Below are 71862 nucleotides of genomic sequence, written 5' to 3'. Positions count from 1 at the left end.
GAAGTCCCCGAGTATAGCTCGAAATTCCTGCAATATAAATATGTAGAATGGTAGTACATGATGTATAAAATAATAAATTATGAAGAAAAATCAGCGGTGAAGAAATAGCGTATGATGCTCAGCAGTCATTTGCAAATGAGCATGATGTGATAAAGCAGTTGGTGCTTTTGTAAACATCAGTGTTAATGTGAAGTTTGTGTTTATACTTAATATAAATCGTCCGACCAGTTAGTATGTAGCTGAGCCTCTAGCCCTAGCTAGCCTGTTAACCATAACGCGGGGCGCGGAGCCCATGCACATGTAGGAAGAACAAAGCGTCGCTAAGGAGCCGCTGCCGACCACCCATAACACAGAGGGCAGACACTCGTGCATGTGTAGGGAGGAGCTGGAGACAGGGCCTTTTCTGGAAACATCGAGTGTCAACATGACTGGTCGAGGATTTGCATTAAGTATAGCTGTATGTTATATTTAAGATTGTATACATGGACAAACGTTATTTGAAGAATAATCATGACGAGGACATTTGTGGAGAAACATCGTAATGAAAAATTATATTAAATATAAATATCAGAAGTGTACTTATCTTTGGATAGAAATATGGTCAATGGCGATAAAGTTGTCTGGTCCTCGAGCTTTCTGACCTGTCATCATGACGGTGGTCGCGGTTGTCGTAGCATTGTTCTTCACGGCGATCATCGTTCCGACATGGTTTGGTGGTCGAGGTGGTCGGAGCTCGGCGGAGCCACTCGAGACGTGGTCGACGTGGTCCGTGGTCAATGTGGTCAGAGCTCGGTGGAGCCGTTCGAGACATGGTCGACGTGGTCCGTGGTCGACATGGTCGGAGCTCAGCGGGGCCGCTCAAGACGTGGTCGATGTGGTCCATGGTCGACGTGGTCGGAGCTCGGCAGAGCCACTCGAGACGTGGTCGACGTGGTCCGTGGTCGACGTGGTCGGAGCTTGGTTGAAAGCTCTAGTTTGGTTTTGGTGAATTGATGAAACCCTAAGTGCTAACCTAGTTCATCAAGTGATCATGAGATAGGTAGCACACTTCAAGTAGAGAAGCAAATGAAGATCATAACATGACAATGGTGATAGCATGGAGATGATCAAGGGCTTACACTTGAAGAGAAGAAAGAGAAAAACAAAAAGCTCAAGGCAAAGGTATTAACTATAGGAGCTATTTTATTTTGGTGATCAAGACACTTAGAGAGTGTGATCATATTTAGGTTTGATAGCTGTACTATTAAGAGGGGTGAAACTCGTATCGGAATGCAGTTATCAAAGTGCCACTAGATGCTCTAACTCATTGCATATGCATTTAGGATCTAGTGGAGTGCTAACACCCTTGATAATATTTCGGGAAAATGAAATGTCTATTTTCTATTGCGCCGGATGCAAAATTCTTGGTGATTGGCACATTTGAGCAAGGGTGAAGAAGTTAGAGTTGAAATGGAGTTGGTCGAAATAATGCTGGCGTCGGTCTACTGACCGGACGCTGGGTCACTCAGCGACCGGACGCTGAAAGGCTGCGTCCGGTCGAGCTGTCAGACGGCACAGTAGGCTAGGGTTGAGCACCGGACGCTGGCTGTGTCCGGTCAAGGTGGACCGGACGCGTCCGGTCGAAAAAACATGCCTCGGGGAGCTTACTGGAAACGACCGGACGCTGGGGCTTCAGCGTCCGGTCAGTTTTATCGGACGTGTCCGGTCATGCTCGGGAGCTTACTGTAAACAACCGGACACAGGGGCTTCAGCGTCCGATCAGTTCGAAGGAGCAGCGTCCGGTCAGTCTGACCGGAGCGTCCGGTCAGAACGCGTTTTGCCCAGTGAAGGGGTATAACGGCTCTATTTGATTGGGGCTCTATATATAGCCCCATGGCCGGCTCAAGCTTAGACTCTTGACCATTTCTATTGACATAGCATACTTGTGAGCTTAGCCAAAGCCCTCCCACTCATCTACATCATTGATTCATCATCATAGTGAGATTGGGAGTGAATCCAAGTGCATTGCTTGAGTGATTGCATCTAGAGGCACTTGGTGATTGTGTTTCGCTACGGATTTCTCTTGTTACTCTTGGTGGTTGCCGCCACCTAGACGGCTTGGAGCAGCGAGGATCGTTGAGCGGAGGTGGTGATTGGCTCCGGCTCCGATCGTGGTGATTGTGAGGGGTTCTTGACCTTTCCCCGGCGGAGCGCCAAAAGGTACTCTAGTAAATTGCTTGTGGCTTGTGTGATCCTCATCTTGTGTTGGTTGTGCGGCACCCTATTGAGGGTTTGGCGAGTGATGCCAATCAGCGCGTGAACCTCCAAGTGAGTGAATCGCCACAACGAGGACTAGCTTGCCGGCAAGCAAGTGAACCTCGGTAAAAATCATTGTGTTCATCATTTGATTCCGAGGTGATTGGTCTACATTGGTATTCATCATTGTGATCGATTGGTTCCTACCACTACACGGCGAATTTTATTAGGCTATTCACCCCCCTCTAGCCATTAGGACCTTTCATCGGTGGAGCCGCTCGGGACGGCTTGCTCAATCGGTGATGGTGTAGGAGCAGTAGGAACAGCCTTTGCCGCTCATGGAGTATTCGTCGTCGTCGTTGGCTTGTGTGGTGATCTAACTTGGACTTGTATGAAGTATCAGATGCTATGCAAGAAACGGTGACATATACATGTATACGCACTCCATTGATGCATGGCACTGTATACCACATATATGCTTCCTTGGTTGCATGGTTGCATGGTTCTGTAACATAGCACGGTGGCTCCTTGTTTGCTTGCATGGCCATGACGTTCCCATGCATATACCAGTATACGATGCATGCATATATCCATAGATGCCTTGGCCCTGCTTGCTTCCTGTTTGCTCGTAATAAGAGGAAAGTCTTGATCGACAAAACCTTGACTGCCATGTTGGAGATGAACATGGCATTGTAGTCCGACTTGTGCTCTGATTATGATACTTGGGCTTTAGATCGGATCTCACCATCTCGTGGAGACAGGGCGTCGTCTTGGAAATCCGACGTGGTGATCTACATGACAAACTGTTGCTTTTGCTAAAAATCCATCGTGCGACACACCGTAGACCTCCTGGCTTTGTTGTAGAATCAGATCTGGTCCAGCAAATCAATCAGGTGTCGGCGTAGAACTATCCCGCTGGACGCTGGTGACCGTGGATTGACCCCATGTCTTCTCGTACGATAGAGTACCACCACAAATTACTTCAGGATGCCGTGTTGACGACAGGAACAGTGACCGGGTTGTGGACGAGGATCGCCGTGGGAGCGACGACGGTGACGATGTTGTCGCGCATGACGTTAAACGCCACCACCGAATCATTGTAGATGTTTTTGATGTTGAGGTCCATCTGGCTCGCTAAGGATCAGCGCGCACACCCCCTACCTGGCGCACCACTGTCGACGAAATATGGTCGGCAGTCCATCTAGGGGTATGCCCATGATGGTAGATTTTCGGTAGATGGTGCATGTAATCAGGAACTAGATGGTTACAGAGGCACAAGACACAAGATTTATACAGGTTTGGCCACCGTGTTGGCGTAATACCTATGTCCTGTGTCTCATTATTCTGTATTGATTGAGGTTTAGATGGATTGTCCTCCCTGAGGGGGGCCCCTGCCTCTCCTTATATAGTCTGGAGGAGGAGGGTTACAAGTAAAGTATCCTATTTGGTACTATTACAATATCTAGTACAACTTGTAATCTTGCTGTGCACGCCTTGATCGTACGGGCCGGGCCACCTCGGATGGTGCGGCCCATGTACCATCTTGTGGTACCCGGGGGTATATACCCCACAACATGTGAGCCACCAAGCCTCTGTTTTGTCCATTGGTAGCACCTCATGGAGGAGATAGTCGAGGTAAGGCATCCTCCGGTTGGCCAGAGGGTCAGGCTCTATCGTTGGATCCTCGTCAAGCTCCATGAATTTAGGGACGTATGGAGGCGCTGGCTAGTTAGCCCCTGAGCCCAGGGCAGGAGGCCTATCACCGATCTATTTTGACTCCTCGTAGTAGATGAGGGCTTGTACTAATCGCTAGCGAAGATGCTCGTCAACACCGGCTCTTAGTCGGACGACGTTTTTGCTAGCGCATCGGCCTCCTCGTTAAGACGCCTTGGGATGTGATTGAGCTCAAGACTGTTGAACTTGTCCTCTAGCTAGCGGACTTCTCGGCAATACGCAGCCATCTTGGTGTTGTGGCAGCTTGATTCCTTCATGACTTGGTCGATGATCGGCTAGCAGTCGCCCCGGACATCGAGCCGTCGGATACCCAACTCGATGGCGATGCGTAGGCCGTTGATGAGTGCCTCATACTCAGCCACATTGTTGTAGGAGGGGGAATGGATGCAAACCATATACCTCATGCGTACCCTGAGGGGTGAAACAAAAACTAGCCCTACGTCGGCGCCTTTCTTCATCAGTGATCCATCGAAGTACATCATCCAGTACTGTTGGTCGACGACTGCTGGCGGCATTTAAATCTTGGTCCACTTTGCAATGAAATTAGCTAGCACTTGGGACTTGATGGCCATCCGAGGGGCATACGAAATACCTTGACCCATCAGCTCGAGTGCCCACTTTGCGATTCTTCCTGTGGCATCCCAGTTTTGGATGACATCGCCGAGAGGGAAGGACATCACGACCGTCACCGAATGCGACTCGAAGTAGTGACGCAACTTCCTCTTGGCGATAAGGATGGCATATAGGAGTTTCTAGATTTGGGGGTAGCGAGTCTTATAATTGGACAAGACCTCGCTAATGAAGTACACGGGACGCTGCACTTTGAGGGCGTGTCCCTCTTCTTCTCGCTCTACCACCAGGGTGGCGCTGACCACTTGCATGGTGGCCACAATGTAGAGCAGAAGCGGTTCCCTGTTGGTCAAGGGGTCTAGGATCGGGGCCTTTGTCAGGAGCTGCTTGACCTTGTCAAGTGCCTCCTAGGCCTCAAGCGTCCATTCGAAACGGTTGGCCTTCTTCAAAAGCCGATAGAGGGGCAGACCTCATTCTTCGAGGCGTGAGATAAAGCGGCTGAGAGCGGTGAGGCACCCTATAACTCGTTGTACCCCATTTATGTTCTAAATCAGGCCCATCCTCATGATGGCTGAGATCTTCTTCGGGTTGGCTTCGATGCCATGCTCGGAGATGATAAAACCCAGCAGCATACCACTTGGGACCCTAAAAACATACTTCTCGGGGTTGAGTTTGATGCCGTTTGTTCAAAGTTTCATGAAGGTTTGTTCTAGGTCGGCTATGACCTAGTCAGCCTGTTTGGACTTGACCACGATGTCATCCACGTACACCTCAATGGTCTGCCCGATGAGATCCCAAAACACTTAAGCATGCAGCGTTGGTACATAGCCCCAGCGTTCTTTAGGCCGAACATCATTGTGATGTAGCAGAAATATCCGAATGGGGTGATGAAAGATGTCGCGAGCTGGTCGGACTCTTTCATCATGATTTAATGGTACCCGGAGTACGCATCAAGGAAGCAAAGGGTTTCACACCCTAAGGTCGAGTTGACTACTGGGTCTATGTGTGGTAAAGGAAACGGATCCTTTGGACATGCTTTGTTGATACCCGTGTAGTCAACACACATTCTCCATTTCCCACTCTTTTTCATACAAGAACGGGATTGGCTAACCACTCGGGGTTGTATACTTCCTCGATGAACCCGGCCACCAAAAGCTTCATAATCTCCTTGCCGATGGCCCTATGTTTCTCCTCGTCGAAGCGACGTAGGCGCTGCTTCATCGGCTTAGAGCCTGGCCTAATCTTCAAGGCATGCTCGGCGACTTCTCTCGGAATGCCTAGCATGTCTGAGGGGCTCCACGTAAAGATGTCTCTGTTGGGGCGGAGGAACTTGGTGAGCGCGCTTTCCTATTTGGAGGAAAGCGTGGTGCCGATGTGCACCACTTTGCCCTCATAGCTGCTGGGATCTATGAGGACCTCCTTGGCGCCCTCTATAGGCTCGAAAGAACCAGTCAACCACTTGGGGTCGGGCGCTTCTTCGACGACCTTCTCCCTGATGGCCGCAAGCTCTTTGGAGGCGATAATTGCCGCGGCGTGTTCGCAGCACTCGACCTTGCACTCATAGGCGCGCTGGAAGGTGGTGTCGATGGTGATGACCCCGCATGGACCCAGCATCTTCAACTTTAGATAGGTGTAGTTGGGGACAGCCATGAACTTTGCATAGCATGGATGTCCTAGGATGGCGTGGTAGGTCCCATGGAACCCGACCACCTCGAATGTAAGGGTCTCCGTCCTATAATTGGTCAAATTCCTGAAGGTGATGGGTAGATCGATCTGCCCAAGTGGCATGGCCTGCTTTCTAGGCATGATGCCGTGGAAAGGCACCCTAGTTGGCCAGATGCACGATCGGTCGATGCCCATGACGTCGAGCATTTCAGCGTACATGATGTTTAGGCCGCTACCTCCATCCATCAGCACCTTGGTGAGCCGCTTTGTGTCGATGATTGGGTCGACCATGAGCAGGTATCTTCCTAGCTGCGGGATGCTTTCCGGGTGGTCAATCCGATCAAAGGTTCTGGCGAACTCCAACCATTAGAGGAAGGAAGGCGTGGCCGGCTCAGTCGTATAGACCTCACGGCGCGCAAGCTTCTGGCGGTGGTTGGAGTCATAGGCCGCTGACCCTCCGAAGATCATGAGGCAGTCATCCAACGTCGAAAATCCATCGTCCTTCCCCTCAGTGTCGTTTGTGGCCAGCTTGGGCTCCTTCCTATGCTCCCCCTTGTTGGAGGCTCTAGATAAGAATCGCTTCATGAGGATGCAGTCCTTGTATAGGTGCTTGACGGAGAAAGCATGGTTTGGGCATGGCCCTTCAAGCAGCTTCTCAAAGTGGTTCGGGGTACCCTTGGTGGGCTTTTGATCCCCCTTACGGTCGGCAGTGGTCACGAGCGAGCCCTCGCGCCGCTGCTTATTCTTCTTCTTGTTGGGCAGTTGGAGGCGCCTTCGCTGGTGTCCTCGTCCCGCTTTGCCTTGCCCTTGGGGCGATCGAAAATCGCCCCGACCGCCTCCTCGCCCGAGGCATGGCTGGTGGAAATGTCAAGGAGCTCCTTGGTGGTTCACGGGCCCTTACATCCCAGCTTGTGAACCAGGGACTTACGGGTGGTCCCGGATAGGAAAGCTCCTATGATGTCGGCATCGGCGATGTCGGATAGTTCATTGCATTACCGGGAGAAGCGCTGGATGTACCCACGAAGAGTTTCCTCAGACTTCTATTGGTAGATTTTGAGATCCCATGGGTTCCTAGAATGTGTGTATGTGCCCTGGAAGTTTCCCACGAAGATCTCTTTTAGGTCCACCCAACTTTGGATTTGGTTGGGCGGAAAGTGTTCCAACCACGTTCGCACCGAATCGGCCAGGAATAATGAAAGGTTGCGGATAATGAAATTGTCACTATCCGCTCCACCGACTTGGCAAGCAAGCCGATAATCCTCGAGCCATAGTTTGGGGTTTGTTTACCTAGAGTATTTCAGGATGTTGGTCGGTGGTCGGTACCGTGGTGGGAAGACAGCATTAAGGATGTATCGGTCAAAGGCTTGAGGTCCTGGCATGTCAGGGCTCGGGCTTCGGTCCTCACCGTTGTTGTAGCGTCCGCCACGATGAGGGTGGTAGCCATGGCTAGCCTCCTCCCTCTCGTCGTCGTGGGCACACCTACGGGCATCAAGGGTGTTGCGTGCATCACGGTGGAGGCCGAGACACTCATGCACTAGGGCCACAGCGCGCGGCCTGCCACCTCGCTACGCCTGGTGGACTGACATGTCCCTATCGGGTCGCTCTGAGGGCATATGCTAGCTGGCATCAAGCTCGCATCGTCGGGACAGCGAGCTCTCGGCCTGCTACACCACCGCATGCTCGAGTAGCATGCGAATCTCATGATGGGACTGATGATCCTAGGGTGTCGTGGGCTCTAAAAGCCCCCGGAGCAAGGCCACCATGACAGTGATGTTCTGGCTTGCTCGAGTGAAGTGTGGGAGGGCTTCGTCGTCCTCGATGATCCTCCAATTTAGGTCATGGGCCACGACGTGCACATGCCCACCGTCTCCGTGGCGCTCGATCTCTCACTCGAGCTCTATGCGTTCTTGCTCGAGCTCTTGGTGTCACGCTCTCAGCTGCTCTATCCACAGGCGAGGTGGGGCCTCTGCCTCTCCCTCGACCTCATTGTCGAGGTTGTCTATTGGGGTAGCCCCTCCCTCGTGGATGCTTTCGATGTATCCCTCGGGGGTACCTACCATAAAACATTCTCGCGAGCAGTGATGGTTCCCCCTGCTGGAGTCAGAGTCAGAGGGCGACTCCAATTCTCCCATGAGAAGGTTGTGGAAACATTCCACGATGTATTCGGTCATCCCCACGAACTCGTCGTTCGTAGGGGGTGGGGGCGTGCGCTGCGCCACAAGGTGGCCAACGGTCTCTACGGCGTTGCGCAGACCGAATGGGAGCGCTGTCGGGGCGCTCCGAATGAGGTATTCTAGGGAGAGCGGCTCTCCTCTGGCAAGCTACGTCATGACGTTGGCGAACGAGAAGGTAAGGCAACGCTGTGGCAGAACCGCCTAATCTAATGCCTCACAGGAGTGCTTGTCTTCCATTAGACACTAAGCACTCAAGGGAGAACACTAAATTACTCGGTTCCGTCTGACACACCCCAAGGGAGAACCCAAAAATCCACATTTTTGCCATCAGGATCACAAATGAGAGAATAAAGCTTACATCATTCTGAACCATTTCTTACATCACTTTTAATACAACATCAGAGTATAATAATTATTAAATTAACAGCGGAATGAAATCATATTATCAGAGTTATAAACAATTTAATTGAACAGCGGAATAAAAACATGTGAACAGAGTTACAGCGGAAATAAACATCTATTAATGATATGATGAAGTATTTACATATACACTACGACAACAGATTATGAAACTTTCATTTATAAAAGCATTTGGTGAGGGTTATAAATAACAACTATGATCGCAGCGTAAGGAAATCCTCTCTGAGCCCACCAGGAGGATTCCACACATAAAGGTCAGCTCAAGCCTCCACCTATTACCTGCAACAGGGGGAATAAAACCCTGAGTACTCAATTGTACTCAGCAAGACTTACCCGATAGGAGAAAAGAAAAGACTCCAAGGATATGCAAGGCCATCTGGCTTGTGGGTTCATTGCATTTGCAGGAAGCATTACTAAGCGTGCGTCCTTATGTTTGATTTTTATTAATAGCCGCATTGGTTCATTAACTAACCATTCTATGTAAGCACCTGTGCTACTTTCAAGCAGGTGGTAAGCAATCAGATTTCCTTTGTCCATCTTCCATCTTTCATCTTCCAGTTCTTACTACGATGCTAAACCGCAGACAAGCCGTACCGGATAGCCCGGCGATTCGCGAATCAATGCCCCTAGCTGGGTACCCCAAAAACACACGCCTCGCTTGTACCCTGGGCACAAGCAGGACCAACCCATCACTCTCCTGTCCCGGGTGTCCAGGTCCCCGTCCAAACTGGGACTCCCAGCCCCCGCCCCTGAGTCCCGGACTCAGCGCGGTGCAAGGACCTCCTCCACCAAAAAGAAACCCTAACAGTTGGTCCGGAAAGAGCTAGATCCACGACAAGAGAGCAACAAGTCTTCCAAGCGCCCATACACAAGTATGTGCTCGGGATAATAAGTCTGTGACCTGCCTAGAGTCATATGCAACGAACGGTCCTTAACCGACCAGACAGGGAAAAACGGTGTAACCAAGCTATGACCCGCCTCCGCGGCGACACAACTTCTTACACCCACCAATACCCAAACCATATCCCTGCCCGGTCACCATTTTCCTTTCCACCATTTTATATAATCCAAGTGATAATAATCCAATAATATATTTCCTATCTCTCGCGAGTGACAGGCAATCACTCGACTTCTATCGGAGTCCTGTAGCATAGCAATCTACACGATCCTGTCATACTAGTAAGACTCATAGGATAAAGATATATATGCAAGTGGTTTCATTCAACTCCTTAAAACTTAATGCACAAATATAATTTAAACTGCAGAAAGTAGGGGTTATGCACCGGGGCTTGCCTAGGTAAGATATATTAAAAAGTTAGTATCTGCATCTTCAGATCATCCACCATTAGCTGAATAACAAGCCCGTTGCATCATCTTCTGGAGAGAATACCAATACACCACCTTCGGATTCCCAATCCTCCTTCGATCGACCCGTTGATCCATCATCGTACCTATATGATATGCATGCGATGCAATGCAAAGATGTAATTAATCAACTGCAATCGTGACTCGCAAAATATGACATACGCCTCTCGAGTCAACGAGCTAGTTCTAACGACGACCATATTTAGGCTACATATACACGTTGTCGAATAAGACGTTATTTCCCAATGATTATTTTAGTTATATAAACCAACGATGTTTCTTTATTCCTATCTATCAATTTAATTGTTATTCGAAACAGAGCATCATTAGCTACCTAGCAAACTAATTATTATTGAGCTACAAAATTTACAGTGGGTAGATTATAATATTAGTAGTTTACTGTCAAATTTTTAGAGTCAACACTATTAATAATTTCCCACGGAAATTCCTACAAGTTCTCCTTTAACCCTATTAAGCATTTTTAAAATAATTAGGGCAACCCTAAAAACATACGAAACCTAGGCGCACAAAATACCCTATCGGATAGACCGTGATTTTAAAAACTCAACGGAACTGGTATGGCATTTTTATAATTTTGCTACACCTTATTTCCAATTTTTGAAGAGCACTGATTTAACAAAATAATCGAAAAACCTATACACAGAAACAGGCCGAACAGCCTAGCTTAGCCCGCAGGCGCGCAGGAAACGGGCTGCCCAAAGGTGCGCGCGGCCAGCTGGCCCAGCGCAGGCGTGGCGGCCCAGCAGCACTGCACGGCCCAGCGACCAGGCGCAGGCGGCCCAGCAGGCGAGGCGCGCGACCGACCCAGCAGGGCAGACCGGCCAAAGGCCCAGGCGGGGCACCGAGCAGCCCAAGGTGGGCGCATGCCGGCCAGAGGCCCAGGCGGCCAGTAGCAAGGGCGAGGCGGCCCACGCCAGGCAGGCCGCAGCCCAGCAAAATGGCCCACGCGCCCAGGACCAGATAGCGACGGCGTTTAAGCGATTAGGCCCCTGATCTTCCTCTAAATCATTCCGCGGTACTAACGCACTATTTGAGTGAGTCTAGTATTTGGCAAAGACACCCCTGTATAATTCTTTTGCTTGGACATATGCCCTCCTCACCTTGCTACTTCAATCTCAGACAGAGCGCACGGAGCAGAGGGAGCACCGGCCGGTGGCAAAACCCGGCTGCGCGCTCATTGACGACGACAAGGAGGCCCAATGGCGTAGTGGTGGGGCGCAGCGGACTGGCCGCACACACCGCATGGCGTAGACCCCGGGCAAGGGCCGCGACTGGAGAGGCGGTAACGGCGCACACGGACACCAAAACCCGCGCGCGTGGACGGCGGCGCAGCCACGGCCGCCGTGGTCCACGCTACGGTTCGGCCAGGCGGGCCGAGGGCTGGGCCAAACTAGCAAGGGAGGGCACCAGTGCTGGAGGCTTGACCAGCAGTGGTCGCGGTGCGTGGGGCGTCGGCGGCGCGCCCACGCGGATTGGGCGCAGCGGGGAGCTACGCGCGGACCCGGCAAGGCGCTGCGGTGGTGGTGGGCTCGGCACGGCACTACGGAGCGGAACTCCATGGCGGTGGATGTTGCGTGCAGTGCCAAGGAGCGGACGCTCGACGACGGTGGGGTACGACGGTGAAGCACGGGCGCGCGAGGCACTGGCGAGCTGCTGTGGTACGTGGCGTGGGGCAGCGTGGAAACGCTCGACGCTGGGAGACGCGCGGACATCGGTGCAGCGGGCCACGGCATGGCAGCCGGCATGCGGGCGCTGTGGCTCAGGCGCGGCCATGCCTCGGTGGCACCCGGTGGCCTGGCGAGGACAGGAGCACGGGCAGGAACTGAGGAGGGGAAAATCATTGGTGTGGATGGCTTCGGCTATTGGCCTAGTAGAAGAAAAAGGAGAGCAAGGAAGGATGACATGAGACAGCAGTGGCAGAGAAAATAAGGAGACAGACAATTAAAGGCAGCAGCAGCAGCAAGGATGCCCGGCCTGCATGCCTGGAGCAGTGATGCAGCGATAAAACAAAGATAGATAGAGACCAGACAGAGGCAGCGGGAGACACGGAAGTCAGACGCATGAGAGAAAAACAACAAATAACAGTCGGTCAACTTGTATAGAGAGGACAGATTTTTATCGTCAATTGGAAAACTCTCATCACAGTCGATTTCACCCCTTGCCAGTGAAAGTGACCGGTGATAGTCAGAGTTATCACGCTAATGATTTTTTTATTCTTTGTTTTTGAGTTATCGTCGTACATATATATACTTATATATATATATATATCTCTAATGATTTACTAATTTGGATAATTTGCAACGTCTAGGCATAGAAAGATTTCAACAAAGCTCGAATTTAAATTTGATTCAAACTCTCTATATATATGTATATCGTTCTATTTATTAATGGATTTTATTTTATTTGTACAAGTTACTTTTCATGCTTAATCTAATAGGACAACCCGTTCGCTAGCATCGTCGTTCGACCTTCCCAATTGTTTCTACGCACTACGTTATTTAACTTAAGCGTTTATTCGAGTCCGCGAAACTAAGTCACAAAAGGTTCACGTATCGCTTCACGTATGTTTTAAATTAAAAATTCCGAGAACTCGTTACGAAAATTTTTCTTAGCCCTAAATCGCGGCGCCAAATAAGTTCAGGTGTTACAAACGCAGGTCCTCCCGGAACGGTCGAGGTTCCAGGAAGGCACCGAGCTAGCGCTCTAGCCTCCCATAATCGAAGCCGAGGAGCTAGTCGCTCCCGGGGGTGCAGACCTCCGGTGCATGCAGCTGTAGCTCCTTAAGCGCGTTGGCGATCACGTCGAGACAGGCGGAGTGGAGAGGTTGGACAGTGATGGGAAGCTACACCAACTCTTCCTCCGTCGTAACGATGAAGTCCATGTTCCCGAAGCGCACGTGCGCGCCCGGAACCTAGCTGACACCGTGGCTAGCCATTCGAGGCCTGATGTGGACGTCGAGACTCGCAAAAAGCCCCTACCTGGCGCACCAACTATCGGTGTTTTCAGACCACTGACGAGTAAATTTGTATTTACGCGTCTGGCTCGGATGGTGAGCTCGGAGGACACAAAGGTTTATACTGGTTCGAGCAGAACATCCCTACATCCAATTCATTGCTGCTCGTGTTACCATCACTTGGTTTGAAGTAGTGATTACAAACAGGTGAGAGAGGGAGAGGATCACAAGTCTCTGATGGAAGGAGTGAATGGGTGCTGAGAGCTTGCTTGTTGCTCAACCGGGTGCTCATGTCATGCTCGTGTTCAGATCCCCTCTCCATGGGGCGCCCTACTTCCCCTTTTATAGACAAAGGGAAAGCGTGGGTTACAGAGGAGAAAAAGTAGAAGAACGAGAGAGAAGAAGGCTTCCAGGGTTGCTGGGTCCTTCTTCTCCTTCATGCGGGTCCCGCTGATCCTGTAGATGTCAACAGGGATGACTCCTTGTCGTGGCCCTATTCATCACTGGTGCCATGCGCATACGTCATCTGCCGGTCATGGCGTTCCACTCCGTCCCAGTGGACGTCGTGGTGAACTGACGCGCCTGTCAGCATCAGTATGAGGATTAGGTAGAACAGCACCGGCACGCCCGATACTGTTCTTGATGTGAATCCCCAGGTATGGCCCGTCATAGCCACGGGTTACATCGAGGCATGCCATCCTCTTTCCTGGCATTAGAGTTTTGACCCAGGCCCATACGCTTGGACCTAGAGTGGTTGGCGGCGGTATGGGTCTCCATCGGACGAGATGGAACCCACGTCCTCGAGGTTGGGTGGGGCGGAGCCCGCGACCTTAGGCGAGACGGAAACCGCGTCCTTAAGACAGAGCCCACGGCCTCGAGGTCGGGCGAGACAGAGCTCGCGGCCTTGGGCGAAATGAAACCCGCGGCCTTGGGCGAGACGGAACCCGTGTCCTTGGGGTCGGGCAAGATGGAGCCTGCACCCAAAGGGTCAGGCGAGACGGAGCCTGCGGCTTTGAGGTTGGGCGGGACGGAGCCCGCGGCCTTAGGGTCGGACGAGACCTTTTAATACGTCTCGAGCCATCCAGGGAAGTCAGCGTGGGCACTAACTTCCTTGCTTTGGGTATCCCTAATATCGATACCCGACAGCTATAATTTCATTCTTCAACTTATAGCACACTCTTCAACTCACTTCCCTATAATAGAAATACAACATATAAGTATGTCCCTTAGATGCCTAACAATAAATATATAAATATATTCCATATACAACTATATTAGCTTAATTAATGTATGTCTAAATTATAATTATTAGAATAAATTCAATTCCAAGGATCCAAACGGGCCCTAGATTAATTATAAAATATATTTTTTTATAATAAATTAATTTAGAGTTATAAATATGAATAGCGCTCATTATAAATTTGGTCAAATATAAACCATTAACTGGTACACAGCATATAGCTGCATTCTTTTTGAATTTTTTTTTTTGAAGAGATCAAGTGAGCGCTAAACTTGCCCAAGTACTACCTACGATAGGACTAGGAGTAGGCTAGTAGCTGGGCCAGGGCCGGGGCCGCGCGCTGGGGGAAAAAAAGATGCAGGTCAACATATAAGTATGTATAAATAATAATAATAATAATAATAATAATAATAATAATAATAATAATAATAATAATAATAATAATAATAATAATAATAATAATAATAATGCAGATTTCACATATATAGTATAATACAAAGGCACGTAGGAGTCGTCGTTGTGTTTAGTTAAATACATACCGTACCGTAGTTAGTTATATACGATCGAGTACGTATTTAGGAGTCGTGGCTGTGAGCTTGCATTGCTTGTATTGGCTGGCACCTCCGTCCATGTATCCATTGCTTGTATTGTATGTATCCCTCCTCAGTCCTCACGCCAGGCCCAGATCGAAGAGCCCGGTGATCGAACTCCACTGCGGCCCGGCGGCACTGCATGCAATCCTAGCTCCTAGATCCACTACTACAGGATTGAATTTGCGCAGCGTTGCACTTTTGGCCTCCGTGGCGGGCACTGAGTTTGCCCGCCACGGTACATACAGCGATTTACCGAGGCGGGCGCCTAAAGACGTCCGCCACGGAAAATACCCTATTTACCGTGGCGGACGTCTTAAGGCGCCCGCCACGGTAAATCGATTTACCGCGGCGGGCGTCTTAAGGCGTCCGCCACGGTAAATCGATTTACCGCGGCGGGCATCATTTAAGGCCCGCCACGGAAAATCGGAGGCCCAATAGCAAAGCGAGGCCCACTATTTTCGTCGTCATATATATACACAGACTCGCACTCCCAGCAGCCGCGTCTCCCTCTCTCATCTCACTCTCTGCGCCACGACTCCCTCCCCTCCCCGACTCCCTCTCTCTCTCCGCGTGGGGCAACGACGGCGCGCTGGGCGATGGCGCGCGCAGGGCAACGGCGGCGCGTTGGGCGATGGCACGTGCAGAGCAACGGCGGCGCGGGTCGACGGCGCGCGCGGGACGACGGCATGCGGGTCGACGGCGCGGGACTAGGGTTTCGGATCCGGTAGGCCAGCGGCGCGGAGGACGTCAATCCGAGGTAGGTGAGTTCATCTCCCTCTTCCTCTCCATCTCCCTCTTCCTCTCTCCAGATCCGGCGGCGGCGACTTCCTCCTCCACGGATCGTGGGACGGCAACGACGAGCCCGTCCTGAGGCGGATTTGGCCGGTGGCGGCGCGCGGTGACCGGATCCGGCAGGTGACGGCGTCCCGAGGCGGATCCGGTCGGTGGCGGCGCGTGGTGGCCGGATCCGGCGGGCGAGGACGGTTCGACACGGCGGCCTCCCTCCACCACGGCCTCCTCTTCTCCCTCCCCGAGTGGCACGGATCTGCAGCCGTGGGAAGCCCGGATCCGTCGCCGGTGGGCTCGCCAGTGGGCTCGAGAACGGGCTCGCCGGCGGGCTCCTGGTTTTTTTTTGTTTTTTTTTAAATGATTAACCGCAGCGGGCATCCTAACATGCCCGCCGTGGTAAAAGTATATTTACCGCGGCGGGCGCGTTACACCGCCCGCCACGGTAAATCGGTTAACCGCGGCGGGCAAGGCCGTCCGCCGCGGTTAAGCCACGATTTACCGTGGCCTCTAGGCCGCGGCGGACGGCTTTGCCCGCCGCGGAAAACCAAAAACACCCGCCTCCAATAAAGTTTGTGTAGTAGTGATCTGCGCCTGCACGCGGTTCTGTTGAGTCGAGTCATCGTCATCATCATCTTCGTATATATACCAAGTAGTGTACGTAGCCGTCCGCCGCGGAAAACAAAAACACCCGTCTCCAATAAAGTTTGTGTAGTAGTGATCTGCGCCTGCACGCGGTTCTGTTGAGTCGAGTCGTCGTCATCATCATCTTCGTATATATACCAAGTAGTGTACGTACACAGATGAGATGAGAGGTGAGGAGGAAGCACCTACGTACTGGAGTAGCGCTGTGATGACTGGCTGGACGCACGCAGGCAGCTGAAGAAGCAAACGCACACACATGAGCTAGTACTAGGCCTTGTTGAGATGGCCTCAAAGTTCTAAGTTTTTTCACTCTCTCTTCATCACATTAATTTTTAGACGCATGCATGAAATATTAAATGTAGGTAAAAAAAGTAACTAATTGTACAGTTTGGTTGTAAATCACGAGATGAATCTTTTGAGCCTAGTTAGTTCATGATCAGACAAAGTTTGTCAAATACAAACGAAACGTGCTACAGTGTCCAGATTGTAAAAATTTACCATCTAAACAAGTCGCTAGTATATACTACTGGCATGCGGCATAGCTAGCTGCTGGGGGCTGAACGGCTGGCACCTGCCAATCGCAGTGGCAGTGGCAGCCGGGCCCGGCCAAAGCAAGGCATCGTCGGCAGCAGAGGGGCATCATCCATCGCCGGATCGATAGCCCCACCCCCACCAGCGGCCGGGACCGGGACCGGGACCCGGACGGACGACCGGCCCAGCGCGACGATGCATGCACGTACCGCGTACGGCGTGCAGCCGGATGGCCGGAACTCTCCACCACACATTTATTGTATTGGTTACACACACACCGGAGGCTTCGGTTTCTCTGTCTTCTTCTTACAGTTTTTGTTCATTTTAATCGAGGGATAATCCATTTTAGAAATAGATTGGTATTCTTCTTTCCTCACTCATGACGTCAATCAGTAGCTTCGTTCGCTTCTTCCCTTTCACAGCCCATTCCAACAATGTTTTCCGTACTTTCGGCAATTCCGCGTATTGAGCTAGCTCTACCTATTTCCGCACCCTCCTAATCAGACTAGAATGACAAATACGTATCCCCTCCGCCCCCTTATTAATGTAATAATAATCTAAACTATTTAAAAAAATGATTTGGCAACAGATAGGATACTAAAATTTTTAGAGCTTATCTAGCCAACAATCGAGTGATCCAAGGGCAACCATCACTTGGTTTTTGTATCCTTACATATAAAATGGAGGCTCCATAATATCTTTCTCACACACACACACCCATATTATATATATATATATATATATATATATATATATATATATATATATATATATATATATATATATATATATATATATATATATAAACAGGTAGGGTGCTCCCCCGCTGATCCTTTCGAAAAAATGGAGACCCCAGATCAAATCTCCCTCCATCTTATCTCCTTCCTCCGCGCACCCGCACCTGACACCACCGCCTTTGCCTCCCCGTCTAGTTCCAACGGCACCACTACCACTGGATCTATTGTCGCCCACCACTGCATGGTCCCAAAATCCATCAGGATATGCCACCTCCGTGTTGTCTTCTTCATGTCCTACCGATCCCCCCCCCCCCCTCGCCACTGCCTCTAGCCCCGCTTCCGCCATAGCCATGCTAACCTGGCGGAGGTCGTCGAGTTATCTATGGCCCGCCAACCGCCTTCACCCATTGCTCGGTTGGTGGCATTGGTGAGAGAGAAAGAACGAGGCAGAGAGACGGCTACCGAGCGATGTGAGGGAATGCCATATATTGGTCTAGTCTCTATTTTCTTATTGTGCCTCTATAGTATTTTGAGCTCAGTTATTTCAATTATATGCTCAGAACCGAATTACACTAAGTTACTTTGGATAGTAAGAAGCTAAGACCGAATTGTGCCTAAATTTTTTGGTTTTGGCCTGGTAGTTCGGTTTTGGTCTCGTGTATTTCGGTTCAGTTTTTGGTCCTCGGCTGGGCGGACACAGCGGTGGGGCGGGGGGGGGGGGGGGGGGGGGGGGGGGCTCAAGCCCCCTACCCATTTCGCAGCAGTGGAACCCCTGTGGAGCCCCTATGAATTTTTAGGTAAAATTCTATAGTGTAGGGGGACTAAGACTCAAGATCAAACAACAGTATTGTTCAGCCTCCTGAAATATTTTCGGTCCGCCGCTGGTCCTCGGTTGATTATCCCCACCGCTAAGCGCTCCATCCATCCATCCAACCATCCATCAGTCTTCTGTCTGATAGGAAGGGCCACATGTTCATATATCAATATCCATCCTTCTCTTGGCAAAAAAAAATCCTTCTACTCTCTAGTCTAAAAACAATATACATCTTGCTTTTCGAGGAAAAAATATATAAAAAGTACTCAAGGTCAGTTCATCTCTGGTTGTGCAGCAATGTATTGCTTTCTTCCTAGAATCCTAGGCAAAAGCCAACTTCATCGAATGTATTCGATTTTGGACGCATGGGGTTGTCATGGCTACATGGGAGAACTCCATTGAAAAAGGCCCGTATACACAGTGGACGCACATAGATAGATAAATAATACAACCAGCCAAGTTTAGAGACTGTAGTGCACCTTTTGCATTGTCATTGTGACAACTGACAATATTAAAAGCAGGACCCTTTGTACGTTCTGTATGTTGTCCCATCCGTCTAATGACATGTGGGTCCGATTAGCTTCTACGCTTGTCCAGCTAGTGAGTTAGGACTCCGCCGATACTATTATTACTATTAGTAGATCATAATAACAAATAAGAATAAGACAAAGCCTGACGATTTCCCTCAAAAAAAAAAAGACAAACACCTGTTCGCTTGAACTACTTTTTAGCCAACAAATAATATTTTTCTCTTACGACAAATCAGCATAAGCATCAGCATAAACCAAATTTCGGCATAAGCGAACGGGGTGAAAGCCTGATGATTGTGTTTGTGGTTCGCCAAGAGGTCGTCCGTTTAGGATCGAATACTTAAGTTGGCTACCATTGCAGGCCGTGCATAACAACTTCGCAACCTCGGTCATAGGTTTTCGTACTTACTCCCTCCATAAAAAAATATAATTCTTGTTTTTCGAAAAAACCAAATAATATCAAATTTGACTAAAAATACTAGCTTTTATGATATAAAATAAATATCATTAGTTTAACTATAAAATATATTCTCGTAATAATTAAACGGATTTAAAGACATAAATGTGAATAATATTCACCGTAAACTTGATCAAACTTGAACTATTTTAATAGGTATGAAAACCATAGTTATATTCTTTCGTGGACAGATGAAGTATAAGGTTTGGGTAGGATTGAGGTGTCATTTGGTCAATTTGCATAGTTGTTTTTTGTATTATTTTAATATGAGCTGTTGGGTTGTATAGGAATGGACCGAAAGAAGAGTTTTCGCCATCAAATTAAGTTGAAGTTATAGGCTTAATTAGACAATAAAGATTATTGACTTATATTAAGCTTTAGACTATGTCTATTGGAGGATTTGATCATGTTAGGATATTTTTATGTTTATTGGATTTGAATTTGATCAAGCTAGGATTTTTTTCCACCTGTAACACAAGATAGCTTTTTTTTTTGTGATGTCCTACCTATGTGCATGTGTGCTAGTCGCAAACTGCTGTTGGTATAGGAGTGCTCTGTCCGAGGTAAAGTCAGATGTGTCCCTAAGAGCACATGCTTCCACCATATCCGCCACCCAATGTGTGGTGAGAGCACGTGCTCTTAGACTGTCTCCAACGGCACAACCTAAACCTAAAATACGTCATTCACAGTATTTAGCTTACCCAAAAACACCCTCCAACAGATGACCCAATCAGAGTACCCATTTTGCATACCAGGCGAGGGGAAACGCAAAAAAGCGTCGTCTAGAGAGATGACGCAAATCTCTGGACCCCTGACCGTAGTGGTGGGCCCACGGTGAGGCGCGGCCCGTGACAGGGCGTGGCCGGCTCGGTGACGGGAGCCCGCGGTGGGGAGCCGCCGACGCTTCCAGGTGGGTCCGCGGCAGGGAGCGGGGCGAGGTGGGTCCACGACGGGTTCGCGGTGAGGAGCAGCCGGCGGAGTCACGGCCACTGGGGAAGTCACGGGGAGGAGTCACGGCCGTCGGAGGATGTCGCGAGGGCTGAAGGAGACGCGACGTTCCCGGTTGTTGAAGAAGGCTAAGTTTTAGGTGGTGACTATTTTCTTGTTGGTGACTCAAATCATGGTACGTGTGTCGTATTTAGGTTCTTATCGTTGGAGACAGTCTTATGGGAAAAAATATACCGCCTCCTCCGGGGCAAGGCAGGGCAAGGCAGGTTCGCATCCCACACGTATGTGCGTGTGAGAGAGAGACTGAGGATGCACACCGCTACACTACTGACCGGTAGAGTTCACCGCCCACACCACACCAGCACAGTAAGTAGTGTAGTGGTGTCATCTGCTGACTAGCAGGCCATTCTGCCTGCCTGCCTGCCATGGAGGTGTGGAAGGACTACATGTCCCTATAGGGACATCCATCCCTTATCAGTATCACACCCGCTGCGGCGGCGGCGGCGGCGCACTGTAGAACCACCGTCACCACCAGCATCTGTCGCCTTCTAGTGCAGGTGGCTCCCATTCACCGCCCTCTTTCTCGTCGCCGCTGTAGCCCCCCATGCCACCTCTGCCCACGACGCTGAGCCTGAGCTCCACCCTCGAGTTCACCTACCTCAGTGGGGCAGGGGCAGGGGCAGGAGGTGGCAACGGGTCCTCGACCTCCGACGATGACTCCCGCGACCTGATGTCCTTCTCCTTCGCGCCGGCCGATCAGCATCAGTACCGGTACCACACCATGAAGCAGAGCAGCAGCTCCGCCGTCACCGCTAGAGATAGCAGGCGACAGCGACGCATGATCAAGAACCATGAGTCGGCGGCCAGGTCGCGTGCCCAGAGGCAGGCCTACACCAACGAGCTGGAGCTGGAGCTGGCGCAGCTGCGCCGGGAGAACGAGATGCTCATCAAGCATCACCAGGAGCTCAATGTATCACTACTGGAGGCGGGCTCTTTGCCGAGTGCCTGTTGCACTCGGCAAAGCCTTTGCCGAGTGCAACACTCGGCAAAGAGCCTCCGTCGAATCTCCTTTCGGTAAAGGCTACTTTGCCAAGTGCCAAATTTCAGGCACTCGGCAAAGGCTTTGCCGAGTGCCGTGCGGGCACTCGGCAAAGATTTGACGCCGTCGGCCAATGGCCGACGCCGTCTAATTTTTTTTAAAAAAAACTCTTTGCCGAGTGCCACAGCTCCGGCACTCGGCAAAGAAATCTGTTTTTTAAACCTCTTTGCCGAGTGCCACAGCGCCGGCACTCGGCAAAGGGTGTTTTTTATTTATTTTTTAAAATTTTCTTTGCCGAGTGCAATGGTGCCACCTCTAAATTTCTTTTTTTTTGTTTTTTGCTTTTCCATTTAAACAACAATGCATATATATATAATAGAAACCATAATTCAACAACAATAAATTACAAACCACATTTATATATTACAAACGACCAAATTTGTCCGAAATCCACAATTTATTACAAACCACAAGTTCATAGTCCACAAGTTCACAAGTTCGATACATAGAAACTACTCCGCAAGCGGCTCACGGCGACTGCGTCCCAGCGTGCGATCCCGGCGACGGTCCGGGTGCGGATGGCCCAACTTGCGATGCCGGCTGAAGGGTCCATGACGCCTAAGAGGGGGGGGGTGAATTAGGCAACTTAAAATTCTAACTTCAAAAATATGGTCTCTTTTTCTAACCCTAGCAAAACCTATGCAATAGATAAACTATCTAGATGTGCAACTACGATTTTGCTAGTGTGTTGCTATCTCTACCGCAAAAAGGAGTAATACAATTAAGGTAAATGCAGAAGCTAAAGAGCAAGGTAGAGATATGCAAACTCCCATCGACGACTCCGGTATTTTTACCGAGGTATCGAGAAACGCGTAAGCTTCCCCCTAGTCCTCGTTGGAGCCCCTCGCAAGGAATCCCTCGCAAGGGCCAAGCTCCCGGTCGGGTAACTCTGTGGATAGCCTCGGGCCTTCCCCACACGCAAGTGGGTCTCCGATGTGCCTCTCGGCAAGGCTCTCCCGGATGCTCCTCGCCGTCTTCACTATCAAGCTTCCGGCCGAAACGCCACGGGCCTTGTTCCCTCTGGTACACGGTGGCGGCCACACCACAAACGCGGTTGGTGTGATCTCGCAAGACTTCAAGCCCCTCCGATGTACAACACTTGTGCTCGCAAGCACGGGGTGGCAAGAGGTATGCAAACCTCACTAAACACTAGGCATAAACCTAGAGCAAGCGCATAAGCGGTGGTCTAATCAACCTAAGCACTTTGCAAAGCACTTATGCTAATCACCTAATAAAACACTAAGCACTATGCATGTGGAGATCACTAAAATGGTGTATCAACACCCTTGGTATGTTTCCTCAGCTCCACACTACTCAAATGGCCGGTTGGGGGTTGTATTTATAAGCCCCACTTAGAAAGTAGCCGTTGGGGTCGAATTCCCGCAAAACTGCTATTGACCGGACGCTGAATCGTCCTGACCGGACGTGTCCGGTCGTCCCGACCGTTGAGCCGGCAATATACTGATCGGACGCTGGCCAGCGTCCGGTCGCCTGCCACCGGACGCGTCCGGTCGTAGATTTGCCGCTCTAGAACCTTACTGTACTCGATCGGACGCTGCTATCCTGCGTCCGGTCGGTTGCCGCCAGCGTTCGGTCCAGTGTTCGGTCGCCTATCTACCGAGCAACTTGCCCAGCATTCGGTCACAGCGTCCGGTTGCTTGTCCAGCATCCAGTCCTGCATCCGGTCACCATAGTGAGCTCATTTCTTCGCGATCTTACATAAGGATTGGTTCCAATCTTCATGCTTGGACTTGGCTTGATCTTTTGGGTCTTCTCTTGTGCTTCTAAGGTCTTTCTTGAGGTGTTGATCATCAAATCATCACTTCGCCTTTGTCCAAGTTACGTCTTGCACCCTATTGAACTACAAAACAACCACTTGCAAATTCATTAGTCCAATTTGGTTGTGTTGGTCATCAAACACCAAAATCAAAAGTAAATGGGCCAAGGGACCATTTTCCTTACATCGGCGACCCTCTGACTTGGTTCGATGCCACCCCGATGTTCGCTGCACAAAAAAGAAGATATTGCACGTGAGTGACAAGATAAAAATGTAAGGAGTTTAAAGAAAAGTTAAAAATTTCGGCAGCACCTCCCCTGCACGGGGACATTTCCAAAACCTGCAAGAAAAACGTCGGCACGAAGGCCGACAACCACATTTCCGGCACGAAGGCCGACACATCAACTAACCCAGCACGAAGGCCCACACATCAACAAATCTAGCACGAAGGCCATCTCTAGGTTTGACACTAAGCATGAGCACAGAAAGTAAAACATACTCACCAGAGTAGACTGTGGTGGTGGCTGTGGTGCAAGCAGGTGTAGTCGGATCTGCCAACCTTGTTGCTCCCCAAGTTGTTGCACGAACCTGAGCAAACCTTCTTGCTGGGCCTCAATAGCTTGTAGCCTCTGACGCTCGGCCTCCCGCTCGGCCTGCTCAGCCGCCCACTCAGCTTCCTGGGCCTCCTGCTAGGCTCGAAGTTGCTGCAGCTCGGCCTACAACATTTGACCCCAATGTTTCAATATTGCAGAGCTAAGGAATGTAAAAGTCAAAGAACAACGAATGAACTGGAATACTTACCTGGAGTGCCACCACCGTTGTCGGCCGTTGGCTTATGGGCACGCTAGAGCTCGTGCTCGCTGCTCGGAGGTGGTTCAGAGGAGGAGTAGAGCCCGTGTTGAGGACATTGTCGCCAAGCCAGAACTGCCCATGCTTCTTGCCTTCCCCTACCCGCATCACGATCTTAGGATCAAGGCGCTCCTCGGTCCTCGGATCATAGGCCAGCCCATGGACTGACCTTGCCGCCTCCGTGTAAGAAGTGAGGCGGGTGTGGACGCTGGAGTTGGTGTATGCCTCTGGGCCCGCATCTAGGTTGTACTTGATGTTGGACCTTACCGGGCCCATGTGGGCCAGAGCATATGCCGTGAGTTGGCCAATTGGCTGGCCACCGTGCGCCGCTGACTACGAGAAAGACAACATGTGGTTAGAAATCATGCAGAATTGAGCGCGGCTAGATTAGACAAATGGTGCAGACTTACATATGTCTTTGCATACTTGCTGAGGCTGGCGCTGCCCTAATGGTGAGGGACACCTAGCATTAGCGCTCGCTGGTCGCTTTTCTCCTGGTGCTCCTTCTGCTAGTCCGCGTCTAGCCATTTGTCCACTATAGCAGCCCAGCAATCGGGGTGGGTGGCGCACCCGCTTGGAATCGCCTACAAGCCATCAGAAGATCAAATTAGGCATAGTTAATCTCAAAATAAATCAACAGGAGTTGTTTTCTATTACCTGTAGGTACTACTCCCTTATCAGAATCTCTGTCTGTCTCCTCGCCTGTGTTTTGTTGATTCTTCTCTTATGGTAGGTGACGTTGTAGTCAACGTGCGCCTAGAGGCGGGTCTCGTAATACAAGTCCGAGACACGCCTTTTACAGGAAGCGTAAGCCACCTGATACGCCCTTGCATCCTAGCCCGGCTGGCATCTGAAGAAGTCCTGCATAAAGACACGAGGTATCCATTATTTTATTTGAAGAATGTCCAATGAATGCAATGAATTGAGGCTTACCCACAACTCCGAAATCACCCGATCCGCTAAGTTTCTGTGCGGAGCATCGGTGGCGACGAGGGCGTAGTGGTCGAACGAGGGTACCTCTAGGTCCTCATCCTCTGACGTCCACACCAGGCTAGGGAAGTGTTCCCTGCATAGAAGTCCCAGGATCCCATTGACATTGCGAGCCGGGACCCCCTCCTCCACAAGCATCCAGTTCCTGCACAAGTGATCCCATTGACATTAGCTCTTATTATGATTTTCAACATATCAAATGAAGAACATATGAAGTTACTTACTTATCCCCTCGGGTGCAATCAGTCACTTTGGGAGCTGGCTGGGACCTCGCAAGTAGGGTTTCGAGGCTGAAGAGGAAGTCGAACCCCCTCCCCCCTCCTCAGACGTGTGCAGAACCCCCTCCTCAGACGCGTGCGGAACGGCATCGTCGTACATCTATGGACCCGCATCCTCACCCACCGTGGGCAGAGGGACGTCGTCGTCCTTAGAAGTGCGCGAGGAGCCAAGGTCGTGGTCAGTCGACGGCTCCCGCCTGGGCCTGCCCCTCGACCTCCTCTGCCTCTCTGATGTCTCCGCATCCGTGTCCTCAGCTGGTGGCGTGTCCCTCGGTCTCGAGTAAGTCGACTGACACCTCCTAGTGGGCCCCATCACCTACAATTAAAAAGAATAAACCAGTATTAGTACAGATAAACGAGAAGTACTTAGCAAGGGATGCAAAATAAAGAAAATGTAATTACAAAATAACATAGTATTACATGTATTTCTAATATTCTTCATGATCGGGATTATCTGGACGATAGGTATCGTCATCACTATCAAGAGCCTCCAAATCGTCAACAGCCTCATCCTCATCGCTATCATTGTCAAGTACAAGTCCGTCAAGCATTTTCAAGTCTCTGGGATCATGCACCTCATCTGTAGCTTCCTCGTCAACAACCCATTCCTTGTCTACTTCCATTTCAATCTCTCCGGTTAAGTCTATCTCAAGCATCCCTGGTAGCCCCTTGTCTTGTTGATAGAACTCCCCGTCATGCGTGGGTGGGTTCAAGTTGTAATCATCATCATTTGGGGGAGGACATTTACCATGTGGTGATACCTTGTGCACAATATACCAACCCTAAAGACGTGGGTCGGTTTTGCAAGCATATGGACAATAATAAACTTGACTGGCTTGTTGAGCCACAATATAGACATCATCTCCTGGATAGAAGGAATCTTGTCTAGTTTCGACTATCCCAAATTTAGGGGACTTTTTTGATACTGCAGGATCAAACCACTGACATTTGAATATGACTGGCTTAGGTGCTTTTTCACCATGGAATTCGAGCTCATATATTTCTTCAACTGTGCCATAATAGTCCTCCTGCTCCTCGCCGGGCGTAACTACTCTGGGCGTAAATACTCCGGTATTGGTGGTCCTTGGACTGGGCTGACTCTTCTCGTAGCTTATTGTGTGAAAGCGATATCCATTCACATCATAAGCGTTAAATGACGAGACCTTATAGTCAAAGCCTCTGGCCACTTGTTGTAATTCGACACTTATAGACAAATCACTTTGGCACTGCAAGCTCAAGTAGGAGAGAAATGAAATTAGGCAACTAGGAACACCAAAATTGAAACGACCTAAGTTGGTCAGAAGGTACCTTTCTTTGGAACCATACAATGAAATTAAGCGAACCATGTTGAAGAAGGGTCTCTCGTTCATGGTCAGAAGGTGGCCTTGAAAGATGCCAGTATTGATCAAAAAATTCCCTACACCGACAAGCAACAAGGTTGTTGGATGCATAAAATTTACGGAGTATGTAACAAGTTCATTGAGAACTTACCCCTGATACTTGTCGACTTCGTCAAGGTTAGTCAACACGTAGAGCATGATCTTGCACCACTCTTCATTGGTCACCCTCTTTTTGGCCGCTCCACTTGATCTCCCGCGTTGCCCTTTGAATAGGCTGAGGGTCGATTCATTTTCATCCTCGTTGTAACGAGGGGGTGGGTTATGCACTCTAGCAAGCTTCTCACTATAGTACAATGTTGTGAAGTTTGACACCTCCTCACGAATGAATGCCTCTGTGTAGGATCTACAGGAAGATAAAGAAGGCCTAGAGGGAGGGTGAATAGGCCTGTAAAAATTTAACTCAAAACTCTGTTAGAACAGAGGGCGGCACTGCTGGCCTTATAGGGCGGCACTGCCGCTCTACAAAAATAATCTAACACAGTTGAGATTTAACAGATATGAACCTGACCCCACTAGCTGCTTAATCCTGCAATATAACTTCAAGATCCAGTTCGAAGACTGGATACCACTAGAAACTTCACACAAATGTAAATCGAGCAACTAAACCCTAACAACAGCTAGCAACAAAGTAAACAGCAAGTATAATAAAGATGAAGCACGCAAGACACAAGATTTATCCCGTGGTTCAGCTCACCACTAAGGTTTGCCTAAGTCCACGTTGTTGAGGAAGCCACAAAAGGCTTGAGCTTGCCACAAAGGCTTGCCTTACCCTCGTTCTCAAATCAAGAGAGTGAACTCTTGAAGTGAGGGGTGATTTCTTAGCTTTCGAATGAGGTTACAAACCTCCCAAGGCTGCCACACAAGTTGGCAAGCACAAGGGCGACGCCTAGCCGGCTAGGAGCAAGCTCCAAGAGTAACAAACCCTAGAACCGCCGGCCAAACATGAACCAAATGCTCTTAGACTTTGGGAATCAGTGGATCTACTCTCCAATCGAGTTTTGCTGCCTTTTCTCTCAAGTTTTGATGGTTGGAATCAAGGATTTGCTTGAGGGATGGAGGAGCAACAATGGAGGAGAGAGGGTGAGCTTTGGTTCTGTTTTTCTCGAGCAGAATGACTCAGTGAAGAAGATGACCGTTGTGGGCCGGGCCTGAGGGGTATAAATACCCCCTGAGTCCAACGGTCAGGTTAAGGGCGGCACTGCCGCTCTTAACAGGGCGGCACTGCCGCCCTAGCCAAAACAGGTAACATGATCTGAAATTTGGTTGGCTGTTTTGACTAGGTGAGATGATGTAGATCTGTGAATTTGAGCATCTGGTTCAACAGTTGACCAACTGTCCTAAAATCCCTCTTAATAGTACGGCTTTCCCTAAACTCAAATTCAAAACATAAAAGAATTTAAACCTCTTTTGAGCTGGGTCTAGCCACCTTTCTTAATTAGGACACCTGTAACCTGTACATCATCCTCATTCTTTGATTCCCTGCTTGTCATCTCGATAAACCTCATTAGTCCTCTAATTTGGTGGTCATCAATGCCAAAACCCACAATAGGGCTTGATTGCACTTACAATCTCCCCCTTTTTGGTAATTGATGACAACCCAATTAGAGCTTACATATGATATGAAATCTAAACTGAGATTTTCGAATCATGGATGTAGGAGCCTCCCCCTAAATCTGTGAATAGAGATTTGAATTCTCAAACTGGCATAAAAGGCCATGATTCACATTTTAGGTGTGATGGGAACCTCCCCCTACATCCATGCCTGCTGTGGGGTGCTGAACAAAGTGTCACAGGAATAAACATGATGCATATGACAGGTTATATCAGTTCAAGCACACAAGATTCTGGCTGATACAGCAGAGGGCGGCACTGCCGGCCCAATAGGGCAGCACTGCCGTCCTGACTATGTCAGTCAGGTAGCAATCAGATTTCTACAGCAGATCATATGAATATAAAACAATTTAAACTCAGAATATGACAAGCTAAAAACAGTAACCATGAATACATGTCCATATCCGAAGCAAATAAAGTCACAAAGTAGCATAATTTCATAAAATAGAGTTTTGAGCGACTCTCAAACTCACAACCTGACAACTACTCTCATCGGATCTGAACATAAGCGCAGCAGCGAAGAATCATATGGCGTCGAAAAACTATTGACCCCTCTAATTTTCTCCCCCTTTGGCATCAAGTACCAAAAAGAGAAGAAAAAGAAGAGAGATCACTCATCACTGTCGGAGTCGACGCGGGCACGTCCGGCGACGTGGGTGTGCGAAGTGAAGCATGCTGAACGTCACGGAGGTACTGCCCCAGCTGATGTAGAAGGCCCTGGCTGATCCGTCGAAGGACGCGGTCTCCTAGGAATATGTGCGAAGCAAAGCTGCCTGAACCTAGTGGATCGGCCTCTGTAGGGTGAATCTCTACACCAAGGTCCTCCTGCCTTGGGGGCTCCTCAAAATGCTGCCCCTATGGGTACCCATAGTACTGACTGAATGGCTCATATGAGTGCCCATACTGCTGATCTTCTGGCTGCTCATCATGGTGCTCATCTGCCTGATCCTGCTCCTCATCAGAAGAAGAAAGGCGAGGCAAGTTAGGAAACTGAGGTGGTGGCTGCACTGGTGGAAGTGGTGGCAGCCCTGCCATCTCCCTAGCATGCCTCACTGCTTCTCTGTTCTCCATTCGATCCTCATAAGCAGTCTGTGAAGCATATGTACAATGAGCAAAAATTGCCTTCATCCATGCACTCATCTTTCCCCACTTTGACTTCTTCTTTTGTTCCCTAGCCCTGGACGGCTCAGGAATATCTCTGTGTTCAGCTCCAGAAGGATGAACGCCTGCTGCCCCACTATCTCCAAGTCCTCCAGAACCAGTGTGCTGAGTAGCTGAGCCAAGTCCCCCTAAACCACCATGGGTCTTTTTGATCTTATAAACAGTGTGCTCACAATCCTTAGGGAACCACATGCCAGTCACTCTCTCAATCATAAACATGAGGTAAGGAGCATAGGGCAAAGATCTCCTCCCATCATCCATGGCATATGCAAGCTCAACCCAAATAAACCTTGGAACATTAAATTTCTCACTGTTGGGAAACCTAGACAACACATTAGTGATATAGCCATTCAAATCTGTTGCATTGTCTTTAGGGTTGAGAGTGATCCTGAAGATATTGTTCATGATGTAATAAAAACTCTTGAGCTTTGTTCTTGACCAATCAGGAACTGCAAGATTTTGATCCTCCCACATGAAGCTTACTTCCATTGGTTCAAAACGACGCTCATTATGTATCCTCTCATATGCCCTGTGGATGTGTCCAAAACCAAGAATTCGACAGAAGGTGACAAAATCAATGCGATAATGTCGCCCATCAGTCATCCAATGAAGCTCATCCACTTCCCTGTTCCAATAGTAAGTAGCATGGAATTGAGCAAGAATCTCCCTGTTCCAGTCATACCTGAAACTCATGATGTCTGTCATCTCAAAGCGGTCACAGGTCTTGATTGCTGTAGCAAACTGATGATCATCCCTGCTCTCCAAGTCACCAAAGTCAATGTACTGCATCTTGCTAATCTTGCCCTTGGACTTAGACAGAATGGCTGTAGCATAAAAATCAGATTGGAAAGCATTCCAAAATCTATAATCAATACCATTTGATCTGTCAGAAGAGTAGGGATCAATCTCTCTGGCTTCACCTGTCTTCTTCCAACTCATGGAATAATCAACAACTCTATGATCATCACTGTTTTGGGGAGGAATGAGATCGAACCTATCGGTGTTATTTCTCATGTAGCTGCTATCAAACTCTGAAATGTGCAAAGGAGAATCAGGCCACACACGAATAGTTCTTCCCATCCTCTGAATGTTTTCCTCTTCAGCAAGGTCTTCATCAAGATCTCTGTCTCTAGGAGTATAGCTCGCCTGTCCCCTGCCTCTCTTGACCTTTTGCTTGGTTGTCAACACCTTCCTTTTACCTCGGTCCATCTATGCAATATAAATGAGACTTGATAAGAAACTGTATAAGATAATGAGTTAGACATAGCTGCAAGCAGGTTTTAACAAGAAAAAGAACTTTGAAGATGACACAGGAAACTGTGCTGGATTTGAAATCAGCATGGTAGGGCGGCACTGCCGCCCCCTGAGGCCGGCACTGCCGCCCTCAGTAGCTTCACTATTTCATCTTCAATTTTCTCGTTCTGGTTAAATCCTATTTCCAACAGTGTCTATTCATCATCACAATTTCAGAATCACAGTCTAAACAGAGAACACATGAAACCCTAGCCATGGATTTAAAAGATTGAGTATGAAAAACTTTTAAAACAATTTTTGATAAGTGAATCCAATCCATTCTGAACTTCATCAGCTATATGAAATTGAGTATAGCAGTTAGAATCTGCGAGGGGTGCCATTAATGGTCCCAAGGGCGGCATTGCCGCTCTCCCCAAAATCATCCAACCGGTGAAATCCAAAATCAACTCGATTCAACCATCAAAAACCTTTCTAAATCCTTCATACTCTCCCTAGAAACTAAAATCCATGACCAAGAGCTTCACATTGCATAGATCGAGTAGGGGTTAGGGTTTCACCTTGCTTCCAAACCGTTGGAGTGGAGGGAGAAGAGAAGAAACGGCTCGGCCAGGAGCCTCCTGTAGTGACCAGCGAAGAAGAGTCTCGGCCGGCTGTAGGGGTGGCACTGCCGGGGTGGCAGTCCACGAAGAACGGTGGCGGCGCGTGCTTGTGAGAGAGGAAGAGAGAAGCACAGGCGTCGGCGTCGGCTGGGAGAGAAGGAGAGAGTTGCGTCAGGGGGCCAGAGAAGGAATAAGTAGAAGAAAACGGGCCCCGCGACCCAGCCAAAATTGACTGAAAATGGCCCAGTTTTCAGAGAGCGGCACTGCCGGCCATAATGGGTGGCACTGCCGCCCTGCCAATCTTGTAGGGATTACTGCTATAACTTTATGACCTCCTTAACCTCAGATATGGATATATATTCTCTAAATATCATGACCAGTAAGCAATCAACAATACAGACAATGATCATGACACTTAGTTGGCCTTTTAAAGTGGTTTTGAAACACAATGTAATATCTTTTTAAATCATTTTCCTATATTGCTAGGTTGTCAAACAGAGGTGTGCCATATTTCAAACCATGTTACGAGAATCAAGTATATTTAGCTCACTACGCAAAGCACAAAACCTTGACTCATCGAGAGGCTTAGTGAAGATATCGGCTAGTTGTTTTTCGGTGCTCACATGACGAATTTCGATATCTCCTTTGGTTTCGTGGTCTCTCAAGAAATGATGTCGGATGTCTATGTGTTTGGTTCTTGAGTGGCTTACGGGATTGTTTGCAAGCTTTATGGCACTTTCATTGTCACACAAGAGTGGAATTTTGGTAAATTGACATCCGAAATCAAGAAGGGTTTGCTTCATCCAAAGTAGTTGAGCACAACATGCACCGGCTGCAACATACTCGGCCTCAGCGGTGGAAAGGGCTACACAATTTTGCTTCTTAGAACTCCAAGACACTAGGGACCGTCCAAGGAATTGATATGTCCCTGAAGTGCTTTTTCTATCTACCTTGCAACCTGGCATAATCGGAATCCGAATAGCCAAGTAGATTGAACTTGGAGCCTTTGGGATACCACAAGCCAAGGTTAGGAGTGTGTACTAAATATCTCAAGATTCTCTTAACAGCCACTAAATGGCACTCTTTCGGGTTAGCTTGAAATCTAGCACACATGCACACACTAAGCATTATATCCGGCCTAGATGCACATAAGTAAAGTAAAGAGCCAATCATGGAATGATATACCTTGATGTCGATGGCTTTCCCTTCTTCATTTAGATCAAGATGTCCATTAGTTGGCATGGGAGTTTTGATAGGCTTGGCATTCACCATGTCGAACTTGTTAAGCATATCATGGGTGTACTTGGTTTGGCTAATGAATGTCCCTTCCTTCATTTGCTTGATTTGAAATCCAAGGAAGAACTTCAGCTCACCCATCATGGACATCTCAAATCTCTTAGTCATAATCCTACTAAACTCATCACAATACACATGATTAGTACTACCAAATATTATGTCATCGACATATATTTAGGCACACAAATATATCATTTCCAACTTTGTGAGTAAAGAGTGTAGGGTCGGCTTTGCCTATTTCAAAGCCTTGTTTGAGCAAGAATTCCTTAAGGCATTCATACCATGCTCTTGGTGCTTGCTTAAGCCCATAGAGCAGCCTTTTGGAGTTTATAGACATGGTTTGGGAACTTGGGATCTTCAAACCCTGGTGGCTGCTCCACATACACCAACTCTTGTATTGGGCCGTTGAGGAATGCACTCTTGACATCCATTTGGTATAGCTTGAAGTCATGATGGGCAGCAAAGGCTAGAAGCATTCGAATTGCTTCAAGTCTTGCCACCGGTGCATATGTTTCTTCAAAGTCCAAGCCCTCTACTTGAGTGAAGCCTTGGGCCACCAATCTTGCCTTGTTCCTTAGTCACCACGCCATTTTCATCTTGCTTGTTGCGGAAGACCCACTTGGTACCAATGACATTGGTATTGGGCCTTTCCACCAAGTTCCACACTTGGTTTCTCTCGAAGTTGTTGAGCTCTTCTTGCATGGCCATGACCCAATCCGGATCTCCAAGTGCTTGTTCTACCTTGAGAGGTTCCAAAGAGGAAACAAACGAGTAATATTGAACAAAAATTTGCTAAATGTGAGCGAGTTGTTACCCCCTTTCGAATGCTCCCAAGAATGTTGTCAATGGGGTGATCCCGTTGTATAGTTTGACATAGCCTTGGATGCTCAACACCTCCTTGTTCTTCTTCTGGACCTTCAGTCTCTTCTTGTCCAAAAATAGGTTCTAGGTTGAGCCCTTGAAGTGGTGGAGTAGGAGTTGAAGCAGCTGTTGCTGAGGTGGATGGGGCGGCATTGTCACCCTTAGGGGCGGCACTGCCGCCCTGCTGATGTTCAGCAGGTGAGTGCTACCCTTGTCGATGAAGTACGTCAGTGGAAATTTGTGCAGCAACAGCCTAGGGATCCTCATCATCAGTGGCTCGATCTTCTTGTGGCCTAATGTCGCCTATAGCCATTTGCTTGATTGCCTCACATGGTGGATCCTCCTTTCCTACAACACTTGAATCAACTTGCTCCACTTGAGAGCCATTAGATTCATCAAATGTCACATCTACCATGACTTCAACTCTTCCCATGGTTTTGTTGAAGACACGATAGGCATGCTCATTTGATCCATAGCCAAGAAGAATTCCTTCATCAACTTTAGGTGCAAATTTAGAGGTTTTGGGTCTTTTGTTAAGTATAAAACACTTGCACCCAAACACTCTAAAGTATGACACCTTTGGTTTGTTACCGGTTAGAAGCTCATATGAAGTCTTCTTGAGTTTCTTGTGTAAGTAGAGACGGTTGATGGCATGGCAAGCGGTGTTGACGGCTGTCACTCCAAAAGAGGTCCTGACGTCTTGTATTCATCTAGCATTGTCCTTGCCATATCAAGAAGTGTACGGTTCTTCCTCTCTACTACACCATTTTGTTGAGGGGTGTAAGGAGTTGAAAAACTCATGCTTGATGCCCTCATCATCAAGAAACTCTTCAACTAGAGTGTTCTTGAATTCGGTCCCATTGTCACTTCTTATCTTCTTGATAGGAAGACCGAACTCCCTTTGTGACCTTCTCACAAATATTTTGACCTTCTCTTGCACCTGGGACTTATCATAAACAAAGAACACCCAAGTGAAATGGGAATAATCATCAACAATAACTAGACCATATTTGTTACCCCCGATGCTTATGTAGGTGACCGGTCCAAAGAGATCCATGTGAATCAACTCCAGTGGTTGTGTGGTAGTCATGATGCTCTTTGGTGGGTGTGGTACACCTACTTGCTTTCTGGCTTGGCAAGCACTACAAATCCTGTCTTTCTCAAATTGAATATTGGTTAGTCCAAGAATGTGGTTGTCTTTTAGGAGTTTAGGCCAAGTTCCTCATCCCAACATGAGCAAGTCGGTGATGCCATAGCCAACCCATGCTAGATTTTGCCACTAAACATGTCTCAAGCTTAGCTTTACTTTTGCTGAAATCAACTAAGTAAAGCTTGTTCTTGAGGTGACCCGTAAAGACAATTGAGGAATCCTCCCTCTTAGAGACTTCCACACCCTTATCCGTGAAGAGACAATTGTAGCCCATCTCACATAATTGAGAGACGGACAGTAGATTGTACTTCAAGGAATCAACATGTAAGACATTTGTAATTGAATGATCAAGTGTGATAGCTACTTTACCAAGTCCAATCACACCCCCTTTTGAATTATCACCAAATATGATATTCTCATCTGAATTTGTAGTTGGGGAATATGATGAGAACATACTCCTTTCTCCGGTCATATGATTTGTACAGCCACTGTCAAGCACCCAACTTAACCCACCGGAGGAGTATTCCTGCAACACAAGTTTAGTTCCTAGTCTTAGGTCCCCAAATATTCTTGGGACCTTGCATGTTAGTCACAAGAACTTTAGGAACCCAAATAGAAGCATTATGATAAACATTTTGACCATTGCCAACAAATTTGGCAAACACCTCCCCCTTGCTGTTGTGCTTGCAAAACAAAGTTAGAATCCAAACATTGAGGAGGTGTTTTTGCCTTTGGTTGATAAGCATATCTATTTGGAGTGACCCAGATAGATTTCTTTGGTTTCTGAACAACCTGCTCTGGAAGTGACACCTTCTTCTTGGGCTTGACATGAGCAGAGGAGTAGGAGGTGGTCTTCCCTTTTCTGTGGGGAGCGGCACTACCGCCCTTCATAGCGGCACTACCGCCCATGGGCCGCGGTGCTGCTCTGGGCTGGCCTTGTGCCACCTTCTGTGCAGACCTATCTGTACCTTCCTGCCCTTTGCTCACGAACTGAACACACTCATATCCATTTATTACCTTTCTCCTATTGGTTTTACCTCCATGAGTATGCCCAAGCCCATCTTTGATGCGTGGATTTCTTCCATCTTTGTATTGTGGCCTCTTTGGTTTTTCACCTTTGCCACCAGCAGGTTTCTTACCTTCCATGCCCCTTTTTCCTAACATAGCATTGAGCCTAGCAATCTCCTTTTTCATGACCTCCAAGTTTGCAAGGTTAGTGGAATAAACTTTTAAGTCAAGATTATAGCATTTTCCACACCCTTGGCTAGTGGAGGGAATAGAAATGTCATTTGTGTTGGAGGGAAGTGGGGTGCTCTCGCATAGAAGGTTATATTGCTTCTCAAGTTTGTTGTGCTTTTCAACTAAGACACAATACTTATTATTGAGTGCAATATTTGCCTTCTTTGTAAGAGCATGTTCTCTTTGTTCTTCGGCCAAGGCCTTGTTCAAAGAGTCTACCTCACTTCTCTCTAACTCAAGAGCTTCCTTGCAGCCAATATACATCTTTTCGGTTTCCTCAAGATAATCATCTCTATCGGCTAGCTCAACTTTGACATTTTCTAGTTCCTCCATTAGATTCATGATGAAGAGCTTGGTTTTAGAATCTAACTTTTTAGTCAATTTAACATATTTCTCAACATCACTAGTATCATCATCACTAGAATCACTAAGTTCACTACTAGAGATGTCACTAGGAGATGGAGGAGATTTAGCTTTTCATTTTACCTTCTCACCCTTTGCCATAAGACAAACATGAGTGGAGCGGTGGTCATCATTATCGGACATGTTGTTGAAGAGCCTTGATGTAGAGGATAGCTTTTGAATAGCCACGGTTGCAATCTTCACATCCTCTTCACTTGACTCTTTAGTTGAGTCCCACTCATGCCCAATGTGTGACTCTCCCATTTGCTTGTATCTCTTTTTGTGCTCATGCTTGCCCTCATTGTTGTCCCTCTTGTATTTGTTCTCTTTCTTGTCATAAGGACACTTAGCAATGAAGTGCTCCGTGCTGCCACAATTGTAGCAAGTCCTCTTCTTCTTGTTTGGGAACCTTCTTTGCACTATTTTGTACCCATTCTTTTTCAACCCCTTGTGATAGCTTTTCATGAACAAAGCCATGTCATCAATCTTCATATAATTCAGCCCCATCATCTTCATCTTCACTTGAGGATGAACTTGGATCATCATTTTATGGAGTTGACTTGATTTCCTTGGGTTGACTTGTTGATGCTTGCTTGCTGCCCTTTACCTTGTTGGAGATGCCTTGATTGCTTGATTTGTTGGCCTTGAGAGCTACTTCCTTGATCTTCATGCCTTCTAGCTTGGCTTGCAACTCACCAAGTCTTCTCCTCTCATTAGCTTCTTCTCTTTGCATGTCAAATGTCAACAATCTTCCAAGCACATCATTAGGTGTGAAGTGCTCAAACTTCTTCTTATCCCTAATCAAAGTGACTACGGTCTCATTTCTTGGTGAGTAGGCCTCCAACATAACCTTCACCACTTTGTGATCATCAAGCTCATCACACCCATAGCCTCTAATCTTACCCACCAAGGTCATTAATCTATCAAACATCTCTTGTGGCCCCTCTCCATCTACAATCATGAACCTATTGAGCTTGGCCATCAACAAATCAATCTTTGCTTTCCTCACTTTATCTACACCTTCATGTGCTAGATGCAAAGTGTCCCAAATCTGTTTTGCAACATTGACATTCATCACTCGGTTGTACTCATTTCCATCCAAGGCACTAAGGAGAATACTTGTGGCTTGGCCATTGAGATGGACAGCAGCTAGCTCTTCATTTGTTGGTGCTTCGGGATCTTCCTGTGGCTGCAATCCATTCACCACAATCTCCCAAAGACCAGGGTGAAGACCTACAAGATAGGCACTCATCAAGTGCTTCCACTTGGCAAAGTTTGTCCCATCAAAATGAGGCAACTTTCCCACGGGTACATTGACAAAGAACCTTTTGTTATGGTTAGACAAATAAGGATAATTAAAGGATACGGCGGCATATTTGTTCTTGTTATTGTTGCTGCCCTTGTCCTTGTTATCCTTCTTTTTGTCCTTGCTCTTCACCTCCTTGCTATCTTTTGAAGCATGGTATGACACATCATCATCTCCATCATCCGAGCTACTAGAGAGCTCACTAGATGATGCATCATACTCATTCTTCTCTTGCTCTTGAGTTCTTGCTGCCCTTCTCTTAGCTCTTGCCTCTCTTGTGATTCATCTTTCTTCTTTTCTTTTCTTCTTATCTTTGAGACGCTGCTCTTCCTTCTTCTTTTCTCTAGCTTCTCTTGTTGAGATCTTTGCGGCTTTTCTTTATTTTCTTGCCTTTCTTCTTTCAGCATCGATGGTCTTGGGTTCTTTGATGGTGGCATCACTTGCTGTGGACATGGACAGCTCACTGCTGCTGTCGACATCCTCAACGTGCACACCACTTGCGTTCGCAACGCGAACGTTCTTCGAACCTTCTCCTTCTTCCATACTTCACGCGGTGAAGCGTATGCGAAGCAACCTCGCTCTGATACCACTTGTAGGATCTACATGAAGATAAAGAAGGCCTAGAGGGGGGTGAATAGGCCTGTAAAAATTTAACTCAAAACTCTGTTAGAATAGAGGGCGGCACTGCCAGCCTTACAGGGTGGCACTGCCGCTCTACAAAAATTAATCTAACACAGTTGAGATTTAACAGATATGAACCTGACCCTACTAGCTGCTTAATCCTGCAATATAACTTCAAGATCCAGTTCGAAGACTGGATACCATAGAAACTTCACACAAATGTAAATCGAGCAACTAAACCCTAACAACAGCTAGCAACAAAGTAAACAGCAAGTATAATAAAGATGAAGCATGCAAGACACAAGATTTATCCCGTGGTTCAGCTCACCACTAAGGTTTGCCTAAGTCCACGTTGTTGAGGAAGCCACAAAAGGCTTGAGCTTGCCACAAAGGCTTGCCTTACCCTCGTTCTCAAATTAAGAGAGTGAACTCTTGAAGTGAGGGGTGATTTCTTAGATTTTGAATGAGGTTACAAACCTTCCAAGGCTGCCACACAAGTTGGCAAGCACAAGGGCGATGCCTAGCCGGCTAGGAGCAAGCTCCAAGAGTAACAAACCCTAGAACCGCCGGCCAAACATGAACCAAATGCTCTTAGACTTTGGGAATCAGTGGATCTACTCTCCAATCGAGTTTTACTGCCTTTTCTCTCAAGTTTTGATGGTTGGAATCAAGGATTTGCTTGAGGGAGGGAGGAGCAACAATGGAGAAGAGAGGGTGAGCTTTGGTTCTGTTTTTCTCCAGTAGAATGACTCAGTGCAGAAGATAACCGTTGTGGGCCGAGCCTGAGGGGTATAAATACCCCCCGAGTCCAACGGTCGGTTAAGGGCGGCACTGCCGCTCTTAACAGGGCGGCACTGCCGCCCTAGCCAAAATAGGTAACATGGTCTGAAATTTGGTTGGCTATTTTGATTAGGTGAGATGATGTAGATCTGTGAATTTGAGCATCTGATTCAATAGTTGACCAACTGTCCTAAAATCCCTCTTAATAGTACGGCTTTCCCTAAACTCAAATTCAAAACATAAATGAATTTAAACCTCTTTTGAGCTGGGTCTAGCCACCTTTCGTAATTAGGACACCTGTAACCTGTACATCATCCTCATTCTTTGATTCCCTGCTTGTCATCTCGATAAACCTCATTAGTCCTCTAATTTGGTGGTCATCAATGCCAAACCCCACAATAGGGCTTGATTGCACTTACACTCTGCTATGGAAGCCTCAATCCTGCCTTTGTTTCCACATTTCTAGCAAACAGTCTTCAGTCTTTAGACATCTCTCGATTGGATAGCACCAATGGTTCTGCATGGGCCCCCCATTCGTACCTCGTTCGGGAGGTGCAAAATCAAATGCTGCATCGACAAGAAAAAGCCAGGTGGAAAGATCTCCAACTTATAGAGCAACTAGGGTGCCGTTTTTTCCAACTCCTCAACCACTTTCAAAGATATCTCCTTGGCACAAAGCTGGCGGAAGAAAAAGCTCAGCTCTGCCAGCACCTTCCAGACATGCTCAGGGACGTAGCCTCGAACCATCGACAGAAGAAGCCGCTCAATCCATATGTGGAAGTCATGACTCTTCATCCATAAGACTCAGCTAGTACCTGGGTTCGCTCCCCTCCTCAGATTTGCTGCAAACCCATCAGGGAAACTTAACATCTGCATCCATTGTATCACTTCCGTCCTATGCTTCTTTTCCAAGACGTAATCAGCCTTAGGCCTTTTCCATGGTTTGCCGTCTCTTGGAGGCAGCATCTGCAGCTTTGGTCTGTCGCATAGTGTTACCATGCCTACTCTGGCCTTAGGGTTGTCCTTTGTCTTGTCAGAAATGTCCATGAGTGTTGCCCAAAGTGCTTCGGAGACATTCTTCTCAGTGTGCATTATATCTATGTTATGTGGAAGGAGAAGGTCATCAAAATAGGGAAGCATCTCCAATCCCGACTTATGAGTCCACATATGTGCCACACCATAGCCCACAAAGCGATCTTTGTTTGGATTATCTTTCTTTGGATTAACTTTCTTTCTTTTACCCTTCTTTGGATTATCTTTCTACGCCGAGAGCACGAGAGCATCTATCTGAGCATGAACCTAGGCACTAGTCATCTTCTAAGGTGCAGGGTCGGTCACCGTGACACCTTTCATGAAGTTCTTGGTGTCTCCTATGAATGCATGGTCAAGAGGGAGGAACCGTCAATGCTTGTCGAACGACGAGAACTTCCCACCCTTCTTCAACCAAATGAACTGTAGAGCTGCCTTGCATACCAGGCATGGAAACTTCCCGTGGACACACCAGCCGGTGAATATCCCATATGCCAGGAAGTCATGCTTGGAGTACTGGTACCAAACATACATTCTGAAGTTCTTCTTTGTAGCTCGGTCGTAAGTCCATACGCCTTCATTCCAAGCCTTGATCAATTCATCATAAACAAGCTACATGTACACACCCATTTTGTTTCCCGGGTGTCTAGGAATTATCAATGCCAAGAATATGTTTTGCTGTTGAAGTAGGGCCCCAGGGGGGAGATTGAGGGGAATAGCGAACACGGGCCAACAAGTGTATGTGGCCGACATCATTCCATAAGGATTGAACCCATCCATTGCCAGCGCAACACGTACATTACGGGCCTCTTCATCTTTGCCACGATGGTTGCCATTAAAGCTTTTCCATGCTTCACCATCTGCTGGATGTACCATCTTGTCAGGATTGTATCGAACGCCATTCTTGTGCCATGTCATCTGTTTCACAGACTCCTCGGACATAAATAGCCGTTGGAGCCTCGGTATGATCGGAAGGTGTCTTAGGACTTTCATGGGGATGTCCTCATTCTGCTCCTTCTTTCCATCACCTTTGTCTACCTCCACATACCTAGAGGATTTATACTTTAGACAGTACTTTGCATCCTTGTGTTCTTCCCTAAATAGGACGCACCCCTTCAGACAACAATGTATCTGCTCATACGGCATCTTCAGTGCCCGAAGAAGTCTCGTTGACTCGTACAAGCTGCTCGGCAGATGATGACCCTCTAGAAGCAGCCCCCCAATAATTGTCATCATAGCATCGAAGCAGGCTTGAGTCATGTTGTGCTAGGACTTCAACCCCAGTAGGCGGCCAATGGCATCCAGTTGAGAAACCGTTGTCTTCTCATGTAGGACCTTATGTGCCAAATCCAACATGGCCAAGAACGCCTTAGCACTTGGCTCTGGCTCCTCCTTCTCATCCTCCGTAGGCCTTTCAGCAAACGTCGCATCCTCATAGTCACCTAACCATCCTGGTACCCCGCCATCACCGTCAAATGCCTCCAAGCGTCGTCTCACGGCCTCCTCTCTAGGATGATAGGCTTCACCATGGGACACCCACCGGGTATAGTTTGGCATAAATCCATACTTGCAAAGATGCTGCACCATGACTTCCCTTGTTTTTCTTTTCTTGTTTTCACATTGGCTGCAGGGATAGAATGTGTCTCTCGCTCCCTTAGCTGCCTTAAATGCATGGTCTAAGAATTTCTCGGTCTTATCCATCCATTCATGGGTGATTTGAGCCTGACTTGGGCGTCCCATGTACATCCACTCATGGTTATCCATCCTCTAGCATATAGACATAACGGAGTAATATAACCATCAGTTGCATCTACACGGTGTGCCTACTGTCTATAGGTAAGGATAGGTCCTAATCCCACCTGCGGATGCATAGATGAGGTTAGTTTCCATGCTCTACTCTGATCCGAGATAGAATTTCGGCAGCACCTCCCCGCTGTTCTCCCGATACACGTCCTGGAAGGGAGAGTGTGTATCCGGAGAACAACAGTGAGGTGGTGCCGAAACTCTGTCTCGGATCCGAGCAGAACATGGAAACTAACCCATCTACGCATCCGCGGGCTATCCAAAAAACGTGGACAATCCAAAACAGATACGGTCATAGATATGCAGAGATCCGCATACCTCCAACCGTATCTGTTTTGGACGGGAGACGCCTAACTAGGCTACACCGATCTATGTACTACAATGGTAAGGAAGAGAGCTCAATTATACCTAGGGTGGCGGTGGAGACAAGCTAGCGGCGTAGTGGCGAGTCGGTGCAGTGGCAAGTCGGCGCTGTGCAGGCAGGACCGCAACGCCGATGAAGACGATCAGGGTCGCCGAGGTGCTCCGGGTCCCTTCCGACAGGTCCTGCTCTGCAAAAGAAGAAAAACATCACTAAAAGTTGAAAATTTTGGCAGAACCTCCCCTGCACGGGGAGGTTTCCAAAACCTGCAAGAAAAACCGTCGGCACGATGGCCGACGTCCACATTTGGGGCACGATGGCCAACACAACCACAAACCCGGCACGAAGGCCGTCAACGACATAAACGACGCGATGGCCGACAACCCTGTGGCTTTACCTTCTCCTCCGGCGAGGGCGGGGATGACAGCGTGGACGAATGGCGTGGACGACGTGGACGAACGGCGTGTACGACGTGGACGAACGTTTGTCCCCTCCACCTCGGCTTCCTCCCCCTCTCCCCTTCTCCTCCTCCTTCTTCTTCCTCCTCCTTCTTCCTTTTTCTTTTCTTTCTTCCTCCTCCTTTTTCTTCCTTCTTCTTCCTTCTTCTTCTCCTTCTTCCTCCTCCTTCCTCCTTCCTTTTTCTTCCTCCTTCTTCCTCCTTCCTCTTCCTGCTACCTTCTTCCTCCTTCCTCCAGGGCCGTGGCGGGCTCGCCGGGGCCGCTGCCTTGGGCCGACGCCGGGCAGGCGGGGCGCGCCGCTGCGGGGCGCCGAGCAGCTGGGGCGGCCCGGAACCGGTGGCCGGAGATCGACCGGGGTGGGGCGAGGGCGGGCAGGGGGCGCCGGCGCCGGGCGCGGCCGGGGCGCCCCGGATCCGGTGGCCGGCGGCCGGCCGGGGTGGGGAGGGGCGGCGCCACGGCGGGGCGTGGCCGGGCCGGCGGCGTGCCGGCGTGGGGTTCGGGGTCGGGGACGGGCGGCGCAGGGCGGTCGGGGCCGGGGTGGAGCGGGGCAGGCGGGGCGGGCGCGGGGCGAGCTGGCGGCGACGAACGGCGGCGGACGCAGGGGTGTGCGTGCGTGAGTGAGTGTGTGGGCCGGCCCACACATTTAGTTAGGGTTTCCCCCTTTGCCGAGTGCTGGGCTGGGCCGGCACTCGGCAAAGGCTTTTGTTTTTTTAAAAAAAAGTCTTTGCCGAGTGCCACTTCCTGACACTCGGCAAATTTTTTTTTTGTTTTTTTTGCCCCATTATTTTTTTGCAGCCTTAATATATTATTTAAAACTCCATGTTCAAATGTGGCACAATTTTGACTTTTTTGCTATATTTCGTTAGTTTTTTTTGTTTCGTTAAATTTTATGAAATATTTCAAATTTGAACTGCAGGTGCATGGAATAATCGAATTTGGCCGTTCAAAAAATGATATTCATGATATTTGGTGTATGTTGAGGCCGTATCCAGGAACTCACATGAAATTTCGAGCATCTTGTTGACGTAACATGACGAGGCACCTGCGGGAAAAGTGTATTTAAATTATATAAAATCCGAACGAAGTCCGAAAATGACGAAACTTGTCGGGGCGTCGTGTTATCGTATGTAGAGTCTATGGTAAAAAATTGAGAAGGTTTCGAGCAAGTTACGACGTCGAATGCTTAAAACCCAGACATCTCCACATGTGTCACAATGTATGTACACGTTCGTTCCTCCACCTCTCATGCGGTCATGGCATGCATCATTCATTCCTGTAGGTGTAGCTGTGGCTTAGCTTAATGGTTTTGCATGTTTGCTACCTGCTGCTGGTTCGTCTGGCCATGTCGTCGTCAGCGCAGGTCCCTGCACACTACAACTCCACTCTCCACAGATGCCGCTCGGCACCACCCTGAACCTGAAGACAAGCAAATAGCTAGAGGATCCATTCGAGCAGAGGCCGGATTCCATCTGAATGATTCAACGTCTGGCTGCCAAGCTGCTGTGTACTACTCCTACTCCTACTCCTACTCCTACTCCTACATAACACAGCACACAGCACACAGCAGTAGTTTACAAGCTAGGATAGTCCGCTCAAAAAAAAAAAAAAATCCATCCATCTGTGTGTGTGTCTGTCTTGTCTATGTATAACATAGCATGGTAGCCAACCATATATTCGTCACAATGCTTTCCCGCTACCTATATAGTACAGATTATATGTTTTTTCCACTTTTGTGTGCCGTAGCACACTATATATACCCAACGGCCAAACGGGCTAAAATTGTTCAGTGCCAAGTGAATCTGAGTGGTCCAAAGGTAAGCCTAACTCAATTGGTTGGGGATTGAAACACGATCATGCATAAATCCTAAACACTAATGTTTGAGTTCCATATTCAGTTCAAGTTTAGGTACATATTTTCTTGAGTTCTTAATGAAAAATCATCTATTTGTTTTATCCAAGTGTTTTATTTGTAGAGCAGCTAAGTGGTTAGGAAAGGGAGCTGAGTGGGCCTAACATGAATCTTGATTCTCGAATCACCTCTAGATTGTGGTAGATAAAGTTTGCCACCACACACACACAAATAAGTCCCCAATCCACAACCAACATTATATTGACCTAGCAAGAAAGCAATAACATTTCAAACTGGGATCTACTCACCGGACACTCAAAGGATAAGTAGTCTATACTATCATATTTGCTGCAAAGGAACACACATTGGACTCCCTTGCCAATTTGTTATAATCATACTAACCTAAATTTTCCATCAGCCATGTTCCAACAAATTTTCATCCTCGTCAATTATACAGGCAGATAACGTTGTTTCTTTTTTTTCCACTAGCATATGCCCGTGCGTTGCCACGGGATCTTAAAATTTCAAATGCAATTCAACGCAATAAAGGTAAGAAAAAATAGCGGGTTAGGAGTCTCAAATTTTCAGCGCAGTAAGAGAATAAAAAAAAGTGGGTCAAAATCAAGACAAATAGATTTTAACTTGGCTTAGCAACATATAGTTTCGAGCCACATTCAAATAAATAAGCGTACGTCAACTTTAGTAACAATGTCAAAATAAGTGCATGATAGATAAGTCCTCCACAACTATCTCTTTCATTGTCTTTTGCCGGTGATGCGGCTAAGATATTCTCGTAGGAATACAGGAATGATACACCGCCGTGAATTCCCATCGTACGCCAATAGGTCGATCACAAAGTTCTTCCGTAGTCTTTGGCCATCCTGTGCACAAGACAAACATAAATAAGTGGAATTATATATATATATATATATATATATATATATATATATATATATATATATATAGAGAGAGAGAGAGAGAGAGAGAGATGACCACAAACATAAAGTGTTGTGCTCACCGAAGAGACTGGAAGTTCTCATTGTTCCATGCGGACATGAATTGCAGAACGATGAAGGCATTTAAATTCCTATAGCATAATAAATGGTCAACTATTTAACCCTTAACGGTCCATTTCTATATATAGCATAATAAAATGTTGTTCAAATGAAGTTATCTATCTTCTATGACTGGAATGCCACTTGGGAGTATATGTTTCCACGCAAAGACATCGACAGCACGTTCAGGGGCTTGCACTCCCATTGCAAGTCTATAACTGTTGGAAACATTGATAATTCTATGCACATAACGCTTGTATGGCATATCTTTACACCAATCAGGAATAGGAGTAGGATCAAGCACAATTAGAGTTTTTTCCTCACGGTCGAACACAAAAAAGGTTAATGCTTCCTCTTGCCCATGGCATAAGAAGCTGCAGAATGATAGGAATTAGAATTTCAAAAAAGGGCTCACAATAATCATAGAGAAATATCCTTACAAATCTGCAACGTGGGGCATCATATTTAATATATGGCCAAGTTTCAAATGATTTAGCCAACTCTTGAACATTAAGCTTCTCTGACCGTGTCCTTTGCGCAAATTCGTACGTAGTCTACTGAAAACAAATATGTTTAGAAACGTGAGAAAGACTTCTTACTATGGATATAATACTTAAGAAAATGCACAAGAGTATACTTAAGAAAACAGTTTACTCACACAGACTCTCAGGTCCATGTAATGCTTTGAAACCATCACATTAGCACTTGTCAACCTTTTATTCTCACTGTATGCAAGAAGCCGCACACCCATGTTGAAACATTCTCTGGGCATCGGTTGATTCATCCTTAGTGATGCTTGGAGTTGACGGACAGTTAGGGGGAAATTGTAAGGTTGGAAGCTCCAGTATATCATGTAGTAGTTTTGTGTACCAAAGCCGATCTATTAGAGATATGTATAGTCTAACACATGTATATCATGTTACTTGTACACCAAGTTGATCTTGACTATATATATGAAAGTCACCCCCCCTAATTAGGTGTGAGGTGAAACAGGTGCTGTGCCACCTGTCAACTACAAGGGCTTGTCTGCAACGTCGACCTCTCTGCTGCCCGCTAATTATCGCAGTGTTGGCTGATCCCAACTGGCGTGCTGCGATGGCAGATGAGTATCAGGCTCTTCTCGACAACAACACATGGCGCCTCGTCCCTCGACCACCAGGTGCCAACATTGTGACAGGCAAATGGCTCTTCAAGCAAAATATCATGCAGACGGGTCGCTTGCACGCCACAAAGCTCGCTGGGTTGTCCATGGCTTCTCCCAGCAGCATGGTGTCGACTATGATGAGACCTTCAGTCCGGTCGTCAAGCCTGCTACCATCCGGACGGTGCTCAGCATTGCTGCTTCATGCTCCTGGCCGATTCATCAGCTCGATGTGAAGAATGCTTTTCTTCATGGTGACCTTGAGGAGACCGTCTACGCCCATCAGCCTGCTGGTTTCGTCGACCCGTCGACACCTCATTATGTCTGTCTGTTGCAGAAATCACTGTATGGCCTCAAGCAGGCTCCTCAAGCAGGCTCCTCATGCGTGGCATCAACGGCTTGCCACCTACGTCTGCAAGCACGATTTCACTGCGGCGAAGTCTGATGCATCTCTGTTCATCTTCAAAGATGGAGTGGAGATGGCATACTTGCTACTGTACGTCGACGACATCATCCTCACAGCATCCTCTTTGGATCTCCTGAGGCGCATCATCGCCAGTCTCAGCTCTGAGTTCGCCATGACACACCTTGGGGCCCTACACCACTTCCTCGGCATCTCCGTCCCTCGGTCCTCTGACGGCCTCCACTTGTCCCAGAGACAGTATGTCGTCGACCTTCTTCAGCGGGCCAGCATGGCCGAGTGTCACCCCATGGCGAAACCGGTTGACTCCAAGTACAAGCTGTCTGCCACCGATGGAGCTCCAGTTGCTAGCCCTTCAGACTACCGGAGTCCTGCTGGCGCCTTGCAGTACCTCACGCTGACTCGGCCGGACATTGCCTACGCCGTTCAGCAAGTCTGCCTCTTCATGCACGACCCGCGGGAGCCGCATCTTGCTTTGATCAAACGCATTCTGCGTTATGTCAAGGGCACTCTCGATGCCGGTCTGCACCTCGGCATTGGCAGCGTGTCATCCATCACGGCATACTCCGACGCCGACTAGGCTGGATGTCCAGACTCTCGACGCTCTACATCAGGCTACTGCATCTTCCTTGGAGACAACCTGGTTTCCGGGTCTTCAAAACGGCAGACCACTATGTCTCGGTCCAGTGCAGAGGCGGAGTACCGAGCTGTTGCTCACGCAGTTGCTGAGTGTTGTTGGTTGCGCCAGCTGCTTGAGGAACTTCATATCCCGATCCCTTTAGCGACCATTGTCTATTGCGACAATGTCAGTACGGTCTACATGACTGCCAATCCAGTTCATCATCATCGCACGAAGCATATTGAGATTGGCATTCACTTTGTTCGTGAGAAGGTGGCTTTGGGGCAGTTCAGAGTGCTACATGTTCCCTCAGCTCATCAGTTCGCGAACATTATGACTAAGGGACTGCCTGTACAGTTGTTTAATGACTTTAGGTCCAGTCTCTGCGTCCAGTTCCCTCCCGCTGTGACTGTGGGCGGGTATTAGAGATATGTATAGTCTAACACATGTATATCATATTACTTATACCCCAAGTTGATCCTGACTATATATATGAAAGTCACCCCCCCGCTCATTAGGGTTAATTAGTCGCTTGCTTAGGGGCCAAGTCAGACCTCTCTATATAATGAGAGGAGATGTATCAATCTATAATCAAGCAAGAGATTAGAAGGAAATCCCTTCTCTCTTGCCGGCCGTGGGCGAAGCCCCGCGGCCGGCCTCCCCCTGCGCCCCTAGCCCTGGCCGCCGCCACCGCCGCTGTGAACAATACCCGCGGACACTGTAGCTCCACGGCACTGTAGCACGCCCTCTCATCTCCATCCCAACTGGCCACATAACATCTGGTATCAGAGACCATGGCTGGATCCTACGCCGCTGTGCCCTTCTCCACACCGCTCGGCGCACATCCCTGGGCTGCGCCAGCCCTGTTCTCCGCAGCGCCGCCGGCCGGATCCTACGCCGCCGTGCCCATCTCCACGCCGCTCGGCACACATCCTTGGGCTGCGATGGCCCTGTTCTCCGCAGCACCGCCGGCCCTGTCCTCCGCAGCTCCGCCCGTGTTCACCACCGCCACAGCCACTGTGGCGCCCTTGCCTGCGCAGCAGCCTGCACCTTCCACAGGCGCCTTCGATGAGTGGATGGCGACCTTCGACCACCTGTAGCGCCAGATGGACGTCCTCGCGACCCTCGTCCATAACATTGGCGCACAGCCGGCGTGGGTGCCGAGCAGCAGTCCCGCGCTGCTTTCCACCTCTCCTTCATTGATCCCGTCGTTCACCACCCCCAGTCCCGTGCCGCCACAGCATGACAGCGATGGCGTCTTCTACAGGGGCGTGGATGACATCCAGGCATCGGCGGCGCAGCTGCAGGCGGTGGCGTATTGCCTCCTAGCGCGCCGGCAGGGACGACAACACCCCATCTTCAAGCGGCGGCGGCCAGTCGTCCCTCTAGCAGCAGCCTTGCAGCTCACGGAGAGGAAGGCGATTGCGCGGGCAAGTGCCTGCAAGGTGTTTGCGGCGGTGCGGCTGCAGGCTGCGGCGCGTGGCCTCCTAGCGCGCCGGCGGCTGCAGAAGATGCGCTCACCTATGCACGAGGCGACCTTGGCGGCGGTCGACCTCAGCATAGGGGAGCGTAACCTAGCATGGTCGGTCGACCTCGCCTGGTCGGACGGCTACCAGCAACCGCGCCGACCTGCTGTTGTCTTCAGGCGCAAGCATGGTGTTTTTTTCGTGGGCGGCGAACTCCAACTCTGCGGCACCGGCGATATGGGAGCAGCTTCCCTCCTTGTCACCGGCGAGGACGCACTGCCTAGCGCCATCGCATTCCGCCACCGTCCGCCACGAGCACGTCTCCGCTGGTTGCTGTTGCCACTAATTCTAGGTGGCCATACCCGTGCACCCCTCTCGTTCCGATGGTCTCCATGGGATCCAGGTGGCTACACACGTGCTGGTCCAGCAAGCGGAGGGTGCCTGCCGTATCTTCAGGAGGCAAAAATAAAGAGTCGTAGTCTTCTTCAGGTCAATAAAATAAGCTGAGATGTAAAAGGCTTATTTTTAGGTGTTTGGTATGTGTCTAGTGGAGGCATCGTTAGTGTCATCGTTAGATTGCAGCTCGAGGACGAGCTGCATGTCCAGGTGGGGTGTAGTGTTAGAGGAGTCAAGGGCCTATTGGGCCTTAGCCCATTAGGGTTAATTAGTCGCTTGCTTAGGGGCCAAGTTAGACCTCTCTATATAATGAGAGGAGATGTATCAATCTATAATCAAGCAAGAGATTAGAAGGAAATCCCTTCTCTCTTGCCGGCCGTGGGCGAAGCCCCGCGGCCGGCCTCCCCCTGCGCCCCTAGCCCTAGCCGCCGCCACCGCCGCTGTGAACAGTACCCGCGGACACTGGGGCTCCATGGCACTGTAGCACGCCCTCTCATCACCATCCCAACTGGCCACATAACAGGTGTTCTCCTAATTCTCTACACGATCATCTAACATGACATTACTACCAGCTTCTCCCTGAAAATCCCAATATCTTCCATGTGTTTGTAATGCTTGAGAATAAGCAAAACCCTACAGGCTGCAATATATACATTGCTTCATCAGATAAAATTTAGTACAGCAGAAGTTGAAGACAGGAATGCATATCCCTACAGGATGCAGTTTATAAAAAAAAACAAATGAAAAGAACAGTTACTGCAAAAGTGCAAGTCCTGTAATTTATTGGTATACCATTTCTTCAAGTAATCTGATCGTCTTTTATTACCGGTACTTAGGCCCTGTTTAGATCCCACCTAAAAACCAAAAATTTTCAAGATTCCCCGTCACATCAAATCTTGCGGCACATGCATGGAGCATTAAATGTAGGTAAAAAGAATAACTAATTGCACAATTTGCCTGTAATTGGCGATACGAATCTTTTAAGCCTAAATAGTCCATAATTGGACAATTTTTGCCAAATACAAACGAAAGTGCTACAGTAACCAAAAGCCAAAAAATTTCGGAACTAAACGCGCCCTTAGATGCTAGATAGGCAGTGGGGTGCTGGTTGGAATCTTTTAGCCTTATTGCTGGCAACAAAACCAGAGGATATGTTTTCTTCATCAAGTTGTTACTGACAAGCATATACCAAGTGACAGCAATATTACCATTACAGCAGGCATTTAGGCAATCAGCTAAGCTGTACATTCAGGCAATCATCTAATACATTCAGGCAATCAGCAGACATTCGAATCTCAGAGTTCAGTGAGCAGAGGAGGCAGGCTAATACAACAGCAGGGCTAATACATTAATACAGTAGCCAGCAGGAGATTACAGGTAGGGAGGACGCAGTGGGCAGAGGAGCAGCCGAGCAGAGGAGGGCAGATCCAAGTGCTTACCTGCAGGAGCACCCGCTCGGCAGGAGGGGATCAGCCGGTGGGAGCAGAGGACCCGCGACCAACTGCCCGACGGGGAGGGGAGCCGCCGGCGGGAGCAGGGAGGGGAGCAGCCGAGCAGCTGCCCGTCGGGGAGGCGAGCGGCCAGCAGAAGGAGGCCATTTTGAACGGCGGAGGCAAGTTGGAGTTTGTGGCGGGGCGAGCAGGGAAGGTTGTGGCGGGGCGACGGCGTCGTGGTCGGGCGAAGACGGCGCGGCGCGGCGGCGGAGTGGACCGCAAGGGCGCTCGCGGTGGTGGAGGCGGCAGAGTGGAGCCGGCTTGCGGCGTCGAGGCGGCGGAGTGGGGCGCAGGCGCCCTTGCGTCGAGGCGGCAGAGTGGAGCCTGCTTCGGCGGTGCGCTTGGGAGGACGGAGGCGTGTGGGAGCTGGGAGGAGAAAGAGACGCGGTCGCGCTGAGAGGAGTCGCGGGGTCGAGCGCGTGGTCCCACATGTCGGCGCAAACAGGGAGTTACGGAGGTGTGCGCCTGCCTAGTGGCTTCACCACGGGGAGTATCTTTTTAGGAGTAGGGCCTCGTTCACTTGAAAAAAAAAAAGTGAACCCGATAAATAGTATCACTTTCGTTTTATTTGACAAATATTGTCGTGGATCAACTAGGCTCAAAAGATTCATCTCGTGATTTCCAACTAAACTGTGTAAGAGCAAGGCTAATAATATAGCCGGCTTGCTGACTGTAAGGTTCCTTGCAGCCTTCTCTCAGCTCACTCATATAGTAGTTGGCTTTTTACAGTTAATACATGGCCCACTTGTCTCTCTCATAGACTTTCTTGGTTCTTGTGCCCAAGCCGACTGTAAGCTTACAGCCCGCTTCTCCTCTCTCTCCTCCCCTCTCCTCCACCTCAGCATTTAGTCGGCTTACAGCCTGCTATTATACTTGCTCTAATTAGTTATTTTTTTACCTACATTTAATACTCCATGCAAACGGCTAAAAATTGATGTGATGGAGAGAGAGTGAAAAAACTTGGAATTTGGATGGCATCTAAACAAGGCCTAGATAGAGATTACCTAGCTACTCTATGGAAGGATTCTGCATTGCTATGTGTCCTTTCAAAAGACATGTTTATTCATTGATTCTCCTAAACCAATACAACTCACTTGTGCTCCAAAATTTTCATCAATCCAACTTGTTGGTTCACCTCTCTTTCCATAATATAACTACTCAAAGGGCCATCCTCTTGTAACTACTCTAGGTCATGAAGTCCCTCTTGTTAAGATCTTTTTATTATTTTATATTCTCCCATAAGGTTATTATAACCCCATCCCTTAAAAAAGTTTAGGGGTGGAGGAGGGGGTTTACTTTGTTTGATTCTTCATAATAACAAATGCAAGGTATTTTTTTTATAAAGGATAATAGATCCGGTGTCTATTATTGTCAATGATTATCAGAGTTTAGCTGGCTAGTGTTTCTAAATTTTGTGAGAATTTATAGGATTTATATTTCTCCTAGTGCGTCTCACGAGAACTAACGTGAAGGCTCTTTTAGGCGTTGAATGAGACATTGAGGAGAAGGTGGAAAGGGTATCTGCTAGAACTCTTTTTTTCCTATAAAATCCCCTTTATTACTAAATATAGGGGGAAATGGATCTTTTTTTTGTTAATTTGGTGGAGTTGCTCTAAGCCTGCATTAGGCCTCTTCATTTCCAAACTAGAATTGCGTTTCCATTTGTTCAATCCAACCACGATGTTGGTAAGTTGGTTGTTGTTCAGTCGATCTGATCACCCAAGGAAATGACTTGTCCAGATTTTCATCCTGTAAAAATGAATACCAGAATGGCCTACAAGAACCAACACCTTGTGTATGCCTGTGACATGATCAAAGCATGTGTTAACTGATTGTGCACCTAATTCCAAACACACATGGCATATGCACCGAAAATGTACGTTGGACTGCGGCCTAGGTGTGAAATCTATCTAGGATGGACCGGGCGGGAGCACAAGTCAGGAAGCAGCCACAGTAAAGAGTAAGAGCGAGTGTGAGAGAGACAGAGTGACTGAATGACAGGCACACAGCACTGTATGCCAACCATGTGCATATTTGCCATTTTGCTAAGCCAGCGATGGGCGATGGCAAGCAAGTCAAGGAATCGATCGAGGAAGCAAATTTGCACTCAGTATCATCATCACCAGTTTAATAATAATTACTCCTATGAATTAATAATCTATGTACTAGGCTAGAAGAAGCAAAGCAAATCTGAATCTGACATCCATCCAGGCGTTGCCTTGGCTTGAGATTTCAGATCCAATCTCCACTCAGTGGAAGGGATGGGATCAGATCAGAATAACTGAATAATTAAGAATACGTCTCAATCAGATGATGCATGATGAGAAGATGTTGAGATGAGATCGTGTCTCTGTCCTGCCTGCCTCCCTCCCTCCTTGCTACTAAAATGCAGCAGAACTGTATCTACATGTTGCCATGGTGGGGTGGCCAAGTGCCCAAGTGGGTGGTGAGGTGGCCCTTGTGTTCTTGTCTTCTTACTGCATTTTATTATATATAATATATATAATATATATGGGTAGTGTATATAAGAGAACGACCAACCAGCGAATAACTCGGAGCTGGAGCTGGAGCTGGGAGTTGGACTGCTGAACTGCTGGCGTGGAGTGGAGGAGTCAGGAGTGGTGTTGCCCAGGCAGAAAAGCAGGCTCCTTTTCATCAGGTCCGAGGGAGAGAGGGACTGAGGCCTGAGAGGGGGGGGGGGGGGGGGGGGGGGGGGGGGGGGGGGGGGGGGGGGGGAGGAAGGGGAGAAAGAGCAAGGGGAAGCAGAGAGCAGCAGCCGTGGAGTTGAGCAGACAGATTGAGTCCCCAAGATGAGGAGCTCCGTGTCTGAGCGCAGCCTCATCATCGAGAGCGACGACGACGACCGTCCCCAATACCAGCCATCCGCCGCCGCCGGCAGCAGAAGACGCCGCCGCCACGAGGAGGGCTCCGGCTCAGGATCCGACTCCGAGTCCGGCTCCTCCTCGTCCTCCTGCGCCACCCCGCGCGGTCACGCACAGGCCACCGCCTCCTCCTACACCCAGCAATGGCCACAGAGCTACAGGTCAATCTCTTCCTTGCCATTTGCCATTACATTTTATACATTCCGCTTTCCATTTATTTGACCCACCGCCCACCATGAATCCCGATACAGCAACACTGAATTCCATTTCATTTTCGTATCCGGTCCATTGAGCCTTCACCAGGTATCAGCTCAGTCCACTGTCATAGTAGCCAGATTAGATAATCCACCTCAGCACAACACATGCAGACACCTGTTACATCTTCATTTTCAAAACATTCTGTCCTCATGACCTTTTCCAAAGATGTACATAGTTTTGTTCGTTTTCAAAAATTTAAAAATAAAATGGAATTCTGAAACTAGAAGAAAAATAAGTGTTCCACCAGCAAAATCAGATTCTTTTTTTTTCCTTCTTCTCTGAACACGCAGGCACAATCAGATTCTTATACAAAATAAAATAGTTGACCTCTTTTGTGTTATCATGGTACCAAAAAGAAAATCTATCACAATAGTTTGTAGTTTCTGTCACCCATGGCAATGCTAAGGCATGGGCAGGGCAGGACGAGTTTACTCCACAGATTAGAGATCCAGATGAACTGAACTTCCATATATATCGATTGCTCATACATGCATACTGGATCACCAACACGCACGGCAACATTCCGTTTGTGTCTATTATCTGCTTCTCTATCCGTGATCCATTTTTTTTACAAGATCCATCACAAGAATGACCGAAGTAGTAGTTACATGATTTTCTTTAGAGCTCTCTTTAACTCACATAAATCACATATATTTCTCTCGCTTCTTTTACTGTACAGGCAATCCATCAACATTCTTAGTAGCGTGCAGTCACCAAATCTGAGCTTCTTGGGGACCCCAACTCTAAGCAGATTATCCAACTCTTTCATCACCAATTCTTTTCGGGGTAAAACCCCTGAAATCATCTCTAATCTTGTTAAGCCACTTCTTCGCCCCACTACAAGTGATGACCTTCAGCAGCGGCAGCATGAAGAAAGAAAGAGTTTGCAGTACCTTCTGCCTTCGAGAAAACCGTCTTTGCAACAGATTCCTGAGGATCAAAAGCCAGTGCCAGTTGCTCATGGGGTCTCTCCCTATCATAAATGCTCTTACACCCAGGCGGTTGTGAACGGTAAGCACCTACAACTGATTTCTGATGTTTGTGATACATGTCTGGCTGCATACATGTCTGCCTCTCCTCAAGCTATTTTTCTTGCCTTCTCAACCCAGCATGATAGATAGGGCCCTCAATCATCGATGTCATTGAATTATTCTTGTGACATGTGCCATTGTTGAATGCTGGCTTAAGCATTGATGCATGAACCAAACCATTGCTTACTTCAGCGAATGTTTGCATCAGCTTTACTTAGCTAAGTGGTTCTTGGTTTTAATAAGTAGAAAGCATCCAGAGTTGCCAATTATTTCCCCTCAAAAAGGAAAAAAAGATAATTGTCAATTATGTTTTCTTCAGTACACGCTATTCTCCTGATTATTGCACCAATTCAACATTCTACTTCTTTTCCCCTTGTTCTGCATATGAAAGTGACTTTGCATGCTTGATCAGTCAGCACAACCATGTGTGGCAGTGGTCCCACAAAATAGATCTGCAAGCTGTACTTTTGCTCAAGGACAAACCTCTGTTCGCTTGTTGGTTTCAGCCAGGGCTTATCAGCCATGGTACAGTATTTTCCTCTCACAACAAACCAGCACCAGCCGGACTTATCAGTCCAGAAACCAACCAGCGAACAGGCTGATTATCTTGGGGCCTATTTATGAGTTTGCCTTCTTTTTTCACCTTGCACCCTTGCGCCTACTGTTTCCAAATGACTAGAGACAATGGTGCAAACTGCAAAGTGAAAAAATAGGACAAACTCATAGTTGGGCCTCAAAGCGTAGCGTGGGCAACCATGCAATTATCTCTAAACAAAATTTGTAGGTCATCGATCTATCACCATAGTTATCCCTTATACCTGTGGAGTCACTATTTTGAAGTTTTGGTATGTATAATTTATTAAAGTTATAGATCAGAAATGTCATAAGCAGCTTAACTTTTATTTGGAAGGTCTAGCTTTATACTTTGGATGGCTTTTTATCAATAATGTCATTTTACATTTTATATATTATATTTTATTTAGTTGTTTGTTTCTAGCGATGGCTCATGTTGGGTTTCATCTCTAGCCTACCCCAACTTGCTTGGGACACGATGGTTTTGTTGTTGTTTGAAATTTGGTAATAAATGCATATTTAACCTGAATGGTGTAATAGATTTTGCACCATAGATAGGTCCTGCAACTTTTAATGAGAACTTTCTTGTTTCCCCATTGAGCTTGTACTATGCTTTTATGCAGGAATAAATGTTCTATGTGGTGTGGGAATCTTATCAACGCCTTATGCCATCAAACAAGGGGGCTGGCTTGGACTGGTGATACTCTGTTTATTTGCAATTCTAGCATGGTATACTGGTGTGCTCCTGCGCCGTTGCCTGGACAGCAAGGAGGGCCTTGAGACATACCCAGATATTGGCCATGCTGCCTTCGGAACCACCGGTCGTATAGCCATCTCGGTATGTAATCTTATAAATAACTGATTCAATTTCTGCACATTTTCAATATGATGTGAATGAAGGAATGCTTTTGTGCTAACTTACCTTTTTCCTTGTTTGTGGTTTCCTTGTTGCAGATAATACTGTATGTGGAACTATATGTAAGTGTTTATTACTAACCATCTATCTCAATCAAAATTAGGTGTTCCAAGTAGTGAAACAAAACGATCTGCACCAACAACTTGCATATTCTATACATAAGCAGAAGGAAAAAAACATAGCTATCAACACTATGGTAACTACACAACAAGCTCAGCTATAATGGTATTTTTTAGTCAAAGAAAAATAAAGAAAGAAGTCCCTTCACAAGAAACAAAACATCAGCTCTGGTTTAACATGAGGATGAGATCATTAGTCACAAGCATGCTAATCATAAGTTGGGATAATTCAAGTTGGAACCAAAATAATTGTAAGACAACCAAAATAATTTATGCAGTGATAATTCAAGTTGAAATTGCTAGGGTTAGACAAGAACCAAAATAATATCAACCTCCTAGACAATTGTAAGATCATGCAAAGTAGAAGTGACATAAGTTGGGGCCAGTGTCTGAAGGGCGCAGTGGACTTCACACGCCTTAAACCTGTCATTCTTTCATCAGAAAAATAGAATACACAGAGCAGGTTTAGGGTCTTATGAGGTTAAAAAAAAGGCAGACCCAGTGCCGGAGGCTCCCAAATGAGTGGGGTCTGGGGAAGGGAAAAACCGAAGCAAGCCTTATCCCCGCAAATCTGCGGAGAGGCTGCTTCGAACCCACGACCTGGTGACTCAGTGAGACAGCTCTCACCACTGCACCAGGCCTGCCCTTCTTGTTTAGGGTCTTATGAGGTTAATAAAACTAAAAATAACATTATTTCTTTCTGAAGAGTAACAGTCCTAATCTGCTGTGCAGGCCTGTTGCATCGAGTATCTGATATTGGAAGGTGACAATTTATCAAAATTATTCCCCAATGCACACCTGACCATTGGGAGCTTGACAGTGAACTCCCATGTACTTTTCGCAATCTTGACTACCATCATAGTCATGCCGACCACTTGGCTCCGTGACCTTAGCTGCCTGAGCTACCTTCAGGTCTCCATTTACCTGTTGCTTTGCATTTTTGTTTGACAATGCTTTGCCACACAGTCAGTGTGTATTCTCTTCATTTATTTCTGACGTACGCTCTTCCCTCTTGGTGTACCACTCATGGTTTCTCACTAAGTTGATGTGTTTGTAGCTGGAGGTGTCATTGCATCAATCCTTGGAGTAATCTGCCTATTCTGGGTAGGTGTTGTTGATAATGTTGGCTTTGAGAACAAAGGAACTGCGCTGAACCTCCCTGGAATCCCTATTGCAATTGGATTGTATGGTTATTGCTACTCAGGGCATGGGGTGTTTCCAAACATCTACTCTTCTCTGAAGAATCGTAATCAGTTCCCTTCAATCCTTTTTACTTGGTAATCAGCTTATCCACATTCCATATTTCCCCCCCCCCCCCCCCCCCCCCCCCCCCCCCCCCCCCCCCCCCCCCCCCCCCCCCCCCCTGAAATGCAGCACTCAAATTTGTTTTTTCTTGTCAGCATTGGGCTGTCTACCATTTTATTTGCTGGTGCAGCAGTGATGGGATACAAAATGTTTGGTGAAGCCACACAGTCTCAGTTCACACTGAACTTACCAGAGAATTTAGTGGTTTCAAAGATTGCAGTTTGGACCACGGTAATTGTTGCTGCCTAAACCATTTGAAATTCCATTTCTAAGAAGTCAAGACACCTGAACTTTTGGTTTGTTTAGTGCATGGGATAATCATATGGTGTAGGGTGTGTGTTTGTCTCTTTTATGCCACAATAAAATTTGCCGACACCAGTCTTATTAGGATCTTTTCTCTTATTTTTTGGCGAGGATGTTAGGTCCTTTTATCTGATGAGCAGTTCTCATCCACAGTTATTTTGATTTCTTCATGCTGAACCGTGTCAATAATATCACCTCTCATTTTTTATTGCAGGTGGCAAATCCAATAACCAAATATCCTTGGTGTGCTAATATTGTCTCTATTTTTTTCTTGAACGGGTGCCATTCTTTTTCTTGAAAGTGGTCTAGTCTCAAAATGGAGCAGAGGAAGTGTGTTTCTGTAGCTATTTGCTCAATAGATTTCAGAGCATTCTTTTATGCAGCTATATTTGGCTAGATAGTTCTTTATCTTCATGATACTTATGACATTCTCAAACTTGTTATGTCCTTAACGAATAATCACATATGCATTAACCATAACCCCACTGGCTATGAGTTTGGAGGAGTTGCTGCCACCAAATCAACAGAAGTACTCAAACATAGTCATGCTTAGATCAGCCTTGGTGGTGTCAACCCTCCTCATTGCTCTATCTGTACCCTTCTTTGGTAAGTTTATGAGCATATTTGGTACTAGTATCATAAGGCCCAATCATGACACGATCCACCAATCTGTTTTTGAGCTTTGACAGGACTTGTGATGGCCTTGGTTGGTTCTTTACTCACGATGCTTGTGGTAAGGATCTGTGTTCACCTCATCAGATGTTCAATCCTTATATCAATCTGTGAGGCTAAAGCATGTTTTCATTGTAGACCTATATTCTACCTTGTGCGTGCTTTTTAGCAATCCTGAGGAGAAAAGTGAGCTGGCACCAGGTATGAATATATGTAAATAATATTTATAATATTTACTAGCTTTGCATTGTTTCATGAACAAATGAGCAGAAATATCTGTATCCTAAGTGAAATGGGCAAATAGCATAAAGATGATGAAGAAAAGATGAATATGATTTGCTTTGAAACATGGTAGAACTAAGACTCTGTAATCTGAGTCCCTTACGTTTTGTCGAGAAAAAGAAAATGCATGCTAATGCAACTAATGGGATCTATTTGGATTCACAGGTAGCAGCGTGCTCGTTCATCATCGTGGTCGGGGTTTGCTGCGCGTGTGTGGGGACATACTCATCTCTGTCAAAGATAATCCAGAACTACACATGAGCGCACATGATACAGCTGTTCCTGCAATCCAAATTTAGTTACTTCTACATATATTTGTACAGTAAACGAACCACCCCATTACTCATGTGCTCACGCTATGAGCCATACAAGACAAAAATTTTGCCCGGCAAATTAGTCAAGTTGATGTATAATAAAGAGTTTGTGTGATGTCAATGCTTGCATGTCAATGGATCAACATAAATACTTTTGTAGCAAGGATTTGAGGTTGTATCATGCATATATGTAACAAGACATTATTTGTGAATTGTCACACAAAAGATCAGGTGGATCTTGTGCTGTCATTTTTATGCTGTTTTGATGTTGTCAATATGTTTCTCGTGGCAAGATTCTTTTTTCTAGGAAGTGGAGGAAAATGAATATAAGAGAAGGAACCAATAGTCTGGACAATCAATATCTCCATCTGATTTTCCTTTTGATTGTCTTCTATTGAACCTGCATCCGTGGGCGGCCGGTTGTCGGACAGACTGCAGCCGGTTGTTGGAGAGAGACTGCAGCGAGGCGGATTGGCCAGCGGGGAAGAAGGGAGGTTGATGCGGTGGACCCAAAAAGGCTTGGCCCATTCTAACGGTTTGGCCCAAGCTTAGCACGGCTCCTCAATGTTCTCCTCGAGGAACCGGGGCACTAGGAGCCACGTACTTTTTTACGCCTTCGGTTTCTTCTCTTGATATGGCTTCGGCCTCCCTACTATTATCAAAAACGGCTCATCAAAATGTGTTTGGTATGGCTCCTCCGCAGAAGGTGCTTCGGAGTCGGAGCTGAAGTCATGCCAAATAGGTCCAAAATGTTGCCAAATATATTACCAAAATTATGCATGCCCAAGTTCTGAATGAGGTTCACTATTTAAACTTGAATTTGAGGTGAGAGGCGAGAGTTTGACTTAATTTTGGCCTATTGCTACATGAATTCAAGCACCAAGCAAAACATTTCAAAATTTTGGTATTTTTACAGCCATTCGCATAGCAATAAAAAAGGTGTTATATACATGTTACAATGACTTTGTACGCGCGTTGGGTGATCTTGTGTACGTCGGAGTGTTTCTAAGTTGAACTGCATGAATATTATACATGGCACATAGTTCTATGGTCAAGGTGTACATGTGAAAGGCTTCACTGGAGCAAAAGGATGGTGAAGTTGCAAGTCAATGCAAAGGGCCGGATGCTTTGTACATGCTGGATGGTCTGGTGACAATAAGGTCCTAGACTCTAGGCAATACGTCATAGATCTAGAGAAGATTTAAAGTGACACGGTTGGTAAGTTGCACATATAGGATGGTCCGGTGATAATAAGAAGATATGCATCGGACAAGTTGATGTTCAGTACTGTGGCCGACAACTGGAGTTCTATCGGGTAGTTGTGAGTTGTGAACGATATATATGGTCTGTCCCATTGCGCACTGTGTTCGTTCTCGCCACATCATCTTGTATTCGCAGAAAAATTGAGCTGTTGTAACAACGAATAGTTTGAGGTGTTGAGGCTATAAATACACCCCACTCGGTCATTTGAGGTTGCAAGACTTCAAAACAAGCCACACACTTGAGAAAACATCCAAGCCACCTAAGAGCTAAATATGACCTTCCAAGAAAATTAACACAAGAGTAGAGAATGATTAGTGCCATTTTTCCTAGAGAGTGATTGTTGGGTGTTGCTACCTAGGGAGGGATCAAGGAGTGATCCCACCAAGTACTACTGCGAGCTCCTTGGAGCCTTTGAGGCTCATTGACACCTTGAAACCTTATAGAGGCTCAAGCTTGATCCTCTAGCTTGGTGTGTGGAGCGACGACAACGCAAGATGCTTGTATGAGGACATGGAGAGCCTTGACTTTGCAGCTTAAGATATGAAGTAAAGACGACGAGATGACATGTCAATGGATGGGAGGCTAGTGGTGGCATACACCTTTGTGTGTGGAGTGTGGGTGGTTCATTCAGCTTGAACTCGATCAAGTGCCATGAGCGGTAGTGGGATGTCAAAGGAGAGAGATAGCCTCGGTCACTACTCACTACTCCAATGTGGACTAGGGTTGGCATTTTAGATATCCCTTGTGCCAATCATGTTTGTGTTATCTTCCTCGTATGTGAACTACTCTCTCGAACTCTGTTTGTACTTACTTGTAATGTTGCTCTTGTGATTACCTTCCTAGAATTGCCATGTGTTGTTTCTAGGATTGGAATTAGTTGCAAGGCTTTTTGAGAAGTAGGACAGGTACACCGGATAAACCTATAACACATTTAGATACAAATTATTGATATAGGTCCATCTTGTGTTGGTTTTAGAACAAATATTTTTTAGAAGCATAATAATTCACCCCCTCTTATAATGTCACCACCAGTTGTTACATTTATAGCAGTTTTGTCAACAGGTTGTATTAGTAGTACAAAAGGGTTTGTTTGGATGACTATGTATCCACCTCAATCCATATCTGTTCGAGTGGTTCGGCGTGGAATTTAGTTTAAATTCTACGCCAAACCACTTTAACACATGGATTGAGGTGGATACATAGACATCTAAACAAGGTCTATGGTGGATTGAGGTGGAACAAAACAATTATTTTCTAGTCAAGAAAAATGTACAGCATGATAAAAAAATGTTTTACTTGGAAGGAGAAATGTTGTGCCAGGTAGTTTGTTTGGGTATTGGGAATTATATTCCATATATATTTCCATGAAAATGTCACCTCACCAAATCATTTTCTTCAGTTAGAGGTTAATTAGGTTGTTTGAGAAATTTAATTATCGCCCCTTGCAAACCTCACATAATCTTGACTCATGGTGTTCGATCTCTGTTTAATTGTTTAACAAATAAAATGAAAATTGCATGCATATTACATTACATAGAGTTGAAGTTGTGCATACATATTACATATATATAGAGTTTATGGAAAGGAATGTAAGAGGAATGGCTACTACTAGCTAGTAGCTAGCTAGTACACTACTCCCTCTGTCCCAATTTATTTGTCGTTTTCGGTTTTTGTGCCACAAGTTTGACTCGATTTATACAAAATACTAGCAACATTTGTATCTCCAAATAAATTTATTAAAAAACTAGATTCAAAGATCTTTCCGATAATACCAATTATATATCATAAATATTAATATTTTTTAATATATATTTTGTTAAAATTGTTTCTCGGGAAGCGAAAGCGACAGATATTCTGGGACGGAGGGAGTAGCTACTTAAAACATGTGCGGTGGTGGTTCATCGATGATCGATCCATCAATCAGTCAATCATATGCATCGTCGTCACTGCAGGTTGTTGATGGTGTGCGGGCGCGGGATGTACTTGCGGAGCCAGATCTGGCGGTAGCCAATGGTGATCTTGACGGTGTGCTCGCCGTTGAGCACCAGGCTCACGAATGCCTCGCTCTTGAAGATGATCCTGCCGTACATGGGCGGCGTGCCCCTCGTCGTCTTCTCCATCAGAACACGGACGATGCAGTCGCCCCACTTGCTGCATTTCAGCATTTGCATTTGCATGCATCAATCAATGAAGGCGATCGATCGAGGAGATAAATAAATAAATAAAGATATATATAAACACCGAATGCATGCAATGCAGCTTACTGTCTGAAGTAGTCGAATATCTCTTCACGGTCGACGGGGGGCTGCCCCTTTGAGAACGTGACGAACATGGAGCGGCAGTCCTCTGGCACGGTGACGGGGCTGCAGGTGTAAGGCGCCTCGAGCTCCAACAGGCGACCGACGAGTCCCGTCTGGTAGCGGCGCAGCAGGCGGTAGAGGCGGTCGTCGAAGATGAGGGCGCCGACGCCGTCGAGGATGTCCGCGACGCCGCGCACGACGAGGTCCTGGTTGAAGGCTAAGAAGGCGGTGTCGATGCCGCCGTCGTGGCACTGGCAGAGCGCGGAAATGAAGGGGATGGGCGGGAGCACGACGGGGTGGTGGCTCTGCTGCTGCAGGCCGCCGCGCACGACGAGGTCCTGGTTGAAGGCTAAGAAGGCGGTGTCGATGCCGCCGTCGTGGCACTGGCAGAGCGCGGAAATGAAGGGGATGGGCGGGAGCACGACGGGGTGGTGGCTCTGCTGCTGCAGGCCGCGCAGGCAGTCCAGGATGCGGTTGGCCTCCCTGGCCACCATGCTGATGGCCGTGGCGTCCAGGGTCGGCAGGCGGCGGATGGGCATCGCCTGGTGGAAAGCCTGGTCCAGCCACAGCAGGAGCGCCACGGCGTTCCGTGCCTGTTCCGGGTGGCTGCCCATGCCGATGAACCGCTCGTACACGCTGCGAGCGTCGCAGTAAAAGTAGAGCATGTCGTGGACGGTGAGAGTAGTAGCGACGACACTGCTGCCGCCGTCGCTACGGGAGAGGCAAAATTCTCCGAGTGTTGCTGGCTTTTCGAGTGTCAAAAATCAGACACTTAGGAAAGAGAATCTTCTCCGAGTATTGTACTCGGGGAAGAATTGCACTCGGGGAAGAGAGGTTTTTCCGAGTGCCGCAGAAATCCTGACACTCGATAAAGAGCGGCACTCGGCAAAGGCCCTCTTTCACAAGTGCAATACTCGGGAAAGATCGGCACTCGGCAAAGAAACATGTTACTTGACGGTCCACCCCGCCCACGCCGTTAAAACTTAACAAAAAAAAATTCTTCTCCGAGTGCCTTCCCTGGCACTCAGGGAAGAGGCCCTTTCCCGAGTGCTAGAACAGGGCACTCGGGGAAGAGGCTGCCTTCCCCGAGTGCTAGGAAAGGCATTCGGGAAAGATTTTTTGTTTTTTTTTTGCCTTATTTTTTTGTGAGGCCTTCCCACATTATTTAAAACTCTCTGTTCAAATTTGGGACAATTTTGACTTTTTTTTGTTATATTTCGTTAGTTTTTTTCGTTTCGTTGAATTTTTTTTGCGTACTTCGAATTTGAACTGCAGGTGCATGAAATAATGGAATTTGGTGATTCAAAAAATTATATTAATGATATTTGGTGTATGTTGAGGCCTTATCCAGGAACTCGCATGAAATGTCGAGCATCTTATTGACGTAACATGACGAATAACTTACGGGAAAAGTGTTTTTAAATTATATAAAATCCGAACGAAGTCCGAAAATCACGAAACTTGTCTGGGTGTCGTGTTATCGCATGTAGAGGCTATGATAAAAAATCGAGAAGGTTTCAAGCAAGTTGCGACGTCGGATACCTAAAACACACACATCTCCGCATGCCTATACAAGTGATCACATGCGGAGATGTCTGGGTTTTAGACATCCGACGTCGCAACTTACTCGAAACCTTCTCAATTTTTTATCATAGCCTCTACATGCGATAACACGACGCCCAAACAAGTTTTGTGATTTTCGGACTTCGTTCGGATTTTATATAATTTAAATACATTTTTCTCGACATCTGCAAGTTGTTGGTCATGTTACATCAACAAGATGCTCGACATTTCATGCGAGTTCCTGGATAAGGCCTCAACATACACCAAATATCATTAATATAATTTTTTGAATCACCAAATTCCATTATTTCATGCACCTGCAGTTCAAATTAGAAGTATGCAAAAAAATTCAACGAAACGAAAAAAACTAACGAAATATAACAAAAAAAGTCAAAATTATCCCAAATTTGAACAGGGAGTTTTAAATAATGTGGGAAGGCCTCACAAAAAAATTAGGCAAAAAAAACAAAAAAAACAAAATTTCTTCTCCGAGCGCCTTCCCTAGCACTCGGGGAAGAGGCCTTTTCCCGAGTGCCAGGACAGGGCACTCAGGGAAGACGTAAAAAAAGGCCCAGCATGCCTTATCTAAACCTACTCGGCCACCCCACACCCGCACGCCGCCCGCCAGCCCGCCCGCCCGTATGCGCTACCCCGCCGCCGCTAGCCCCCTCCACCGCTGTCGCTCGCCGCGCCCGCGCCACCGCCACACCGCTCGTCGGCCCAGCGCCACCGCGCCCCCGCAGCCCCCGCCACCGCCGCAGCTCGCCCCCCACGCCGCGCGCACCCGTAGCCCCCGCCGTCGCCGCAGCTAGCCCCCCGCGCCGCGCGCCCCCGCAGCCCCCGCAGGCCCCGCCGGCGCCCCCCCCCCACAGCCCGAGACGACGGCTCAGCCCCGCCGGCGCGCCCCCTCCCCGGCCCCTGCGGCCGGCCCCGAGGCAAGCCGCCTGGCGCTCCCAGCCCCGGCCCCGGCCCCGTCCAGCCTTTCCCTCCGTCTGTCCATGTCCATCTGTCCGTGCCTTTCCTTCTGCCTCGTCTAGCCTTTCCTTCTGCCGCTGGTCAGGGAGCAGAGAAGGAGGAGGTAGGTGGAGGAAGGAGGAGGAAGGAGGAAGAAGAAGGAGGAGGAAGGGGAAGAGGAGGAAGAAGAAGGAGAAGAAGAAGGGGAAGGGGAGGAGAAGGAGGAAGAAGGAGGAGGAGGCCGGCGAGGAGAGGAGTAGGAGGCCGAGGAGGAGAAGGGGAGGAGGTGCCTCCGTCGCCACGTCCCGTCCCGTTGTCGGCGTCTTCTTCTCCGCGTGCACGTCCCGCCAACGCCCAAGGTATACGAACCATCCCATTCTGGTTGTCGGCCATCGCGCCGTTTATGTGTTGACGGCCTTCGTGCCGGAATTGTGGATGTGTGGGCCATCGTGCCCCAAATGTGGACGTCGGCCATCGTGCCGACAGTTTTTCTTGTAGGTTATCGAAACCTCCCCGTCCAGGGGAGGTTCTGCCGAAATTTTGTACTTATAGTGCTATTTTTCTTCTTTTGCAGAGCAGGACCTGTCGCAGGGGAATCGGAGCACCTAGGTGACCCCGATTGTCTTCGTCGGCGCTACGGTCCTGCCTGCACAGCGCTGACTCGCCACTGTGTCGCTAGCCTTTCTCCACCGCCACCCTAGGTATAATTAAGCTCTTTTCCTTACCGTTGTCGTACGTAGATCGGTGTAGCCCAGTTAGGCGTCTCCCGTCCGAAACAGATACGGTTGGAGGTATGCGGATCTCCGCATATCTATGACCGTATCTGTTTCGGATTGTCCAGGTGTAATTGGATAGCCCGCGGATACATAGATGGGTTAGTTTCCATGCGGAGGCGGCACACGGTGGCCAGCCAATTGGCCAACTCACGGCGTATGCTCTGGCCCACATGGGCCCGACAAAGTCCAACATCGAGTACAACCTGGATGCGGGCCCAGAGGCGTACACCAACTCCAGCGTCCACACCCGCCTCAGTTCGTACATGGAGAAGTCAAGGTTAGTCCACGGATCGGACTACGATCCGAGGACCGAGGAGTGCCTTGATCCTAAGCTAGTGATGAGGATTGGGTAAGGCAAGAAGCATGGGCGGTTTTACATGGGCGACGGCATCCTCGAGATGGGCTGTACTCCTCCTCTCAACCACCTACGAGCAGCGAGCACGAGCTCTAGCGTGCCCATAAGCCAACGGCCGACAGCGGTGGCTTCAATCCAGGTAAGTATTCCAGTTTCATTCGTCGTTCTTTCACTTTTACGTTCCTTAGCTCTGCATTATTGAAACATTGGGGTCAAATGTTGCAGGCCGGGCTACAGCAACTTCGGGCTCAGCAAAAGAGTTTGCTGGCTGAGTGGGAGGCTGAGCGGGCCGAGCGGGAGTTCGAGCGTCAGAGGGTACAAGCTTTGGAGGCCCAGCAAGATGGTTTGCTCAAGTTCGTGCAACAACTTGGGCAGCAACAAGGTTGGGAGATCCCAGCAGGGCTGCTTGCACCACCACCACCATATCGTCGAGAGTCTACTCCGGTGAGTATGAGTACGGATGTTTTACTTTCTTTGCTCATGCTTAGTGTCAAACCTAGTGATGGCCTTCGTGCCAGATTTGTTGATGTGTCGGCATTCGTGCCGGATTTGTTGATGTGTTGGCCTTCGTGCTGGAAATGTGGTTGTCGGCCTTCGTGCCGACGTTTTTCTTGCAGGTTTTGGAAACCTCCCGTGCAGGGGAGGTGCTGCCGAAATTTTCAACTTTTCTTTACACTCCTTACATTTTTATCTTGTCACTCACGTGCAATCTCCTCTCTTTTTTGCAGCATCAATCGGGGGCGGCGTCGAACCATGTCGAAGGGTCGCCGGCATCGCACGTCGGGCCATCCCCACCTGGACCGTCGCTGGGATCGCACGCTGGGGCGTCCCACCCCTCACAGTCGCCGTGAGCCGCCTTCGGAGTCGTTTTTATGTATTGAACTTGTGAACTTGGAATAGTGTGTACTTTTGAACGTGTGGTTTGTAATATATTGTGGATTTCGGACAAATTTGATCGTTTGTGATATATAAATGTGGTTTGTGACATATTGGTGTTGATTTGTGGTTTGTGATATATATATATGATTTGTTGTTTACATGAAAAAGCAAAAAACAAAAAAAAAGAATTTTAGAGGTGGCTTTCCCGAGTGCATGTGCTGTGGCACTCGGGAAAGAGGGATTAAAAAAACAAATTTCTTTGCCGAGTGCCTGAGCTGCGGCACTCGGCAAAGAGTATTTAAAAAAAATCAAAAATCTTTCCCGAGTGTTGCACTCGGGGAAGAAAATAAAAAAAAACGACGTCGGCCGTCGGCCAACGACGTCAAGTCTTCCCCGAGTGCCAGCACGGCACTCGGCAAAGCCTTCCCCGAGTGCACGATTTTCGACACTCGGGGAAGATGCCTTTCCCGTGGGAGGATTAGCCGGAGGCTCTTCCCCGAGTGTTACATTCGGGGAAGACTTCCCCGACTGCAACTGGGCCTTCCCCGAGTGCAACTGTCACTCGGGGAAGCCAGCAGTTCCTGTAGTGGCTACCTAGCTCCTAGCTGCAAGCACAGATTATATGGTTTGATTGATTGATGGAAATCCTAGCTATGAATGGTCGATTGATCGGTCGATTCGATGGAAGCAGGGAAGCGCTGTGCGGGCTGGGTATTTGTAGAACCAACCGGAAGAGCTATAGGCAGCTGCCGGCAGGTTATTTGGTTACATATATGCATGCATCGGTTTCTCTTTCTCACCCTGCGTCCCTGCCCTGCTGGGTTAACTGTAGGTCAAAGCCGCGCGCCGTTACATGCATACAGATGACAGCTCGTAAGCAATTCAAAATAAGGAATGGAGAGCGCGGGAGACATGCGCGGTTTCAAACGGACGCCATGCATGGCTCAGCCAATCGCATCGAGCCACGTCCGACAACTAGTATTATAAACCCTAAACCCTAAATTATTATAAACCCTTTCACACACCAATCTCCTGATTATTAGAAAATATATAAACGGTCACATATATGGACACAGATTTAAATTTTGCCGCCACATCTCATTTTGCTGGCAGTGATTAACTACTATACTTAAAAGACTAATGCTAGTTCGTTCTAAGCTACTTTTCATTTTTCCTTCCAAATTTGCCTACATTTCGAAACCTGTTTTTTTAGCTGTCTTTATTCTTGGCATGCAGTCAATGGCTACCTCAATTTATCGATTGACCGTAGTTGTAGCCTGTTCGCTTGCTCGTAAACGATCGTAAATTTTCAGCCGGGAACAGTGTTTTTCTCTCACACCAAACCAGCCAGCAGTAAATAATCCACGATACGATACGGCCTCCCGAACATGCTGTAACTAGCTACCCCTCGCTGGCCATGGCGACAAATTATAACTAGCTACAGCATCTTTTTTTTTCACAAAAAGTAGTAAGTACTCCCTACATACGCATAGAGCCATCAAATACAAGAACCACTTAATTATTCATCATCTTTATAAGAAGTTTGAATCTCAAATTGGATGGTGAGAACGAGATTCCACAATTGGATGACGTAGTTCGTTGAGCGCGCGTGATCAATTGCTGCTTGGGTTCACATTTCTTTTTTTACATATAGGCCCTCGAGAAACATAAAGATAACATAGGTTCATGTAGATCCTTGACACATTCATATACTCCTGTCACCACATCTTTTCACAAGGCCACTACCGACATATGGGGCCGGCCACCTAGACACCCAAGGTTTGACTTAGTAGTTCAGCTGACTCATGACGAAATAAACTTCAACATTGATGTTGTCCGGTTCTGTGGCAAGACCGTCTCATCGTAATTTACCAAAGCAGCGTCACAATGGGTGAGGTAAACAATGCATATGATTTGAGACAAAAAAACATGTCTTGTTCGATCAATATGCACCACCTAGAAAACAGAACTAGGAATGATGGCAGCTAGCTCCACTACTGGAAACCCATCCTTTACCGAGGGCTTCTGGGTTTGCCGAGGGCTAGATCTCAGATACTCGGCAAAGGCTCTATTTGCCGAGGGCCAGCCCAGGAGCCCTCGGCAAAGATAGGCCCTCGGTAAAGAGGCCTTTGCCGGCAAAGAAACGGCCCTCGGCAAAATAAATCTTTGCCGATGGCCTAGTCCTCGGCAAATTGGCCCTCGGCAAGTATGGCCGGATGGGTCACGGCGGCCACTGGCGTCAGTCTTTGCCGAGTGCCCGCCGTCAGGCACTCGGCAAAGATGTTTTATTTTATTTTTTAAATTTTCTTTGCCGAGGGCCATTGGCCAAGCCCTCGGCAAAGATCCCCTTTGCCGAGGGCCAGGCTAGGCCCTTGGCAAAGATTTTTTATTTTTATTTTTATTTTTAAATTTTCTTTGCCGAGGGCCATTGGCCAGGCCCTCGGCAAAGTTTTTTTTGGTTTTTTGAACCCAATATTTTTGTGGTGCTATAATACATTATTTAAAACTCAATTTTAAAATTTGGGCCAATTTTGACTTTTTTGATATATTTCCCTAATTTATTTTTTTTCGTTGATTTTTTCGAATATTTCAAATTTGAACTGCAGGTGGATGGAATAATGCAATTTAGTGATTCGAAAAATGTTATTCATGGTATTTGGTGTATGTTGAGTCCCTATCCACGAACTCGCATCAAATTTCGGGCATCTTCTTCACGTAACATGACGAGGAACTTGTCAGAAAAGTGTTTTTAAATTATATAAAATCCATACGAAGTCCGAAAATCACGAAACTTGTCGAGGTGTCATGTTATCGCATGTGTAGACTATGGTAAAAAAATGAAAAGGTTTCGAGCAAGTTATGACGTCGGATGCCTAAAACCCAGACATCTCCACATGTGATCACAAGGACGCAAATTACTGTCCGAAGTGTAAATCCTCTAGGTACCTGGAGGTAGACTCTGGTGATGGTCAGAAAAAGCAGCTTCCGATCCCCGCGAGAGTGCTACGGCACCTTCCTTTCCTGCTGAGGATCCAACGGCTATTCATGATCGAGAAATCCGTGAAACAGATGACATGGCACAAAGATGGCAAACGGTACAATCCTAGGAAGATGGTACATCCGTCTAATGCTGAAGCATGGACGTACTTCAATGACAAACATCATGACAAAGCAGCTGAGGCCCGTAATGTATGTGTCGCGCTGGCAATAGATGGGTTCAATCCTTATGGAATGATGGCTGCCCCATACACATGCTGGCCCATTTTTGTTATCCCCCTCAATCTCCCTCCCGGCATCTCCTTTCAACGGCATAACGTATTCTTGTCGTTGATAATTCCTGGACACCCGGTGAGTAATATGGGTGTGTTCATGGAGCCTGTGATTGATGAATTGATCCACGCTTGGGAGAAGGGGGTATGGACATATGACCGAGCTACAAAGACAAGCTTCAAAATGCACGTTTGGTACCACTACTCCCTGCATGACTTCCTGGCATATGGGTTATTTGCCGCCTAGTGTGTTCACGGGAAGTTCCCATGCCCAATATGCAAGGAAGCTATGAGGTTCATTTGGTTGAAGAAGGGTGGCAAGTATTCGTCGTTCGACTAGCATCGTCAGTTCCTCCCTCTAGACCATGAATTCAGAGAAGACATCAAGAGCTTTACGAAAGGTGTCAAAGTGATAGACCCTAAACCGCACTTGAGGACTGGTGCCGAGGTTCATGCTCCAATAGATGCTCTCGTACCCAATGAAGAAGGTGGTTTTGTGGGATATGGTGAGGAACATATGTGGACTCATAAGTCCGGCTTGACGAGGCTCTCCTATTTCGATGACCTTCTTCTGCCACATAATATTGATGTAATGCACACTAAAAAGAATATCGCCGAGGCACTTTGGGGAACTCTCATGGACACTGACAAGTCTAAGGACAACGT

The 71862-nt window shown here is 47.8% G+C and overlaps 2 protein-coding genes and 2 pseudogenes across 2 annotated transcripts; 3 read left to right on the top strand and 1 right to left on the bottom strand.

The window, feature by feature from the left end:
* Nucleotides 1–20843: 20843 nt before the first annotated feature.
* Nucleotides 20844–44156, top strand: LOC136464971 (bZIP transcription factor 27-like; annotated as a pseudogene).
* Nucleotides 44157–45212: 1056 nt separating this feature from the next.
* LOC136466454 (CASP-like protein 4A2) lies at nucleotides 45213–51613 on the bottom strand. The gene is made up of 3 exons (XM_066464865.1): nucleotides 51129–51613; nucleotides 45610–45678; nucleotides 45213–45472 (listed from the first exon to the last, which is right to left on the bottom strand). The coding sequence occupies exons 1-3, from the start codon at nucleotides 51611–51613 to the stop codon at nucleotides 45442–45444; spliced, it is 585 nt and encodes a 194-aa protein (XP_066320962.1). The 3' UTR covers nucleotides 45213–45441.
* On the top strand, nucleotides 46211–50325 carry LOC136466453 (uncharacterized; annotated as a pseudogene).
* Nucleotides 51614–53921: 2308 nt separating the features above from the next.
* LOC136462416 (amino acid transporter AVT1C-like) lies at nucleotides 53922–59972 on the top strand. The gene is made up of 13 exons (XM_066461518.1): nucleotides 53922–54225; nucleotides 55002–55333; nucleotides 56550–56764; nucleotides 56881–56904; nucleotides 57694–57873; nucleotide 57932; nucleotides 58019–58238; nucleotides 58362–58497; nucleotides 58784–58807; nucleotides 59037–59175; nucleotides 59259–59302; nucleotides 59380–59442; nucleotides 59689–59972. Exons 1-13 carry the CDS (start codon nucleotides 53993–53995, stop codon nucleotides 59782–59784), a joined length of 1707 nt encoding a protein of 568 aa, XP_066317615.1. The 5' UTR covers nucleotides 53922–53992; the 3' UTR covers nucleotides 59785–59972.
* Nucleotides 59973–71862: the final 11890 nt, after the last annotated feature.

The sequence above is a fragment of the Miscanthus floridulus genome, chromosome 7, assembly GCF_019320115.1.
Source record: "Miscanthus floridulus cultivar M001 chromosome 7, ASM1932011v1, whole genome shotgun sequence".
Lineage (NCBI taxonomy): Eukaryota > Viridiplantae > Streptophyta > Magnoliopsida > Poales > Poaceae > Miscanthus > Miscanthus floridulus.
The sequence above is the reverse complement of the archived record's forward strand: the minus strand, read 5'-3'. Positions and strand labels throughout refer to the sequence as shown.

Coding starts and splice junctions, on each gene's coding strand:
- LOC136462416 (XM_066461518.1), top strand. CDS start 53,993: ATGAGGAGCTCCGTGTCTGAGCGCAGCCTCATCATCGAGAGCGACGAC. Junction 55,334..56,549: donor CACCCAGGCGGTTGTGAACG/GTAAGCACCTAC, acceptor GCTTTTATGCAG/GAATAAATGTTCTATGTGGT. Junction 58,808..59,036: donor CAAATCCAATAACCAAATAT/CCTTGGTGTGCT, acceptor ATAATCACATAT/GCATTAACCATAACCCCACT.
- LOC136466454 (XM_066464865.1), bottom strand. CDS start 51,613: ATGTGGGACCACGCGCTCGACCCCGCGACTCCTCTCAGCGCGACCGCG. Junction 45,679..51,128: donor CCGAGCGGGTGCTCCTGCAG/GTAAGCACTTGG, acceptor ATTATGCTATAG/GAATTTAAATGCCTTCATCG. Junction 45,473..45,609: donor GAGAACTTCCAGTCTCTTCG/GTGAGCACAACA, acceptor TCTTGTGCACAG/GATGGCCAAAGACTACGGAA.